A 72,089-nucleotide genomic window follows, 5' to 3' on the forward strand; every position below is an offset into this window, starting at 1 on the left:
ACAACATTTAAGGAAATAACTGAAGAGGATCAGAAAAAGAGTTTTGCAAGCAGAGGAAACAGCAAGTGCAAAGGCCCTGAGGTGGGGACGAGCCTGCCGTGTTCTAGGAACAAAAAGAAGTCAATGAGTTGGTCCTCCACCCAGCAGCAGCAAACTGAAACTTTGTCAGAAATGTAAATTATCAGACCTTCTTTCATGGTCTGATAATTTCCACCAGGAAATTCATTTCTACCAGGGCTGGAAGTCAAGTGGGATTTAGCCATTCATATGTTAGCAACTCTCTCCTCTTCTCTGTCATTGTGACCACCCCAAAGTGTAAGTACTGGGTCCAAAGCAAAGTGAGCAAGAGAAAAGCTAACAGTAGATGAAGTCAGAGGAGTAATGGGTCCCTGAAATTTTACTCTGAGAGGGAGAGGAAGTCAGGAGACACAGATCACTGGAACATACATGTATAAACAAACGAACAAACAAGAAAAGAAGAAAAGAAATTACGAGGATAAATGGACAATATAAAAACCCAGACTGGGAATACAGAAGCAATACATGTAATAAATTGTTTTTAAAACGTGTTTAGTCTTGTAGTGCATTTATCCAACAAACATGTACATTCTTAATTACTATTATTTAAATGAGATTGCATATGCAATCGACACATATGCATGGGAGACCTACCACTGTCTCACAGCAATCATTTTGCTTAGGAAAAAAACCTACTCTTCCACACGTTCAAACATAAAATCTAAAAAAACACAGACTGTGTTTTCTATTAATTCTGTTGAATACTGCTGTGGTCTGTTTCCCCAAAACCCTAACCTCCAAGATAATGGTATTAGGAGGCGGGGCTTTAGGGAGGGAGGTGATTAGGCCAAGAGGGCGGAGCCCTCATGAATGAGATGAGTGTTCTGACAAGAGACCCCAGAAAGATCCCGCGCCCCTTCCCACCATGTGAGGAAGAGAAAAGATGCTATGAACCAGCAAATTGGCTCTTATCAGACACTGAACCTGCCAGCACCTTGATCTTGGACTTACTTCCCAGCCTCAAGAACTGGGAGACATAAATTTCTGCTGTTTAGAAACCACTCCGCTTGTGGTATTTTGTTATAGCAGTTCAAAGTGACTAAGACAAATACAAAATTGTATGTCTCCTCTGACGCGAAAGCACCCTTGTGCGCCAAGAATCCTGATGTATTTTATTTTACACCATATAATGAAACAGTTTCTGTCTGGTGAGAAATACGAAGTGCAATGCAAAGTTTAGGAATAAGAAAGAGGAAAGAAAATAAATGAATCAGAAGCCTGAATGACAACATTCATATAGTGATGACAATAAGGTTTTATGTTAAGAAAACTCTGATTTAATTGCTGTTGCTACATCTAGAAACACACACACACACACAGAGATTTACTAATGTGACAGAAAAATCACTTTCTTCCATGTGGGGGTTATGATTTCTCCTACATTAATTGTGGCAAATGACTATGAGGATCATGCCAAGATGCTCTTGTAACTCTTTTCCACCTTTCATTTTCAGGGTCAATGGATTCGTTTGAACACAGTTCAAGGTGCCTCTGGCTTTTTTGTTATTAGTGGCTATCATACACTTTATACCCATCCTATTAAGAAGGTTGATATAAACTGAAATATATTCTGAAATATACTCATACTCATTTATTCATTCAACCTCTATTACTAAAAATGTATGATATGCCATAAAGCTTCTTCATCCCCAATAAGATTCTTCCACACATTTATGGTGTTATTTATATCAATATAAATTATTCACTGGCACATGATTTGGTTAAAAAAAAAAAAGACAAAACAAAACAAAAACAACAACAACAAAACTTGGTTTTCAAGGAAATTATAATAAAGAAGCCAAAGAGATGCAACCCAGGATGTCAGCAAGTGGAGGTTATTAGCATGAAAATATCATTAAATGTCATTAACTAAAATGCAGCTGAGACAGATAGAAGGGCCTTAGCCTTTAAATCAATAATAGTCAATACATGGAGAGTAGCTTAGTAGCCATCCATCGACTTAATTGCACTGCTGGATCAAACTACTGCTTATCCGGGCCCTATACTTGGCTAGATGCTTCAAATACGAAATTTATATTAATGAATCAATGGCTGGTTATACAAACTCTGGGATTTGTTTTTCCAGGGAACTGTTGTCTATTGATGCTCTATGGACTTCATCTCCCAGTAGAGATGAAAAGCAGCAGGATGTCATCTGTCATCTCTTTCCTTTCTTTCATTTCTTCCTTCCCTTTTTTATCTACAATTTCTTTTTTTTTTTTTTTTGCAAGTCAAACAAGCTATGATGTCACTGTGAAACCAGAAGAGGGAACACAGAGGTGAAGGAGGGGGATTAGCCTTTCCTTATTATTTTCCAAAGGAAACTTTCTCTACGTGAGAGGTCTTGCGAATGACAGTGATAAACACTTACATAGAACGTACACCCCTGCGCACCACTCCAAGTGTGTATTAAGTGTAATGAGTCATTCAGGCATCATCGACAGCCATATGAGTAGGTTCTGTTACTATTTCCATTGTACAGGTGAGGAAACTGAGACTCGGACAGTTCAAATAATTTGTCCAAGGTCGTATAGCTAGTCAGTGGTAGAGTCTGGTTCTAATCCAAACTCTCTGTGCTCTTGAACATGGATGTATATGTATCCCACCACCTCCCCTTCCACCTTGCCTGTGCAAGGAGATGGGTCTCGAGTAAGGAGTACCTTTTCCCCCATCCCATGGCAGACCCCATTTCAAAGGTTCCCCAAAACCAGACTTGATTACTGGGATAAATCTTTTCTGAAGAGTTACTGTGAGGAGAATGTAATACTAAGTAATCACTCATTAAATTCAAGTAAGTTGGAGGAGGATCTTCAACCTGATGACTGGGGTGTTAAAAGAATAAGGAACTTTTGCTCTCCAGAAAACAAATACCTGGTCTGTCATAATTAAATCAGAAGAGGCCAGAAGTGCCCTCAAGGAGAGAAATGTTTTCTGAAATCCAAGCATTTCTCCTTTGATCATTTTCTTCTCAAAACCCTCCTCTAAACAAAACAACACAACAGTCTAAGCACGCTATACTTTTGAAAAACTAATGACTATGTAAAGACAAGTGAAAATAGTACTAAAAGTAAAATCTTATCTCTAAGATTAAAAAATAATAAAAACTACATGCAGCCAGGGTTAACGTTTTTAAGTAATGCATTAAGCTCTATTAATGCTGTTTTACAAAGGACTCATTTAAATCAATACTCACTAACAATCAACCCAGGACAATAGAGATACAAAGATGAATAAAGCAGGGTCCCTATCCTCAAATGTCTTATAAATAGCAATAAAATGATAAGGCAAAAATATCCCCAGAGGGGTAGATTTAGAAGGATAGATCATACTCCTATTCAATTGGGTGAAATTAAAAAAAAAAAAAATTCTCTTCAGCCTGTCTTCTACATTAACTTGCTCAGCAATACTATCGTCTTTACCCCTCCTCAGCTCCCTCCCCGCCACGTGCATGGCCGCTGGACCCTCAAGAAAGGTCACTTCTGACTGGACCACTGGTGACCTCAGTTTCCCAGAACTCTACCCATGCTCTTCACTTTTTTTTTTTATAAAATAACTAAATATTTATTTTTTTTATTTTTATTTTTTTTTTACAAATAGTTTATTCCATGCTCTTCACTTTTGCCACGAGGTCTTATGGTAGCAATTCCCCAAAATTACACAAAAGGAAGCTTCTCTTCTCTCCTCTTCTCCCCGAATTCAAATGTTCATCCATCCGACCAGGATTGTTCAAGATAAACATCTGTGACCCATTCAACTACTTTGTGAATTATAATTCCCAGACCTTTATGTCATCTTCAGCAGCAGCATCTCTCTGAAGTGCTGGTACCCAGAGCAGAGCAGACCTTCTTTTGGCAGGATATTCAAGAGGCTGTGAATGTTACCACGCACTGTCCATATGAATCAGTTGAGACAGCGTGTTACAAGAGACAGAGACATCCTAATGGGGTCAATGTCCATCACTGCCCCCCTGAGCTAGTCTGGTAACCTCATAAAGGAAATAAGCCTAATCTGGGGTGCTTATTCTTGATGAGTCCATAATGTCCCTGCTTCCTAGTGATTCCTGCTGCTTCATGTTCCAGATGGTTTGTAAAATGCACTCATCTTTGAGTCCAGGTTACCACTGTGAACATGAAGCACCTATTCCTCATTTCTGAGATCTACTTTTGCCCACTTCGGGTTCACTAGAAGCCTTCTTCAACTTTCCATTGCTCTTCCATAAAGACATCTGACTAGCTCGGTCAGTATTTGTCTACCTCATTCGAGCAAATTTTTGCCTCTTCTCATACTGCGTTCTCATCTGGGACTTCCACTTTAACCATAATTGTTTTAGTATTTTCAGACTGTAGATTACTGACTTGGCAAAGTAATGAAAACAAAATGAAGAGTAAATACCACGAAACCCCATAACTTGAACCACTGAAGGCCTTCAAGAGACTTGGGCACAGCACAGAGCAAAGACATCTTAGGTGATTTTACCTCCACTGTTTTAAAAAATAATTTTTTTAATGTTTATTTATTGTTGAGGGAGAAAGAGACAGAGCACAAGCAAGGAAAGGTCAGAGAGAGAGGGAGACACAGAATCCGAAGCAGGCTCCAGGCTCTGAGCTGTCAGCACAGAGCCCGACTCGGGGCTCGAACTCACAGTGTGAGATCATGACCTGAGCCGAAGTCGGACGCTTAACTGACTCAGCCACCTGGGCTCCCCCCTGCACTGTTAATTCACTCACCACAACCATTCTCTAAACAGAGAGAGCTGCGTGGCCCAGGAGACCACTTCTAATTGGAAAGGAGGGCGAGAGGAAGGCAGAAGTCAGGAAGGGAGCAGCCAAGGAGGACCCAATAGTAAGCACTCATTCTGCGCCGAGCACGAAGACATTGGGCTTCCTCATTTGATCCCTTCAAAGATCTCAGTTTTGAGATCACACATTATTACAACCACCTAGTGGAACAGGTATTGAAACAGTAATTTTTTTTAAGTTTATTTATTTTGAGAAAGAGAGAGAGACAGAGAGAGAGTATGCACACATGTGTGGGTGAAGGGCTGAGAGAGGAGGACGGAGGGAGAATCCCAAGCAGCCTCTACACTGCCCGTCTGAAGCCCAACGTGGGGCTTGAACTCACAAGCTGGGGTTTCATGACCTGAGCCAAACTGAGAGTGGGATGCTTAATCGACTGAGCCACCCAGGTGCCCCCAGAAATAGTAATTTTTTACAGGAAATTTTGAGGAAATTGAAGCTCAGATAAAGAAAGTCACTTGCCCAAAGTCACAGAGCTGGTGTATGAGCTTTTCACCAGCTCACCTTCTCTTTCAAGTCACTGGTGACAATCAAGGTGGATGGCGTGAACCTGTGGTACACCTAGATGGTGACTACCTCGTTAACACACATTTGTGAGGGTGATGCTCATCCAGTCTGGACAACAATTTTCAGGAGGGAACTGTCTGGTTTAGGCATCTATCTCCTCAGCAAGCCAGACTGCTTGAGGTTACAGACTGAGAATACATTATTATCTGTTAAATGTTTATTATCAATGTCCTACCTCACAGGGCTGTCTTAAAGAGTAAATGAGATAATTTATCTAAAGCACTCTGTGAATGTCAGATATTATTATTAATAGTAATGACTCAGAATAATTTTTCCTTTATTAAAAAAACTAAAGACTTTTTCCTTTTTTCAGTTTTAAAATGTTTGTTATGGAAAATTTCAAACATATATAAAATTATAAAGAATAGTACAATGAAGGGCGCCTGGGTGGCTTAGTCGGTTAAGCATCCGACTTTCGCTTAGGTCATGATCTCGCGGTTCGTGGGTTCAGGCCCTGCGTCGGGCTCTGTGCTGACTGCCAGCTCAGAGCCTGGAGCCTGTTTCAGTCTGTGACTCCCTCTCTCTCTGAACCTCCCCTGCTCACGCTGTCTCTCTCTCTCTCTCCTAGAAATAAATAAAACATTAAAAAAAAAAAGAATAGTACAATGAACCTTCAGGTACCTATCTACAAATTCAATATTTATAAACTCTTGAGCAATCGTATTTCATGTATATTTCCACACATACACACATAGTTATTTTTTTAATCAAATTCCTGAAATCTGTAAATCTTGTCTGTAAATATTCATGTATATATCTCTGAAAGATAGGGGGACACTTTTATTTTTCATGTTTATTTATTTATTTTGAGAGAGAGAGAGAGTACACACACACACAGACATGCAAGTGTGGGAGGGGCAGATAGAATCCCAAGCAAGTTCCACACTGTCAGCACAGAGCCTGAAACGGGGCTTGATCTCATCAAGTGTGAGATCATGACCTGAGCCAAAATCAAAAGCGGATGCTTAACCACCTGAGGCACCCAGGCATCCCAGTAGGGACTGCTTTAGAAAACACAACCACAATACTGTTATCACACTGAAAATTGTAGCAGGAATTCTTTAATATTCTCAAATACACAATTGATGTTTATATTTCTCTACTCCATTATGATTTTTTTTTGTTACGGTTTAGTTAGGTTAGGAACCAGTTAACGTCCATATTTTCTGCCTGTTCTATCTTTGGGACTCTTAATCAGAGCTCTCTCCTTTCCCCCTTTCTTGTTATCGCTGTAATTTTTTGGTTGTTGAAGAAATCGGATCATATGTGTCAGTGGATACAATTCCACAGAATTCTATGAGCCATATAAAATTCACTTCTCTCTCAATATAAACAATCTGACTTTCCTATCTCCAGGATAAGCTTCCACTTATTATAATTTATAACCATCACTTTTGTCAACTGTACAAAAAATTTGCCTGAGAAACCCTTAAATTGGTTTTACTTAAACCAACATTTATTTAGAACTATGTGTAACTATTCTAATTTCTTCACAAATATTGGTTCATTCAATTACCACAATGTTCTTATCCCATTATTACAGATGACATGTCTAAAGGCTCAGACATGAGATGTCTAAGGAACTTGCCTAAGGTCACACAGCTAGATCGACAGCTTTATTTAGAAGCTAAGGTTGGGGAAATAGTAAATGTTCACTTAATCTAATGACATTTAATCTAGTCCTTTTCCATAGTCGGAACTGCATAGCTATAAAGATCCTTGACCCAGGGGCGCCTGGGTGGCTTAGTCGGTTAAGCGTCCGACTTTCGCTTAGGTCATGATCTCGCGGTTCGTGGGTTCGAGCAGTTCGTGGGTTCGAGCTGCTGACTGCCAGCTCAGAGCCTGGAGCCTGTTTCAGTCTGTGACTCCCTCTCTCTCTGACCCTCCCCTGCTCAAGCTGTCTCTCTCTCTCTTTCTCCTAGAAATAAATAAAAACATTAAAAAAAAAAAAAAAAAAAAAAAGATCCTTGACCTGGTTTTTGGTCACTACTCCCCACATTAGGTATGTGTCTTTGAACAGGGTCCTTGCCGTCTCTGCTTTCCTGATACATAATGAGCATTTAGTAAACGCCAACATGAATCTCATCCAGAGAACCATGTCAGGAATTAACCGTGAAACTTCTTTTTACACAATTTCACCTTGCAATGAGCCACACCAGTCAAGAATGCAGTACACAGCCTCTGTCAAGTCCCAAATCTTTGGGCATTTCTTGTCCAGTAACCAGGCATGAATATGATTCATGAATCAACAGATATTTATGAAGCTGGCACTTTGAGTTCCAACTAAAATGTCCAGTGTGAACCAATTACAAGATGGGTTAATTAAAAGGATATCAGTTGTCATCTGGTAAAAATACATAAAGCATTGTGCTAAAATAGTCAAGAGATGGAAAAGCAATCAATATCAATTACAATTATGTGCATTTGCTTCAAACAAGATTATTGAACCTTAGAAGATAAATATTCTATTTAATATATGTCAGAAAACAATTTATAGGATGTGAATAGTTGAGGAGTAAGTTAAATAGACTGGAAAGTTAAACCATAACCCCCAAATTCAAGTCTAAACTTGTTATTGATCTGACTGAGCCTGGGTGTTACCATTCCCAGAACAATTATCTCTAATAAATTGAAGTGTATGCTCATATTACTTTCATAAATTGATGGATTGTCAAAATAATGGGATATATGGCACTGCTCAAGATTCCCTTTAAATTTAGTTTAACGTAATATAGCAATTTAGAGAATAATGGTTTTCTTGTCTCTCCGCATCTTAAGATTTATTTCAAACACACTTCACAGATAAGAGAGCACTGACAGAGTGATATCCTCTACTTAAAATAAGTTAGCTTGGTCAAGTTCATTTGATTTTTTTTTATCATTCATTTTTTTAGGAAAACAATAAATAAGAACTTGAAGTGCTGCTTAAAGAGGGAAAATATTTTTTAGTTGCTCGTCTGTCCTTTTAAAAACCCTGCAGAGGCGTTCAGGAAGAAACTTCATTATCTTGATCTTTGGAAGCCTTTGTTACATTCCAGTGACCAACTGTCCAACTTCATTAACTATGACTGGAAAGAGAAGTCTCCCTTCCCCCACTTAAACAGGAGAGGCAAAAAGCCTTCTTTAGAGTCAATCTAAATGCTTTCTCAGATAAATAAGTATGGAAAAAAAGTGAAAGCTCATTCTAACTCTAAAATAAGGAATGAAAGTTTTTCTTGGCATGATTTTTGTTTTCATCTGATAGTAATTTTATATATCATAAAAATGTATGGTTTGTGTATCATCCAAGAATAGCTCCAGGACTGTTTCCTTAAAACAGGCAGGTCATGAGAAAATTATTATTGGTTGTATGTGACGAAGAACAATTTCGACAATGAAAAATAAACACCTAACGTGATTCGCAGGATTATAGCAGACAACTTCCACACTTAGAGGGAAGGACACACACACACACACACACACACACACACACACACACACACACGAACATTCTCAGAAATGAATAGGGCAGAATTCCACTTGGGTCAGAAAAGCCATGCTGCAGCTCCTTCGTAATATTACTACAATTTTTGTTGTTATTGTATTTTTTGCCTATATAAAACTCACCTTTCATTATTAAAGGATGTCTGTTAAACAAAAAGGCCGCAGTCACTGACCAGAAACTTAAGTTTTACGTACAGTAAAACCTTAGGTTGGAACTTGCTGTGCAAGTGTTCCGCAAGACAAGCAAACATTTCTAATAAATTTTAACTTGATAAGTGGGTGATATCTTGCAATACGAGCAGTATGTGATGCTGAATGTCACATGATCACAACTGAGCTGATGGTTTTTGAAAATTCGCTTTGATATACAAGTGCCCTGGGTGACAAGCATGTTTCCAGAATGAATTATGCTCACAGACCAAGGTTTTACTGTTTTTCAAACTATGTCGTCAGACTGCGTTTTTAGTATAATTTGCAAACTTCTATTAGGAAGTCCTTTATGTGTTTCTCATCTGCACACACACACAAACCCCCTGGAAATATATGTAAGATCTAGTTTTAAGGAACCCAATATAAAAACTCTTAGGCTTCTTCAAAGAAATGCCAACATGGTGAGCTTTGAAAACATACAAGAACAGAGGAGGAAAGAAGCAAATACGCACGTATATACACACACTGGAGAGTTGTGTTTTGTAAGAAAGCTCTGCGCTCAGGGTGGGGGTTAGGACAACATTAAATATCCATTTTCCCACACATTCAAGGTTTTACTCAGCCATTTTGCCTTCTGAGAAGTTATAATGAGATGCTGTATACCGCCCAGACCCCAGGGAGTGGCTCACTGATAACATGCCAACAACACATGTGAGCTTTATCACTTACGGCAAAAACGTAAGTCATTTAAAACCACCATCCAGGGGCGCCTGGGTAGCTCAGTCGTTGGGTGGCCAACTTCGGCTCAGGTCATGATCTCACAGTTTGTGGGTTCGAGCCCCACTTCAGACTCTGTGCTGACAGCTAGCTCAGAGCCTGGAGCCTGTCTTCCAATTCTGTATCTCCCTCTCTCTCTGAACCTCCCCTGCTCACGTTGTCTCTCTCTCTCTCAAAAATAAATAAAACATTAAAACAAAAATTTAAAAAAAAAACCACCATCCAAAGAAAAGTACCATTTCTGTTTACCTTTCTATGTTAAAGCTCATCCCCTGTATCTTGAAAATAGATACGTTTCAACAGTGCAGAGTACACCAGATCTAATAAAGTCAACATGTTCCACGTTGAAGTCATTGCTCTATTCAGTCAAACTCTTAGATCCCTGCAAACAAATGTGAAACTCTGGAAAATTTTGAACCATCATCTAGTCAAAGGCTTTGAAGCTTTTTATCAAAGACCCTTAGGGTAGCAGACAATGCAAATGTCCTTGGGGTGGGGGAGGCATGGCTAGCCCAAAGGGGTCTCACACATCACCAGCTTCAGGAAGGAGGCAAGCATATCAACCCAGGGGCTTTGCAAATTCTGCAGACCCCCAGCATGCAAACATGATTCCCCTGCTGTGTCCGCCCTTGGGTTTCTCCAACATTGGTTTGAAAAGTAGGATTTCATCTCTTTGCCTCTAGGAGATCTAGTGTCCACATGTCTTACTATAAAATCAAGACTCTGACCCAGGTCACGATTTCCCTGTTTCTTCCAGAAAATTCTAAGAGAGAATCTCACAGATGTCATTCTAGAATGAATGCCTAAATGTAGACCTCAAGAAACAAAGCTTTCATTTTTCAAACTAAATACCATACTTAACACCATTTGAGAACCCAAGTCATGCACTTATCTAAAGTAATGTCCAACTCCTCACTACAATCCCAAGTGCTCTGACAGTTAACTGGGAAACATCAAGACAGAAGTTTGGCCTGATGGTAACAAAACCCTGAGTGTGTCTTACAAAACACAGCAGTTGAGGCTAAAATCGCTATGCAGACAGGCCACAACCACACTCAGGCAATTAATTTGATCTTCTTTACACATTTATTTTATTAAAAAATAATAAAAAATCAACTAAGTATTTGGGTGGGTGGGGGGGGGAATGAGCATTTTAAGAATCACCAGACTTTTCCTGCTTTCATTTGTACAACTGATAAAACATCCTGAAGCAAGGTCTACGTTCCAGAAAAAGAAAGTAGCAACATGCCAAGGTTAAGCTTGTGAATCTGCAACTTTGGAACCCAAACCATAAGCTGATTCCTGTACAACAGGAGAGCGAAAGCAAGTTTCTTAACATAAAGGAGGTTCTTGTTTACCTGACATAAACTCTCCTTACATTTGAATCCCATGGGTTGGTAAATTCCAGTGGAATGCAGATTTAAGATAAATAATGAAATGTAGTGGGAAATCAATGAAATATAATCTACAGATCACTTGATCAGTGTTATTTTTAGAAAAGCATTTTACTATTAGATGGAGACCTTTTACGAAAATACTCATATGTAGCCCTCCCCTCTCTTTGTGGGGAAGGAGAAATCAGCCTGCTTTACTGACTTACAAATCTGGATAGACCCCTCTGCTCTAGAACCTACTTATTTCCAAGAGGCAGCAATGCACATGACAAAGGAGTAGGTAATGAAAATAAAGCAAATAATAATGTAATAAATACAGTTTTAACTATATAAGTGATAGATAATACAAATAATTTAAAAGAGCATAATTAAAAATAATGTATCAAAATGAATATAAATAACTAATGTAAATAATAGCATATTCAAAACAACTTCTTATCCATTTGCTTCGAAAATCAATGATTTCTTCCTACTTCCGGGCAAGAGGATGATAGTCCTAAAAATTTCTGTCCATTGACCTAAGGAACTGATACACTATTTACGGCACATTACGTCAGTCGCTGCTCAAATATTTTTTGGCAGAAAATAAAACTAGGACCTAAGATTTGAGTACAGCAGCGTCCCTGAAGGTTTGGGGTCATGCAGGCTTAACTAGGCGTAAAGAAAACAGAAGCAGAACCCTGGGGCTCCTGGGTACAAAGGGAAATCTACTTTCATTACTATGATGTTTCACCCCCCCTCACCCCCCCACCCCTGCTTTATCACAGGCAGGCAGCTCTTTCTAAATAGTCAGATGTTTCCTGAAGAAGCCACTGATGACCCAGCTTGCAGTGATTTCTCACAGGCTGACTCTGAGTGGCAGTTCTCTGCAGACTTCAAAAGCTGGGTCCCTCCTGCCCGTGGGTGGGTAGGTGTGGTACACCTTTCACAGTATGTCAAATAAAAGCTTTTAAATTATTTCCAAGAAACACAAAATCAAGAGAATTACCATATAAATATCCCAATTAATACCTTCTCCTTAAAAACTGGAAGTTGCACCAACGATTGGCAATCTGTGGTGCTCAGGGGTGCCATACAGGCCCCTTTGCTCAGTTTAGTTTTTTGTCCAGGGACTGTTTCTCTCAGGTGCATGGCCTTGTTTGAACCTTGTGGACACCGAGTTTGGAAAACTTGCAGGTGGGGGTCTGAATGTATTTTTCAGGCCTTTATAGACATTAATCTACCTGCTACTACAGGTATGTTCAGAAGTACAATACCACTTAATATATGTAAAATGTTGAGAATAACCATCACATAATAAACTCTCAAAAAGTTGTCAGTCACTATTTTTATATCATTTCTTCTCTTTCTCAATCCTCCTTAGCTTTTACCATTCATTTCTATATTCTTTTTCTTTAAAGTTTATTTTGAGACAGAGAGAGATAGGTAGACAGGGAGGGAGGGAGAGAATCCTAAGCAGGCTCCATGCGGCCAGTGCAGACCCCGATGGCGGGCTCGATCTCATGAACCCTGAGATCATGTCCTGAGCCAAAATCAAGAGACAGATGCTTAACAGACTGAGACACATGATGGCCCTATATATTTTTCTATATCATGATTAGGAAAAATCCTGGCTTGTGCCTAAAACATGAACACAGATGTTTACATGTATATGTGTAATACAGGTGAAAATGTGAAAAACTATATACAAACACAGAATGTGAGAGGTTGGTTGGGAGAATTGGGGTGATTTATTTATCCCGCTCTATTTTAGCTGAAGGGCAAAAAAAGCCCAGCTCTAATACCAGTCCATCTGTGTTTCCTTTCAAAACCTGTACCATGTGTACTTTATACCACTTCCAGAAATACACTTATTTTAAAACTTCAGGCATTTACTGAGGCAAGTAACCTAAATTCATCACTCTCCTAAAGAGAGCCACTTTTATGGAGATGTCCCCTAAGACCAACATAGCCTTCTGTATTCTGGCAAAACAACGCACACTGGGGGCAAAAACGTGCTCCAAAGAGATGTAGGTGCGTCTTATTACAGTCACCCTGCACTGAGGTGGGATGAAAATGATTAAATTCATAGCTCAAATAAACAACGCACAAATTACTTCTTGAAGGGAGCAGCATAATAATACCTGGAGCGTAAAGAGAGGAAATGAAGTTTAATTAAGTGTTGCCAGGTGAAATCCTACTGGAAAAGCACAATGGAAGAGGAAAAGCGAAGTCCAGACTTCCCAAGTTTGGGAGGGACACGCTATCAAGTATAAAAGACTTTGACCACAAAAGTATGCATTTATTATATATAACATAGTATAATACATGTATAATAACATTATATAATCTATAACACATACATTTTGAATGTTCACCTAACCACAAACCAGTCTTCTCTCTTTATTTCTACCAAGGTACTGACATGTCATTGATTTCTTAATAACACTTCTTTTTTCATAGAGAAGAGTTCAAAACTCAAATAGAACAAGTATGTGTCTTTTTAGTTAATATGAATAAATATAAATATGTTTAAACACAGCTGGTATTTAATCAATCAGTATTAAAAAGTCAGTGAGTGTAAGAACAGGCACCATACTAAGATTTGTACCTTCGACTGGAACATGTTGAGTTAAGGAAGAAAAATGAGACAAAGAGAAATCCAATTTTTAGACTAAATGTTAAGACATGGGTTTAAAGATTAGTTTTTGAATATATTTTCAGTTTCCCTTGGTCAAAATATGAGAAATGTAGTCTTTGTCTAAAACAGCCTTAGGAACAAATAAACTTAATTTTCTCAAAAAGGGGCACCTAGGTGGCTCAGTCAGTTAAGCATTGGACTCTTGACTCTTGGTTTAGGTGAGGTCATGATCTCATGGTTTTGACTGTTCACATCCTGCATCAGGCTCTGCTACTGATGGTGCAGAACTTGCTTAGGATTCTCCTTCTCTCCCTCTATGTCTGCCCCTCCCCTGCTCATGTTGTCTCTGTCTCTCTCAGAATAAATAAATAATCTTAAAATTTCTTAAAACAGCCTTAGGAGCTATCATTCTCAAAACTCAAACCCTTCAAAATATCTTCTCAAGAAAGGATGTATCCATAATCAACGTACACAAATGTTAATCCCTTGTTTTCCCATGACCATGTACATCTATGTGTTAACTCTCTTGAGTTTTATTGCATGTAGTAGCTGTTCGGTATAAGTTGTAAAAATTATCTGTCAATATAGGAAACAAAACTTTCCCTCCCACTTATGATATTTCAAACATTTTAGACTAAGCTAATGAGTAATTTTTGGTGAAATTTTCAGTTAATATCTTAAATGAGTGAATTCAAGAATGTAAAATGGCTAGGATTTATTTAGCACTTATTATAATTATGATTACTAATAATAGGGAATACATACCACTGACTATGTACCAGGCTATATATCTTATATTTATGAAATCATTTAGTCTGTACAACAAACATATGCATGAGATTGATAATACTATCATTTTACTGATGAGGAAACTGACCCACTCAGGAGTGTTACATAAAGTTGTCTGATGTCACATTACTAAAAGGTGGCCAAGCCACCATTTGAAGGGATGTAGTCTGTCTCCAGAGACTCTTCTCTTAACTCTATGCCAAGCATTATGATAGGACCTTGTGATGGTTAATTTTATGTATCAACTTAAATGGGTCATGGGGCACCCAGATATTTGGTTGAATACTGCTCTGGATAAGTCTGTGAGGGTCTTTTTGGATAAGATTAACATTTGAATTGGAAAACTGATAAAGTAATAGTCCTCTCCAATGTGGGTGGGCCTAATCCAATCTGTTGAAGGTCTGGAAAGAACCAAAAGGCTAAAAAAAGAAGTCATTCTGTTTCACTGCCTTTAAACTGGAACACCAGTCTTCTCCCTTTGGAATTGAACATGAATTTACACCGTTGGTTCTCATGTTTCCTAGGCTTTTGAACTCAGAATGGAACTCTTGATATACCATCAGTTCCACGGGGTCTCCAGCTTGCAAACCATGGTTCTTGTGACTTCTCAGCCTCTATAACAACGTGAGGCAATTCTTTAAAACAAATTTCTTTATATATATCTCATATTGGTTCTGTTTCTCTGTAAAACCCAGACAGATAGAGAGCTTAATATATATAATCTCACTTAATTCTCAGATCTACCCAACTAGAGAAATAATATTAGTCACATTTTTATAGATCCCCAAATGATGTCCAATGTTGCACTGCTAGGGAGGTTTGAAGCTTGGATGTGAAGCTAAGTTTAAATCTAGAATCCATACACTCTCTCCATAGTTGTAGTACCCAATCTGGACATATGAAAGCAGATGAGAAAGTTTCAGGCTAAGAAAAAATTTTAGCTCTCTGGTCTTTTATTTCCCAACCATTTTCACCATGGTGGCCCATTAGACATCTCTACAGATAACAGCATTCCTTGAAACCCCAGTGAAACTCCCCCTTGAATGGAAAAGAGTAAGTGGACTTTTAAAAAAGATTATAAACTATAAGTATACTTTAACAAAATGAGAAATTATACAACCTCTGAAATTCTAAAGACTTCGTATTATCCCTTCATACTATACTAAAACTTAAATCAGTGATAGACCCATCAACCGCATTTAGCACTTTTAGTCCCTGTTCAGGAATCTCATCATCTCCACTTTGATTACAGATCCCTTCTGTCTCCCTTTCAGCTGAGATGTCATACATAAATTCATTAGAAATACGCAAGTTTTTGGACGAGCTCTTACATTACAGTGAGCAGTAACAGAAATCAGGCATCCCCTCACACACACACACAAATAGTTATTTCTGATAACAAGCAAAGACTATAACAACAAAAAACCCTCCTCTAACATTCTATGCCATTATAATAGCTGTCTTTGACAACTAAATACCAAGTAATCAAAACAAATGTTAATTAGTACCCAGCATTTACTATTCATAGAGACAGGCCATCATCTGTTAATTATCAGACCAATAACAGAGTATTGATCACAATTTGTCAACTTGGAAATAATTAAAACCAGTAAAAGAGAGTAGAATCTTTCGGTAAACAATGGGCTTTCATTTCAGAAATGCTTAGCCAGCTCTTCCATTGTACATTACTCTCTTCATCAATAAGTGCTTTTCATATAATTGTCTCTCCTTGATTGTGCTGGTTTTTAAAACAAAAATTATGTGGTTTAGTGAGAACATATTAGGCACATATATCATTTTGGCAGCCAATATCAAGCCATGATGGAATTAAGAGTCAATACCTAGCAGAAGTTATAAAATCAGTTTTTCCTTTGTGTTCGTTCTTCAAAACCCTGTTAGTTAAATTTGTTTAAAAAAAAAAAAAAAAAAACCTTTACTGAGTGCTAACTATGTACTTTGTTGATATGGATTTAATTATTCAGATATCTGCTTTTACAATGCAAGGATACATAGAGCAGTGATCCTCACAGAAAGAGGCAAAATCCAGTATTTGCTTTGTCTTACCACTCCTCAGTCAACATAAAGTCAGTTTTCAATCTAAAGGAAAAAAAATAGATGCTACTGGAACACTGTCTTGAAAACAGTCCTTAACATACTACCCCTTCTTCAGTAATCGTGTCTTCAATAACATTTATTTATTATTTTTCAATAAAATGCAACCTGTATGGACTAACAGCCCAGAAAGCACAAATTTATGGCCAAACTCTGACACAGTCAGCTATTACTATGCCGGTCAGAGTTCTCTAATTATCCCAATATCAACTGTCCTGTGTCAGCAGGAAAAAATTTAATCACGGGGGAAAATTAAGTTTTAGTTATAAAGTTTAGTTATAATATAAGAGTTAAGATTGAAATACCTAATTTGGCTTAATTTCTGCTTCCGTCACAAGGATAAGTTCACTAAGTTTCCATACAGATAAATTCAAGTTTCGAGGAAGTAAAAACTAACTCAAGTTGCTGATCATTAACCCTGTCCAAGGGAATGAATAGTCCTTTTCCAACTTTGGGGACAGGCTAAGTGTTTTCACTCTGCCAAATCTCAGCAACTCACCATAAAATTGGCTTTAAAACAGCTTTTCTGTGATAACTATAGGCGCCCATTTTCTGCCTGAAGAATTTCCATTTTAGATCCTAGAAAAACATGATTCATAATGGAAATTCTGACATCACATTAACTATAGCAATCCATGGATGGGGCAGGAGAGAATAAAATAATTGTAATGGCTATCAAAGTTCCACCTGGAGAATTGGGTGGCTAAATGGATAACCCCTTGACTTTTCACCCCGGAGACTAGCTAGATTCAAGTCTTGACTGGGGTGACTAAAAGGTCATTCTGACCACTGATGTGAGAAAGACCCAAAGTGAAAATGGAATGGTCTCAGCCCAGTTGATTCAATGCTGTATTTCACATCACAAAAGCACAACAAATGAATAGTCTCTGAGAAGATGGACACCAAATTCAGGCTTCTAGAAAAAAAGAAAAGGGTAAAAAAAAAAAAAAAAAACCAACCCACAAGCTAATATTACTGAACTATGTATCACACAAATACAGTACCTAAGTAAAATCTTGTTGTGAAACATACATACATTAACAACAACAAAATCCTTGGGCTATTATTTAATCATTGACATCCTTTCAAACCCTATATCCTCATTAATGCTTTTGTTATGACCTGCTAAATGTTGACCTGGGAAAATGGTAAACTCATTCAACTATTTAAATGGGAAATACTTTCAATTTCCATGGGATTCATTTCAGTTGTAAAAGAAAGAAAATCTAGAAATTTCAAAATGTTGGCAGCCTAACAGACCTAAGTACGAATGAAATGGAATCAGCTGACAGCCAAAGAAATACACAAAAGTATCCAGTAATGCTGAAGGCTTTTCTTAAATGAAGGAGTTAATAGACGTAGCAGGTTTCAAGAAAAATACTCTGTTAAATTACAAATTACAACCAGCTCTCAGCTTCGTGTTTCGTTTAGAGTGAATTATTCATTTGTACCTTAAATTCTTTCTCTAGATCTGATTTAAAAACACTGCTTCCAACAACAGGTGCTTATCCACATAAATTACCCTCCTGATTCTGCTGGAGAAGGGCTGATTACAAGCAGAGAAGGGAAAGATGTCACGGTGTCATGTCAGACCGAGGGATCCCCTAACAAGATCCCCAAAACAAATACCCAGGCCAAAATTATTATTACAGCAGAGAAAACAAGACCCACTCTATCAAAAATAAATCTGAAATTTAGTTGACTAATATATTCTTTTTTCATAGTGAATTACATGCAATGTCCCTGCCTCATCAATTTTTAACTATTTGAGGAGACCAAACTTCCACTTTGATACAATTTTAGTATTTACTATGAAATTCCGGCAAGAACTCAATCTTCATAAAGTGACAGACCTAGACCAACAGTTGCCATTTTCTGTAGATGACATTATCAGTTTCCCCCAATTCAACTTCCGTTTTGATTTTAAATGATTGGGCAATTACCAGCAAACCTAAAACACTACCTCCTAGCAGTAACTTATGAGAGAAACTGCAAAGCTGGTTGGCATGCCCTGTATATGAGGAAGATTTTCAAGTATTGCTCCTCTCAAGATGCCTGATTAGGAGTCTATGATTGCAATCACTAATTCTTTTCTCAAGGGTCACACAATTGTTCAGATGGCCTAGAAATTGCAATTATGACACAAAATGAGGGATGCTGGCGGACGGTCCCTTCTCTGAAATCCAATCTACTTTTAAAGTAGACTGCATTCCAATAATTGCTTTTCATCAGTTCCTTACCTAGGAATAACATTTTATAATTTTGCATTTTCACTGAAAAGTTGCATTAGTCCACAAAGCATTGGGCTTGTACTAGTTTTCACATCATCAAAAGTCTTGTTTTCCGGTTCCAGACCTCAGAATTTCCAAATTTCAGAACTGCTGCGGTCAGTCTGTTTCCCCTGCAGCCACACGTCTACTTGCAAGTGTGAATATACATCTGTCTTGTTCCTTCATATACTGACATAATTATTTCGGACAGTCCTTTGCTCTGCAAATACAGAATATGAACTGATAACAAGAAGCCAAACCAAACTGTACAGGTTGCTGTATTATTAGAGCCATAAGTAGTGAATGAATGAATGAATGAATGAATGAGTGAATGATAGTGCATTCAGGATATTATTTTTGTAGTAACTGGAGGAGCGAAAGAGAGAGTCCAGTATTACATGGTAATTCTAAATGTGGATTATTCATGGGGCAACTAACGAAGGGAGAGTGTATGTTTTAGGAGACAAAGAGGGTACAGAGTATGGAGAATGGAGAATAAAGGAAATAGATTTTCAAAGTTTATCACTGCCAATGTCTATTTGGCAGGCTTGTTTTGCTAAGGTACTAAAAATATAATGCAGTCTTTTTTTTTTTCCTTTCCATAGCAGCTGCACATGAACCTCCCTCACTGGGTTAATAGAGTATAATGGTTATAGCAACATTTTCATAAATATTAACCTTCTGAGAATTGCTGTGTTCTATGTTCTCCTGACCAACAGTGTCAGCCCCATATAGGGCTGTCACCATAACAACATTATTTTTGACGTAGACTTCAAGTGGGGATATGGTATGGAGTTAGGGTTCTGGGGTCAAATGTCTGGTCCAACTTGGTTTACTCACTTGCCAACTGTGTGGTGCAGGGCAAGTTACTTTTCCTTTCTGTTCCTCAGTTTCTTCATCTAGAAATTGGGAGTAAAAATAACCTTTCCCTCATATGATGGTTACAAGGATTGAAAGAGTTATCTCAGTGTTTAGAAGAGCCATACCTACACATGGCAGAGGCACAGTATGTACCCATTATTATTACTGTTACTATTATTCTAGAAAGGCAGCACACACTTAGTAAAAACTCTTCTGAATTCACAAAATAGCATATAGAAATCCCACTCCACTCAGGCTTCAGATCTCCTGCATTAAAACTGATCTTACATGGAGCACCTGGGTGACTCAGTCAGTTAAGTGCCTGACTCTTGATTTTGGCTCACGTCATGATCTCACAGTTGGTGGGTTTGAGCCCTCTGTGCTGACAGCGTGAAGCCTGCCTGGGATTCTCTCTCTCCCTCTTTCTCTTCCCTCCCTTCCCTCACTCATGTTCTCCTCCTCTCAAAAAAAAAAAAAAAAAAAAAGTTGCCACTGGCATGCATATTGCTAACGTCAACGGACAGTTCAGAGTCCTCAACTTCCTCGCGCAGACGCATACTTGCCACTGCGATCACACCCCCTCCTTGGGGCTCCCGCCTCCCCTACTTCCCGGTCACCACATGCCTGGTTTACTCTGGTTTCTCCTTTCTCAGCAGCCCCCCCTACCTATTCTTTTAGTTCTGTTTCCCCTAAGGATGGAGTGATCCAGATATCCTCTCCACATTCATGTATTAATAATTTACTAAGTGCTGCCTTATGAGGAACCCTAGGAATAACGGGAAGAATAAGACAGCATTACTGTTCTTGGTGCGAAAGCAGAACCAAACAATTAGCCTCAGTACGATGTGGGTGTGACACAGGCACCCTCAACAGCTGTAAGGGTAACTATGAAGAGCACCTCTTGATAGGGGTGGAGTACTACTGGAGTGACTTCCTAGAGATGAGACGTTCATGCTGATTTTGAGGGATGCTCAGGAGCCTGCCAAACAAATCATTCAAGAAAAGGCATTCCAGGGGTGCCTGGGTGGCTTAGTCGGTTAAGCGTCCGACTTTCTCTTGGGTCATGATCTCGTGGTTTGTGGGTTCGAGCCCCGCGTCGGGCTCTGTGCTGACTGCCAGCTCAGACCCTGGAGCCTGTTTCTGAGTCTGTGTCCCCCTCTCTCTCTGACCCTCCCCTGCTCACGCTGTCTCTCTCTCTCTCTCCTAGAAATAAATAAAAAATATTAGAAAAAGAAAAAAAAGAAAAAAAAGAAAAGGCACTCCAGACAAAGGGAACAGCCTGTTTAAGACATGACCTGTTTAGGAAATGAAAATAGTTCCCTCTTTGCTGAAACAAACTGCATGTGAGGGCAAGTAAAGGGAAATGAGATTTCATCAGTAGGCACAGGACAGGTTATGAGGAATAACATTTTTGGGTGACATGAACCGTTCTGAATTTGAGAAATATGCTGTTATGTCAAGAAAAGTTTGGTGAGCAGTGAGGCTGAGGCTAACGAGACCACTTGAGGGGCCTTTAACGAAGTCCAAGTGAAAAGAGAGGGCAGGAAAAGGAATGCAGTTTAAATTTAGTCCTAAATAGAAAATAATAATAGTATGATGGAGCTCTTATATAGTGACAGAGACAGCGAGATGTTGTTCCAAGCCCTCCACGCATTATCTCCTAAAATCCCTTAACACAACTCCATGCTGTATGTACCTCTATTGTCCCATTTTACAGGTGAAGACTGAGGCAAGAGCAGGGTAGGAATGTGTCCAGGTTAACAAAGTTCTGCCTACCCGGGTCAGGATTCAAATCCTGGGTCTCACACTCCATCACACCATGCAAAGGCGGGAGATAAGAGTAAATGGAGCCAAGAAGCAGCAGTGCAAGGTCCACGGCAAGGACTTCAGAGCCAGACAAGCTAAGAAGGAAGGCTGGCCTTGAACCGTTGTCTGAAACTGTGTTACCTGATCTTTCTGAGTCTCGGTTAAAACTATAAAATCTTAACAATTCTTAAAACTGGATTTTTGCAGGATTATCACAAGGAATTAAGTACATAAACTGGACAACCATATCTAGCACAAAGAAAGCATACAGGAAAATTACAGTTATCCTTACTGTGATTTATTAAAAAATAATGCCTACATTTTCCATATCAGTGATAGTCCCCAAGCTAGGAAAAATGGGTAGAGAGGTAAGGAGAAGCAGGGGTGGGGGATGGGTAGGAGAGTGGACAATATTTAGAGGACAGAGGATGGTACTTTCAGGATATTTTCAATCGTGTGCAAAGCATTTTCAAGGCAGGAACTAGATTGTAGTGGTTTCTGGCAAGTACTAGTTTCTTAAATATGCGTAGCTCTAAATTTAATTCATAATTCAATATTAATAAGCAAGGGAAAAGAAATAATTCCTTTATTTTTATCTACAGCTGACCTGTTTCCCTCACCAGCTCCCCTCCACAGGTTAATAGTGAAAAGCATTGCGTATTGCTACCCAGAGTAAAGCTTAGTTGGATCCAATAGTTTAAATAATTGTTTCAGGCAATGCCGCGTCTCTTTTATAAAAATGATAATTTCTATCTTTTTTATTATTTCCTCTTTCCTCTCCCTAAAAATAGCATGCAGGTGTATGCTTCAAGTCAGGAGAAGCCCACTCGACATAAGCCTGACAGGAAGCAAACAACAAGACATCAGACTCTTCAATATTCTCCCAAGCACTCCTTCTAAAGAGAAGTCTGCTCACGTCCCGTATGGCTGCTGTTGCTTCCCCTCGCAGCATGTGAGGATGCAATCTTATTTGTCCATCCATGCCTACTTTGTCTGTTGGGATACTGGCCATCATACTGGTCAGCCTTCAAGGCCAGAAGAGAACTAAAGATCTCCCCCCACTAGTTAATAACACTTACCTTATTAAAGCTTAGACAACTATGGATGTTACACATAGTAGAAGCTATATTTAAAGGTATGCCATATCCAGTTATATAAAATTTATCATACAAATTTGGAAATAATTTATCTTTGGAACAAAGAAGAATAAAATCTTAAAATGGAAAATAGATGGGAAGCATTCAAGTTATACCTAATCAATAAAAAAATATATATAACTCGTTTTGAGGGTTCTGATGTGAGTTGTATGTATGTTGCAAAATGTTCTGCAAGAAAATTATTTAGAACTAGTTCTTGAGGTGCAGCTATATGCATGTTTGTCTGAAATTAGCAATAAACTTTAAATCACGCCAACTCTTAGGTTTCGGTCTGACATTTATAGGATATGGGAAGTCTTTAGGAAACGCTTTATTTCTAAGTCAATATCCTGCTTGGTAGTTTCATCTTTTGAAGATGAAAATTGATTTTTCACAATACTGCAAATAGGCCATTCCCCTCCCCCATCACTATGAAGTGTCAGAAACACAGGCAAAGCCCCAACCAACTGGCCACAGGCAGCCTCATAGTTCACCACTTCGGCATGATCTACACCAGACAACAGGGTAGGGTGATTTTTCCAATGTTGCACATTTTAAAATAATCTTGTAAGATACCTAAATAGTACTTTTGTTACAAGCTGTCATAGTTATTTTACCTGAATTCTTATTTCGGGCAACAAAGAAAAAAGGTTGGTTCAGATCTGTCTTAAAATAACCTAGTGTGTTTATTTGTGACAAGCTCATTTCTCTCTGAGGACTGAAGGATTAATAGATATTGGATCAAGTTTGAAATCTGTTGCTATTTAATTCATGAGATAAAGAAGGAAAGAAAGAAAGAAAAGAAAGAAAGGAAGAGAGAGAGAAAGAGGGAGGGAGGGAAGAAAAAAAATCAAAGAGGAATAAAAATTATTTTTCTGTACCATTTCACTCTTGATGGAAAACTTGTGGAGATATGGTAAAGGGAAATGTTGGGAAATCTCTCTACCTCTTGCTCACCCATAATCTGGGACAGAGGACTGACCTTCTCCTGGGTCACTGCACATTCACACCCCATTTCTGGAATCTGTAAGTAACAAATCTTGTGACTTTACTCCTTTTCTGTGGGTATATTGAAATTGTGCCTTCAATCAAAATGACCCCAGGGTTTCAAGTTCTCCAAAGTGGGATCCTGGATGCTGAAGGAGTTACTTGCTAACCTCATGTGGGCTCCTTGTGCCTTCCCATTCAGCTGGTCATAATGTACATATTTAAAAAAAATTTTTTTAATGTTTATTTATTTTTGAGAGAGAGAGAGCAAGCATGAGAGGGGAAGGGCAAAGAGAGAGGGAGACACAGAATCCAAAGCAGGCTCCAGGCTCTGAGCTGTCAGCACAGAGTCTGACATGGGGCTCAAACTCACAAACTGTGAGATCATGACCTGAGCCAAAGTTGGAAGCTTAACCGACTGAGCCACCCAGGCGCCCCTACATATTTTTCCTTTAACACACCAGCTCTCGCTTCTCAACACAATCACCCACAATTATGGCCTGACAGAACAAGAGATGTGTCCATTTCTGGATGTTATACTCCTCAGTCTTCTGGTTTTCTAACCACAATGTCTGACATTCAATCAAAAATAACGAGGCACATCAGGAAGCAAGAATAAAAGGTTACTAAACAAGTCTTTGTCTTTATTAAGTTCCTGCTTAGGAGAGAGGACTATTAGCCAATAGCTAAAATTGACTATAACAAAGTAGTATATTAGAAATATTTCCAAGTGTTTTAGTAGTACAAATATAAAGAAATGAGTAATTATTTCTGCTTAAGGGGAGGTGCCAGAAAAAAGCAAATAAGAGACATGAAGTGAGAGTCTGCCATGAGGACAGATGGAATGAGTTTTCCAATAGAGGGTACTGATGTGTGAAGGCATGGATGAATGAAAAGGACATGAAATATTGGCAATTTCAGTTAGGCCAATAGAGCCTTGGGGAGAAACAGTTCTTGCATTGTTTGGTGCTTTTCTCCTGGTGTCTGTGAATGTACATCAGTACACAAAGCTAATTGTTCTCTGCAAACAGGAAAACAAATTGACATTATGTTGGGGGTGAACTCACTCCTTATCACAGTGGCCTCAGGAAGAATGATTCTTGAATACCCTTTGGCTCATTCAATAGCTGGCATTGGAAGATTTGGGTTTTCTTGCTACTCGGGATTGCTGATATTTAGTGTGGAAGATACTCTTAAATGAAAACACCTGTAATCAATGAAGCCTTTTGAGCATCCCTAAGACAAAACTTCCTCCTCCCTACAAAAAACCATATTAGCATAAATTTGAATAAATTTCTCACATTTGTCTATTCACAGAAAATACACTACACATTTTTTTCCTTCTCTTTCTTATTGAAAAGTTGAATTAAGACAACTGTATGGCTTCTAACGCTTCTCATTAATGGTAATTAGTTTTTTTATTTGAATAACATAAACATTCACATGTGTGTTTTGGAGAGCTATAAAAATTATAACCTTTTGGAAGTCACCCAAAGCTAACTGTGAGAGCTTCTGATTATAAAGTATGTTGAGGAAATGGTGCAGTTGCACAAAACTTTCAACACGATTGGCTCAAATTGATGTTTAGTATGAAATTTAAACTCTTATACACGGTGTACTTTATAGGCTGCCAGTGAGCAGTTCGGGAAGCTGCACAAATACTATGCAATCAATTTTCAAACTCTGCCTCATTTTCTCTGTGAGAAAGTTGACTCCCTCGATGTAGGTATAGCCTCCACACAGGTCAGGATAGAATCTGTGGGTTCCATGGGGGCAAGGGGTCCATGGAATATTTAAATCTCAGGGCACCTGAGTGGCTTAACTGGCTAAGCATCTGACTCTTGGTTTCAGCTCAGATCATGATCTCATGCTGGTAAGTTCAAGCCCTGCGTTGGGCTCTGTGCTGACAGCATGAAGCCTGCTCTCTCAATAAATAAATAAATAAACTTAAAACATTAAAAAATCAAAACATTATAAATCTCCATTAGTATCACTGATCTTCCCCCTCTTTCATCTAGATGGGGGAGGGGGGAATCAGCACTCCAGAATCTGAACTGCATTTACTTACATATTCATTGCAATCCTACATTCCTCTATGTAAACCTGTGCAAGAAGAGATGGAAATGTAACATGGCCAGTGCAACACAGATAATCCACATATCCCTGCTTCTAGGACAGACAGATGTCTTCCCAGGCGTGCAGTCTGCCATTGTTGAGAGTCTGGGTGCTAGCATAAGCAAGGAGCATCTTCCTGGATCATTCATTTCCCTCACATATTTTTGGAGAAAACATTATCTTTTGTAAATAAATGTTATATTATGAGTGATAATGCAAATTAGCGTATCTTTACGATAAAACAAATGGTCTTCACCTTTGCCCCCAGGACACCAGTAGGCTTCTTGGTTCATGCTTTTCTCCTATAAGAGGGACCATAGTGGATATGGTAAGAAACTCCTGAGAGTTGCTGAGGCGAGTTAACATACCATGTATAGAAATCTGGAGGTGGGGTTATAGCTAACAGGAAGCAGTTCTAGGATAGTCACCATATAATTCTTCAAGAGATCACAAGTGTTAAGAAATGCATTGAACAGAAACTCAACTATCATGAGCTGCCCAACAAAGGAAGAGCCGAGGATTGAATTTCTGCTCAGCCTGTGGTTTCTCCTGATTCCAAGAACCACAGGCCTTCAATAGAATGGATCAGATATCTCTATGTTCTAGGCTCAGCACCACCACCCTTAAGGTGAGCATTCCAGGGGGAAAAAAAAGCCACAGCTCAATCAAAATAGCCAAATAGAAATAAAAAAGACAAAAAGTGCCTATAAAATTTGTTTGAACTGCCCGGGGGCCTAGATATTCTGACACCTGTTTTCCCACTGTAGGTCTTGATGAGGCTTTTCCCCCAGGAAGCCAACTTGCTGACTTTCTGGCATGGTGTCCAGACACCCTTCTGACAGCACGGAGCCCTTCCTACAACCGACCCGTGACCTTCTCAGCAGCATATGACCCACCGGAACATCTGCGGAGCAGACACAAGTCATGGAACTCCAGCTTGTTACTTCCACAAGGGCATTTACAGTGTTGAGGCTCTTCTGGCTCTGTAAATGGCCTCCCTCCACCTTCTCACAATAACTCTTTCTGCTATTCTCATTGATGCTGATATTTGGTTAGGGCTGATTGCCCTCTGAGCTATGTTACTACTGGAAAGTTCAAAGACAGCACAGAGGTCAGCATCAAAGAGATGCCGTGCTCACCTCCACCTTTCCCCTGTAGATAAACCTACCTCTCAGGTGTTCTCAGGTAAACTGTCTGTCCTTTTGGTAACTGGAAGAAGAGAAAAGGCCACTTCTAAAAACTTTACATCAAAGTTACACCTTCTAGCAACAATGATGCTACTAAACCTGGGTTAAACCATCCATTCCTTGAAGTTTCTATATATCTCCAGGCCTACTTTGCCTTTGCTCAAACTAACAGGGCTCTATTATTTTTCTACTTCAGTACATTGTGAGAATTGCTTAGCCTTGGAATAAAAATTCATGAGGTGGTAGAGATAGACAATCATTCATCCGGAGGTACCTGTGAAGGACATGCTTTGATGGCCTTCCTGTTCCTTGCTTAACTTTTTTTTTTTTTCAGTTAGCTCAGCAGGCAAGAAAACCATGAAAAAATTTCTTTTACTGGAAATCAGCCTTAAGAGACACCCCCAGGCTTCAAATGCAATGCCCGATTCAGGCAGTTCCTCCACACATACTCGGTGGGGGGTGTATGCCAGTTACGGCCCCTTCCCTTCAATTCCCAGCTTAGTAGGCAATACATAAAGCACTCTTCAGAAAATAACGTCTTCCAATGTACTCAATGACACCCTGGTGCCCTGTAAGAGTTGATTTCCATCACTGAAGAAATTAATTCACTTCATATAGTAAGCAAGCTACTTCTTGAGAGTAATTTTGTTATAGGATCAAAGCCAATACTTTGCAAAATGTGGAAATTCCTCTTGTGAACTACCCCACAAATGGATTCTTGAAGCAGGAACAGCTTCCTTCCTTCAAATACTATTTAAAAAATGACAGTTATTATTATATCATATTTTCTAAATATAAATATAAAGAAGACAATGTTAGTATCTTGGTGACATCAAAAAACTCTTGCCCATCTTTTTTAATCACTGTGGAAATTATTAAAAAATTTTCAGGTACAAACCAGCATGGGTGGCAGGTGAGGGAGAATGGACGTTCTGTCTGAGTGATTTGTAACCAAAAGAACATTGGAAAAGCACTGAATCAGTTAGAAAGGCCAATTATCTGAGTCCTGAGCAGAATGCATTCATCGCTGCTTTGTCTTATGTAAACTTAGCCATTTCCTCTCAGTGTTAGAGAAGAACTTAGCTGGACTTTAGGATCCAGAAGAGATCAGAGCTGTCTAATTAGGAGGACATGAAGCCTGGAAAATGATTGTGTCCCCTGGAGGGCCGTAAGTAACCACTGGAAAGATCAACTGTAGGTTTTGGAAGAAAATTCAATCAACATTCATTTCCATTTCTCTAGAAGGGATATTCATTCACTCATTCTTTAACTCAGTATTTGTTAAGTATTTACTTGGTGCCAGATACTGTATAGTCTATGATGATACAGAGATGCATGAGATAAAGACATTTAGCAGCGCTGTGTCATAAAGGACCTTATAGGTCAAGATGAAAAAATTTGGATTTGTCTAAGTACAATGGAAATTTTTAAGGTTTTAGGTAAAGGACTGATGTAATACGGTTTGCATTTTAAAATACAATGGAGAGATGCATGGAGTAGTGGAGGCAGAACTGCTAAAAGTTTGTCAGAAGTCCATCAGCTCAGCAACAGGAACATGCGTCTGAGTAACAGGTGGGGCCAAGATTCAAGTTAAATTTCATGTGATCATTTTTTTCTTTTTCCTTGAAAACTTCAGCATTTACCTTTCTTCCTTCTTCTCTTCCTTTATGCCTCCCTTTTTTTGTGTGTGAAGTGGGAGAATCTTAAGTGTTTTTGCTGAATATAAGAGAAATGTGGTGGGTTGCTTGGGTGGCTCAGTTGGCTAAACATCTGACTCTTGATTTAGACTCAGGTCATGATCTCATGTTCATGAGATGAACCTCCATGTACAGCTCTGTGCTGACAGTGCACAGCCTGCCTGAGATTCTCTCTGCCCTCCCCATTCAAAATTCAACAAACATTTTAAAAGAGAAAGAGAGAAATGTAAGCTTATCATTAAAAATTGCCAAAACATGCCAGCATAGGAAAAAGAACATAAAACTGTTTCTCTCTTGGTATAATCTCATGCCGAGCATATAACTATTGTCTACAGTTTTGTGTGTCCAGGTTTTATGGCTTTATGAACATAAAAAAAGAAAACTATAAATTGATAATGGTGATTTGGTAAACAATCATTGGCTTTAATAAGTAAATCTGAAATAGCTAAATAATAGCCAACAATACAAAAAGGGTTCAGAAGTAGATGGATATTGAAGAAGATATATCTAAGCAATATTCCTCAAAGTGTGGCTATAAGATCACCTGAGTAATTTCTATTTTTTATGCAACCCACTGAATCTCCCAGAATGCAGCCCAGGAATCTGCATTATAATTGGCTTCCCAGGTGATCCCAGTACACACCTAATTCAAGAACCACTGACAAAATATGTAAGTTTTGTCTTAAACAGTAAACAATTCTATATATCTTCAAAATAGATAGGTATGACTTAAAAAATCTTTAATTTCCCATTTAATAATACGAAAACTTTTTTTTTCTAATTGTTTAGCCACCAAAATAGATTTAAAAGCAAAAAAAGTAATTGTCCTCTTCCTGTCTTCCATGTAGAAGGACCTCAATTAGTCACTTGGGCTCTGTTTCTCACTTCCTCTCCAATGGAAGAAAGTTGACTGACCACTCAGAGAAGCAGCAGCTTAAAACATTCCCCGCAGCCCTGCCTGGCACTTTGTTGGGGATGCCCTCTTTCAGTGTGGTTTTCTTCCAATTCTTCCCATGCCACAGGCTTACTAGATATGGCCCGTGGTTAAGTCAGAAAGTCTACGGGGAAGCCCAATATTACTGGAAAGCTAGGTCATGTCCTTCATTTTGCCTTTCGGCAGTAATAAAGCAGACATTTAAATCCACCTCTGACTTCTACACCTGTCAACCGGCTCCTAGGCAGATAGGATGGGGCTCTGTCCTGCCTTCACTGAACCTCAACATCATCTCAGTGGGTCATAGAGACTCTTCATTCTCATAAGCACTTAACACAAATGTTCATCTTATTGTAGTGTTGTCTTCCTACAGTGTTAAGTGGAGTCCGTAAATTCTACCAATACACAAAAGTAAATACACAGGCTTTTGGTTTGAAAAACAAGACTGCTACCCATCCTGTGGTTATGGACTATCATTTCTTAGATCTCAAAGAAAAGTCATTGATAAGAAAAGAAAGGGATTCTCAAGACATCTCAGTATGTATCTCTTAATAATTCAGAAGATGGAAGAGTGAGGAAAGAAGGAAGGGGAGAGAGACGGACTCTAGCTAACCCCTGGTGACCTCTGCTCCATCAAAAACACTTCTTTTGCTAAGAGGGACATGGAAACAGCATGGGATTTGGGTGATTCTCCTGTTCAGCCGCTGCCCAGCACTCGGTGTAACCTTCAGCAAGTCACCTACCACCCAAATATTCTTGGGCTTCATCTTAGATCACAGATCGTCTATTATTTCTTCCACTGTTTAACTTCTTCCTGCTTCTGTGGGCTTGTGCAGGAGTCCTCACCCCCTAAACCTTTATTTTTCTTTGAATATAGCATGATAATTTTTAAACAGTAAAGTTTTCTCACATCAAGAAAGCCTGCAATATCTCTAGAAGACCAAGGTCAACAGAAAGTCTTCAAAATGCAGTCAATGAACAGGTATATGAAAAAAGTTAAAAGACTATCAAACACAAGCATGTTTTCTATAAAAAAAAGGCAACATCCTGGGGGCCACAAGCTCTGGATCATGAATCAGGAGGTCTGAACTTTGGTGTCATTTTTTTATATCAATTTATGGCTTAACTTTGGAAAAGCTGCCTAGTGCTCCTGATGGTCTGAAAAAGTTTCTAAAAGGGAGTTATAATCATATGAATAGAAACCAATGAATTGTTCCAACCCCATTCCTATGAGATCAGGGCTCTTAGGTGAATTACTCTGTCTCTAAGCTGTTTCTCAGGACTAAAATGAGGCAAGTTGGATAAGAATCCCTTTAATGTCCCTTGTTTAAGAGTCTAAGACACAAGTGTTATCTCCAGAGAGAGTTAACCTGTTGTTTCCCAGTATCTATTTGATGCTAGGCCATGTGGGTGTTGGAGCAGAGGTGGGAGGTTAACTATAAAGCTAAAAAACCAAAATTGCTTTCAAAATATAATTAAGTTGCTTGGCAGAAACCTTCCATTCAGAATTAAAGTACATTTAGAAGACAGAAGATACAGAAGGTAGCATTGTGCTTCAGTTAGATATAGTGGCCATGAAATGTTATTGGGCACTTTAATAACTAGTATTAAAAATTCTTAAAGTTTGTACTAACTGATAAGAGAAGGTTTCAAAGAAATGTCCTCCTTGCTCCAACACTGGGTCTTGGATTTCTGTATGAAAATGCTCGTTTCTTTGTCCCAAGGTAGCAAAGATATGTCTTGTCAGCTTAAAAGATGGTTGGTGCAGACCTCAGAGTGAGCCCCTGGTGTTTATTCAAATAGGGCTTTTGATTCTCAAGCAATTAGCCATTCATGACATATGACACTGTAAGTGATGTCATCAGAGAAGCTAATTAAGTGTAATTATGCACATGACACTCCATGATGCAAGGGACTCACAGCACAAACATATTTCCTGGTTTCTGGACACCACAAATTTATTAATTTGGCTGAAACCCATTGCAATCTGATTATGAATTTGGCAATGACCCCCTTGAAGAATGCAAACTGCTATTTTTCCAAGAAGTTTAATTCAATATTCCTAGCCTTTCCTTTCTGCAATTTTTCCTACAACCTTAATTAAATGAATCAGCTCTGCTACAGCAACTAGTTTAGAGTGATTAACAAAAAAAAAAAAAGGCCAGTAGGTTTGTTTTGAGTTTATTTCTCTTTCAGCCCAAAGCACAGGAAGTCTTGGGTAATGAGCAGCTGCAGAGAATTAGGCTTTCCTGACTCGATCAAGAGTGGGGTGAGTTTGCAAGGTGATCGTTTGACATCTTGCTCTGTGTGTCCCACCACGTGGCTGGGAAATGCAAAAGGGAACACAGGGCCAGAGAAGGAGCTTGGATTTGAGGATCAGACAGATCTGCGTTCAAATCCCACCCTCCTGACTACCAGCTGTGAGACCTTGGACAGCAGGCTGAACCCTCTGAGGACTGCGTTCCTGGTCTGTAATTACAGATGAGAACTCCTGCCTCAAAGGGTTGTCATGAAGATTTAATGAAAGAAACTGGTAGAATAAACAGTAAGCTCTCTATTAATGCCAGACCCCCACTCTCCATAACCCCTACCCACTTACAGTACTTTCCATTACTGCCCGCATTCCTTCCTTTCCTCATCCCTTTGCTCCCTCCTTCTTCCCTCTCCTTTGCCTTCAAATACTTAGGACTGGCAGAGAAGACAAGTAATTAGTACTTTTAATACAGTGGTGAGTACACGGGGATGTGGCTGAGGGGTAAGTAGTGGGCCAAGCAACTGGAAGGAACATTTAATCCAGTCCCAGAGCAGGCGAAGCTTAGGGTGAGCTGGTGGTGAGCAGTTGGTGATTATACATGGAGGACAGAGCTTGTACGCAATGAGAACATCATGTGCAAAGGCCCAGAGGCCAGAGGAAGCCGGAACTGCAGGGAATTCTGTCTGGCAGGAAGCAGGGCACAAACATGTTCCAGGAAATGAAGATGGAAGTAGGTGGAAGCCATATCTGGAACTACTCTGTAAACCTCGTTGAGGAGTTTAAACTTCATCCAGAGGCAATGAGGGGCGACTGCAGGGTTTTAAGTGGAGACGAGACCGGCTACAATTTGTGCTTTAGAAAGACGGTGGGCAAGATATAGAAATTAGTCAAGAGAGTGAGGCCAGACAGGAGGCCTTTGAAGGTCCTTCAGGGAAAAGATGCCAAGCAGCCAGACCCAGAGTTATCCTTTCTTTAAAAGAAGAAGGACCCTTGGGAAGCTCTGTCAAGTTTTAGCTTGTCAAACAGGCTTACCACTTTTTCCACCTTGCTGGTGTTAACAGTTTATAAGCATGCATAGTTGCTAATATCATTTTTGATATTTCCTTTGTGACTCACGGTATTTACGTTAGAGTTATGGTCCAGCTGGTGACTGCTGTAGAGCCAGTCACCTTCCTAGGCAGTGACCAATGGCTTGTTTCTGCACCGAGAGCCTTCTCAACAAAACTACCTTCTAACCCAACAAAGCAACCAAAACAAAATACTTGACTAGCCTTCTCAGGAATTTGATTACACTTAAGACTGTGTGGGGTGTGTGTATGTGTATCTGTGGAGGGGGAGAATGTTTCACAAAATATAACCTCCCCCACTTAAATGACCTTCCTCACCTACTCCAGCTAGGACTTAGGAAGACCTATTACGACCTATTAGTGTTTAATAAAACATGCTGCATCGATGTAGTTGAAGGGCAAAGTACTTGAAGAATTCTAATATCCTAAGAAATGTGCCAACCCTGACATTCTTATGAGAAACTCAGTCATTTCAGAAGCAATTACACTAAATTGTAATTTTACTAAACTTCAAATTAGAAGGGATTGCTCTTTGGACGTAAAAAAATAAAAGAATCTAATACCTTGAAAAATAGCTTGCAAACAACTTAAAAAAAAAAAACTTAATGGGGAAAGGGGTTGCTTGGCATGTAGCACTGATGTTTAAAAATGTGCTCTTAGATTCACATGCATACAGTAACTGCTGTTGCTCAGAGAAACATAAGCAAATAGCAGGGGGCATCGTTTTACCACTGGCAATTTTTAAAATTATTTGGGCTCATAATATATTTCTTTGCCAGAAAGCAATGAAGTGTGAAACCAATCCAATGAAGGCAGATAGATTGGGACACCACCACTTACATATTTTTACCAAGCATTCAACATGCAGAAACCATTCAAACTCTATGGTTCAAGATCATAAATCCTCCTGTGAGTCTCATTTGTTAATCTTTGGGCCCATTTATCATCCCAGAGGACAACCACAAAGGAAAACATGATTGAACACAGTCGATCCGTGACACTCCCATGTTTGCATGGGGGCCTAATTTAAACAAAAAGAAACTTCTCTGTGTTTTCTTCCAAATCTACTTCTCATGCCCACACGGGTCTTAAGAATGCAAATATATTTATAAAAATGTTTCTACTTTTGTTCTCTTTTCTTGCCTCTGACCATTTTATTACCTTACCATTTGTCAACTATTACACATCTCTCTCTGTGAAAAGTGCTTTATGAATAGGGTCTCACCTAACTGCAACAATCCTATGAAGCAGCTTGCTGCTAGGTCTGAGGTAGTGGAATTTGACTGGATGACTTAATACCAAAGAATTTATTTTATCATTTCTCTTTTGAATTCAGGCTGTCCATCATTAATTGTCTCACAATTTCGGAGGCTGCAAGTCCCAGATTAGGGCCTGATTCCTTCTGAGGGCTAGAAAGATAGGGTCTGTTTCAGGCCTCTCTCCTTGGCTTATTGCTGCCAGTCTTCTCCCTGGGTCTTCACCACATCTGCCCTTTGCCCATGTCTGATCCTAAATTTCCTTTTCTTCTAAGGTCACCATTCATATCGGATGAGGGCTCATCCTAATGCCTCTTTTTAACTTAAGTACCTCTGTGATGACCCTGTCTCCAAACACAGTTATATGCTGAGGTACTAGGCTTAGGACTATCACATGAATTTTGTGGGAGACATAATTCATCCATTACCATTGGTATTCCATTCCCATTTTACAGCTTAGAAAATCTGGGCCTGGAAACTCCAAGGTCAGAAAGGGAGTCAAGAGTGAGGTGAATATTCCCCGGAGTCCGTCTGATTCCAGACAGCAAGCTCTTATTCACTCTAAATTGCTCTTTAGTCCTGACACCACCCTGTGCTGTATCCCATCCCCCTAGCCCATCCCAAGGTTCACCACTGGTATGAAAGTGAATCACCTGATGAAGCAATACAGCAAAATATTTTTCTGCCAGAAGTAAGGAGAAATGTAAACAAAGGCACCTTAAATGCTTTTATTCATTATCTACTTAATAGGGGGTGGTAATAAGCATTTTAGAAGAGAACTTAACCCTGCAGTCTATGACTCACAATGAATGATGGGCAACACCAATGCAAACAACTTGAAAAGATAAATGATGAGGGCTGAAGAAATGTCTATATTAACTGGATAATGAAAGGATTCCTATTCAACAAGAGCAAAGAGATAAGTAGAGCCAGAAGGAAATTGAGAGAGTTTTGTATTTAGATTAGGCTGGTCTGAAGGAAATCTTCATCTCTCTTCCTGTTACTCAAGAACAACTGTGGGAAGCACTTCAGGAGCCTCCAAAAACAGCTCAGACTTTTCTCAACTCATTTAAAATATTTATTATTTTTTTTTTTTTTTGAGACAGAGAGAGACAAAGTTTGAGTGGGGGAGAGGCATTGAGTGAGAGAGAGAGAGAGAGAGAGAGAGAGAGAGACAAAATTCAAAGCAGGCTCCAGGCTCTGAGCTATCAGCATAGAGCCTGATGTGGGGCTTGAACCCACAAGACATGAGATCATGACCTGGGCGAAAGTTGCATGCTAAACTGATGGAGCCACCCGGGCACCCCTCAATTCATTTTTTAAAGTAGATTTTACATATTTTGTCCATGTTCACCTTCAGGAATATGTTTCTATTACAAAGTTTGTAAACATGGTCATAAGTCAAATGGCATATTGACAGAAAATTGTAGGTCATAAAAATGAAATCTAACATCAACTCTTCTGAAACTTTGATCCCATATTAAACATCAAATTAGCTGAAGCGACATCTTGCTAGGTTTTTCAGTCATCAGTCATTTAAGAGCAAATAAGAAATCTGCAATATCCTTACCAATAAACATTGGAAAAATGATTCTGAGCATCACAGGTATGTGAAAAACACCTCTGTAATGAGTAAAACTTGTATTCCTCAAGTCATGAAATGCTGGCCACAACTTTCTATCCAAAGCTGGTTTGAGATGAAGTTTATACATAATCAAATATTTCCATAGTATATTAAAAGCTGATTTGAACAAAATTAAAAGCTAACCAGCCACATACTGTAATGTCAATGAATAGTGTAGACCTCTATCAATCTCACCATGAAGTTATCCTCAGGAGTATGGAAAGACAGAGAAGGCCATCCTTTAGCTTTGTCCCAATGAGTTACTCACATTGAAAACCCTAATTTTAGCCATGTGGCCTTATTATTATGGACAATGAACTTGATCCTGTTTCCCCCTTTCTTTTATAAAGATTTGTCAAAAGATAAGCACCATTGGACCAAGCCACCCTCATTATCAAATAATAAAAATTTCTTATAATGAGGGGTACCTGGGTAGCTTAGTCAGTTAAGCGTCTAACTTTGGCTCATGTCATAGCTCACAGTTCATGGGTCCGAGCCCTGCATTGGGCTCTGCACAGACAGGGTAGAGCCTTCTTGGGATTCTCTCTCTCTCTGTCCTTCCCCAACTCTTGCTTTCTCAAAAATAAACTTTAAAAAATTTTCTTATAACGCAAAACTTGTCAAGGAAGTATGGGTGAGCATACACACACATTTTAATGTATTTAAACCTAGGAAATGGCTTCAAGTTCAGGTTTATAAAGGAATATGATACACAGCTATGGGCTATAAAAAAATAAAATAAAATCCAGAAACAAATAATCCAGAAGCCATCTTCCCTGTTTTTCTGGGTGGAACTATACCCAGTAAAAAATTCAGCCTATCCGACAAACTAACAATGAGTTCTTATCTTTGGAAACCATAGTGTTGCCCTCAAACAGTCATATATTTTCACCATAGCCCCCAATCCTACTGAAAAGCACAGTGACACAATTCCAATGCATATGTAAATAATTACTAAGCAGCAGATAATTATGCCCAAATCAATAGCTGGACAGATGGGTTACGCTATGTCAAAACCCAGGCAATTCAATGAAAGCTCCCCTGAGAAATATTCTCGGTTGTTATGGTGAATTTTGCTGTTACTTTTGCATTTTGATTGATTAATACACAATGCACCTTGGCATATTTTCTATTTGGAATGCAAAATACTAGTAACACATGAGAAGACTCCATTGAATTCTCCTACTATTTCCTAATGGATTTTTCTTTAAGCTTTCAGAAACACAGCAGAAATGTTAAGTTTTATACCTTTAAAAAGACTTCCCTTCAATAATCTAAAAACAGTACGCTAGCCTAAAGTCAGATGACAATTTAAGTGGACAGATGCATCAAGGAATTTCTAGCACATTGTTTCTTTTCTAATATCAAGGGAGAAGTTGATAGTAATTCTTGGAGATGTATAAATCTGACAGTATAAAGTATACAGTTAACTTTAGGATTGCTGCATTAGTTCTATATGCATTCATGGAGAGCATGTATGTATTCTGTACTGAGACAGCGCATATCATATGCTTGTCAACCTTCAAAGAGAATGGAGAGGAAAAATGAGAAGGACGTTCCAAATATTAAAACATATTTCACTGGGCAGCAGTGAAATCCAGTTCCTACTCCAGTTTTCTTCTTCTGTCTCACACAGTTTGCCTCAACTGGTCTTTTGGGGAGAATCTAATGCCTTTTACACTTAAGCGTTCCAATCTTCTTCTCTTAAATCACTGCTCACAATCCCCATCTCACTTCCTCAGTGCCGACAACCATGCTTACCATTAACAAAATGTGGTGTTTTGTGTTGGGTGCCTTGTGGGGATAACAATTTCATTTAACGTATGTGCTATCTCAACAAGACTGGTGATGTGATTTAGGGAGGTGACCTGAGTTCTATCAGCTGATCTCCAAGGAGGAATAGGACAGTTTCAACCAAGCACATATGGCTTCTGTCCACAGACAATTGCACTGACCTGTGGTAACACAGACTACCACCTTCTTTAAGCACTCCTGGAAATTTCTATTTCATCTTTTTTTCTCTTTTTAGCACACAAGCCTTCCTTTTCTCTCAGCCTGATGCCATTTGAAATTATAGACCTTATGTCTTTTGATTCTTATTACTGTCAAGCTTGAAGGGATCTGGTTAACTTTTTTCCAAAGCCACCATCACACAGGAAAACAACACATTCTTCCAGACTTCCTCACCCCACATCCCTGTAACATGTCACAGCCCACTTTTCTGATTTGCATTGGAAATATAATTTGTAATTGCCTACAAATTAACTATAGAATTTAAATTTCTCTTCCGGGATTACTAGAGTAGTCCAATCTATTTTGCTTCAGTTTCTATTTGACATGAGTATTTAAATGTAATTTTTTCATTAAACAGATGATGAATGAAGAACATAATTTAATGGCGTTGTGCCTAATAAAGTGAGAAGGGTTTGGACAATAATTACTAATTGAGATTTTTTTCCGCAGAAAATTAAATGTTCAGTTTCTGTGTGCCTCTTTTTGTTAGGCAAGGAGCCTCTGCTATCTCATGATTCCTCTGGCAAAATATTAAAACTAAGCTTGCTGAAGCGTTGAATACACAGTACAATTTCCATATACACATAGGTGTGTCCTCAGGTATTGGATTTTCAGAGGGGATTTACATCTTTTCATAGCAGCGCCGCCACATGATACTATCTACCTCAACCTCATCATGTTGAGGATGGGCATATTCACTTGGAACACGCTTACATTCCTGTGTTCAATGTGAAAACATTTTCTTTTCTCTTCCTCTTAGCTACTATAACAGAGCTATTTTTCCACAGTATCTCTAAATTGTACCACTTAAGCCATGTTTTGCAGCCTCCAAGAAAAAGGAGATCGTGACTTATACTTGGTAGTTCAAATCTCTTGCCTACTCACATCTCCCAAATAAGACAAATAAAAGAAAGTCGGAAGAACTAGGCAATGTGTAAACTAAGGTCTTCCGTGCTCAGAGGTTTTGCTTGATAAGAGTGTGCTTGTGTGTGGAAACGCGTTCCTGGTGTAACACTAGGTTGCTGTCTTACCCCTGCAGACAACTGAAAGAAGCAAAGTGCAGTCTAGTGAAACCAAGTCTAAGATTAAGTATTCCAAGTACAAGTGAATCAACAGATAAGCTGTTATAACACATTGTAAGTAGAAATATAAAACTCAGAAGACCCAAGTTCCCTTAAAGTCCTTTCTGAGTTTCCTATCTTCAATTTCTGATTACTCACCCCAAGGGAATAGGCTCTCTAGGACCTCATAAACAAATAGAATTCAAGAGAAAGAGAGAGGTCTGTATGGAGATGGAGATTTTCTGGGAAACATACACATGTGTGCGCACGTGCGTGCACACACACACACACACACACACTCTCTCACACAGCATAAAATGCCTCTAAACTTTAAAACATCAAAGGTCAGCAGGTTGCTGGTCTGTCATCAACGCATGAGGCCAGTCAATGAAATAAAATGAAGAGTGCTCAGCACAATCAACAAGAGAATCTGAATCCGACTGAACTTGTGATATCAAATCCTAAACATCTGGCCACAAAATGCTGGCTTTGTTCTTGTCATTGGTACATGGATGCCTAAATTCTCTAGCTTGCCAATTCTGTGTTTAACCTCAATACCTCTCAGCAATAACCTTCACACACCATAATTTTCATTAGTGTGATTCATCCCTAATTCTGTAGAAAATCTTTTATCACCAAACACATCCACTTCATCTCCTCCATAAATTAGTTCAAACATATGTCACTCCTCATCTAATACCTTGATCATGCTCAAATCTCAGTAACCTCCCTAAATGCTCCTAGCGTCTCATCTACAGTTTCAAAATTTTGCACAACTGAATCTTACCAGGGGGTCCCTTCCCACTGCCCATTCTTTGGTCAAATTCCCCAAGTCTAGCCATAATTTTAAAATCAACAGACTTTTCTACAGATTTCTTCCATTTATTCCTATAGGTATTTCTCCCTATTCATCCTATAAATAAGCTTATATTTTCTATCCCTCAAGTTCTTGTTTTATTCAAAACAGAGCGGAGTTGAGACATCAGTTGGGTTTTGGTAAGAAATTCTAATTTTACCTTAATTTGATTATGGAAAAACATTATTAAAACATTTTTTTATTCTTTATTTATTTTTGAGAGACGGTGAGACAGTACGAGCAAGGGAGAAACAGAGAGAGAGGGAGACACAGAATCCAAAGCAGGCTCCAGGCTCTGAGCTGTCATCACAGAGCCTGACACAAGGCTTGAACTCACAAACTGCAAGATCATGACCTGAGTGGAAGTCAGACGAGCCACCCAGGTGCCCCCAAACACATGATTTTAACAAGTGATCCCAATCACTTCACAGAATGAACCCTTCTATTTTATTTTAATACATATAATTTGGCTTTTTAATTATTTTCTATCTTCTCTATAATTATGTGTTTTATCTCATGTGTATATGCATGCTCATATGTGATTCTGAATCTATCATATATTATGCTAGTATCCGCACTTACGAACATGTATGACACACTTAAATGTCTAATTATTTTTATCTTGCCCTTCGGTGAGGATGTGGAGATTAGGGTCTGAGATTCCTTGAATAGTGGTTTAATGTTTATTATAATAATAAATGTTATTATTTATTTATATACCTCTCCCATACAGAGGCCCCAGAAACAAGTTTCAGTGAAGTTTACAGGAATCAGCTCATTTGGTTTAGCTGAACATGTAGGATTCAAGGATCCTTTTTCACCTGCTAGAAATAATTATAACCAGGCCCATTAACGAGACTCTGCTTCCATAGAGCTTCCCTCAATCAGATAACCTTTATTTAATGTCTCAGGGATGTGTTCTGCTGAAACTTGCTCTGGTCTGTTCTCCTAGTGAATTTATTAACTGGGGATGTAATTTAATCTGTGATTTCAATTTCCCACCAGCAGATCAGATTTGCCATTACCTTCTCTAATAATATTTAAAAAGATATATTCCAGTTTTTCTTTACTCTGGGAAATCATAGGGTTAAAACCAAGTCCTTTTTCTAAAAGAATATGGTACACACTCCTAACATACACCATCTATTATTGCCAGAGACCATCGCGTCTAGCAGAGCGATCACTTAGGTCCAGATGTTTGCTGCTATACAAGTAAAACTACATGTGCACGGGGCTTGAGATGCGGAGGAAATTGTGGACGTGTGATGTCAGCTAACATGGGGTAACCTACCCAACACAGTGGTTTACATCACAGGGACAGCAGAAATATGCCACAACAGGGACACCTGGGTGGCTCCGTCGGTTAGGCGTCTGACCTCCGCTCAGGTCATGATCTCACAGTTTGTGAGTTTCAACCCCACACTGGGCTCACTGCTGTCAGCATGGAGGCAGCTTCAGATCCTCTGTCCCCCTCTCTCTCTCTGCCCCTCCTCCACTCATTCTCTTTCTAAATCAATAAACTTAAAAAACAAGAAATACCACAATATTTGAAAAACCTGAATGTGGATTTCTAGACTCCTCTGGCATTTAATATAAGAGCCACAAAAAAATGTATGCCAACCATGCACGTACTTTACTTTAAAAGAGGCCAGTGATCAATCTTAAGCTCAAGACCTAATTACACGCAGCCTCAGTAATTCTCATCTCTTAAAGAACAATAACTCTCAACCAGGGTAATGATGCAGGATCAGATGAGGCATATGGGTAGTTTGAAAAATCACACATATTCATATAATATAATCTCATCTTTGGAAAAAGCATCTTATTGTTTTAATTGTACAAACTAAAGAAACTGATGGTTAAAGAAAATCAGAGCAAGGGATTTTTTCTTTTTAAATCAAAAGAGAGTCTGGGTTTAAAATAGCCCAAAACCAGTGAATGAAATACTCTTCCAGATCTAAGAGCTATGGATTCCCCCTCCGGAGAATAGACTGCTCCACCATCAGCATTTGTCACTGAACATGGAAGGGCTGGATATTTCCTGTAATTAGTACTGCCTATCAGCAGTAATAATGAATTTCAATCTTGCTTTGATTAAATATAAAACATTTAATTCAAATATTAGTCAAACACGCAGATAACACAAACATCCGTTCAGAGCCTTGTATGACTTGGCTTCTTGTAACCTCAAACAGCCCCAGATTACCCCAGGCCTGCTAATCTTGAATCATGTAAATCACATCCTGAAATGTTTTAAAGGACTTACAACTTGCTAGTTAATAACTGGCTAACAATGTGCATCCTGTTTATCTTAAAATCACTCCTGACAGAGGAATGGGCTTCAGCCCAGACTCACGTGGACAATCTCCCCGGTGAGTAAAACGTTTCACACTTAAACATTTAATGTTTAAAGATCAGGACTGTTAGTTAAATGAATTAATCTGGTGTGAAAACTATTTGCATTTTTAACATCATCAGAATTTCTTTCACCCCCAACTGTTTAGTACATTGCTTGTATGATTATAATTAGCAAGAGAGGGGGAAAAAAAGTCATTTCATTCAAGGCTAAATGGTATTCAAGAATTCTCCAAAGGAACACAGAACAAGTGGGTGAAACAAGGGAGCCAGGGGGCTCTTTTCAGAGACAAGTCACCCTTTCAGCATGAGGAAGCCCAGTGTCTTAAGACAATAGTTCATTTTCCTACATGTATCCAATATTCAACCCATTCATCGGAATATCCTGGCAATATTTTTTGAGCCCCTACATTGTACCAGGCATCATGCTAGATGATGAAGGACATCAAGTCCCACAGAACGAGTTTGTGACTGACGATCGGGCTGGGAAGTTAGCGGGGTCAGCAAGATTCTGAGTTTCTACCAGGGAGCTGTTAGCAATCAAGTTCAAATGCACGTGGTCTCAGCATCCAGGGGCCATGGGAGGATGAGGAAATCCCTTCCAAGAACTGGCCTGAATCTCTGCCTTCTCTATACCACGTTCCCCTTACTCTTCAGGTTCCAGCCACGCCCACTTCCTTTCCTTTCTCAACACACAGAACTGATTTCCACCTCTGGGCTGCACTGGAAGATCTGTCCACTGAAAGCCCATGAGAGGCACCATCTTTCTTCAGGTCTTGGCCCTCAGTTACCACCTGTCAGTCCACACAGCATCCTCTATCATCTCCATCCGTTCACAATTTTCAGTCATCTGGTTTACCTGCATCCCTGTCTCTCTGCTAGACTCATACATGGCGTAAGAGCAGGGACCTTCTCCAGAGAATATCACATCTGAGTTAAGTTGAAAAGCCAAGGAGAAGTTAGCAGGAGAACAAAGGAGAAAGGAGAGGAGTGCTTTTATACATATATTCATTTATGCAAAGAAGTATGAAAGTACATGGGCTACTTGCTTTGAGATAAGGGACTTAGGTTAAATCTCTTTCCCTCTTACTCAGCCTTTGCCGCAGTGGCCTTGTTACCACCGGCAAACAACGGCAGGTCTGCTTAATGGAACACACACTGCATGAAATTCCACACGGGCTGATTTGTGTACATTAACTCATAAAACCTAATCCACCTTACAGCACCATGAGGTTGGTGAGGAGATACAAAAAAGTTAAATATACTGCCCAAAGTCACTCAGCTAACAGGACAGAGCCAGATGTCCAGTACAGGCGAGTCAAACTCCACAGCTCTGAACTATTGAGCTGGACACCCCGTCTTTTTGTATTTGGGTATTGAAAGTTCCTAATAAAGCAGCAAAGTGTGACGGGGAGGGATGAACAGCAGAACTCCTGGCCTGTATGCTGGGCTCAGGCGTGGTGCAGATGGTAACCGCTGTGGCTGACTCATTGCTCCCCTCATGCTCCGGGCCAGGGGGGAGCCCAGGATGACTACCTCAGCCCGTAAGTGCCTGTTTACTCCAGGATGTCTGGAGACAAGTGGCGCCATTTTCTGTGTTATGTTATGAAGAATGTTGGGACAGACTGGCTGAGCCATCCACAGACATTCAGAATTTCACCTAAGTTTGTTCACTTGTTGAATTGGGTCAACACCCAGGAGCATCACAGGAGTGAATGGGGCTCAAGCCCACAGTGAAGAGTGAAGGGAAGAGCCAAAGATGAAGAGTGGAGGCAGTGGTAGAAGCAGATGTACAAGTGGAGAACCAGAGAGCCCAGGGCAGAAGGAGGGGGTGAGGGTAGAGAGCTCAGAATGAACTAGCTCCTCAGTGAACACCACTGACTGGTTATAGCCATCCCTGTCTGTCTCTCCACAGGTCAGCCAGTGAGTTGTCCCTGTCTGAAACCAGGCGGGTAAGTAGGCATGTCATGAGGAAAACTCCTCCTCATTTCTCCCAACTGATTTGATAATTCCCAGAAGACCTGGAAAATGAGGAATAGATGACTTATGGGACACAGCAATGTTCTCTATTCTTCTAACCCTTTTGGATTCCTTGTAGAGGAGAATTACTATAAGAAGTCTAAGTACACACACACTGTCCCAACCATCTCAATGTCCCTGCTCTGCCCTCTTCAAACTTCTCACCTGGCCCTTATTTAAATAAAGGCCAAACATTATCTGTCAGTTGTGCCTGACCCCCTCCCCCTTTTTTAATGTTTTATTTATTTTTGAGAGACACAGGATAAGTGGGGGAAGGGGGGTAGGAGGGGGGGGGCACAGAATCTTAAGCAGGTTCCAGGATCCGAGCTGACAGCACAGAGCCCAACATGGGGCTCGAACCCATGAAATGCAAGATCATGACCCTAGCTGAAGTCAGACACTTAACCAACTGAGCCACCCAGGTGCCCTACACCTGGCCCTTATGACAGTTTTGGGTGCTTATTAGCCTTAAATCCTCTGGGGCAAGGACCCTGTTTTACTCTTCTTTGTAGATAGGTAGCTAGCACAAAACCTGGAACACAGAGAATTCTAGGTAAAGAAGAGTAAGTAAATGAAAGAACCCCCCATAGCTTACTTAAGACAATGCAAATGGAAAGAAATGAGTTATACTCACTTCTATTGACAAGAACTTTAAATGGCAATATCATGCCATTTACTGATTTAATATCCTCAACCCACTTATCATATTCACCTTGCCTTCTCTAACAATCAGGAAGCAAAACTACAGTAACATCTCAATTAGCACCTAAACTGAGGAACAATTTGAACATATGTGCACTATTGGCCTCAGAATAACTCAGACATTGTGATTTTTAGAGATTTTCTGGTAAAAAATAAAAAAAAAACCTAGACACGTAAAGCTCTTCTCTTTAAAAAAATAATTACCAAGGAAAAATTTATCTCTGACAGTATTTAACCAACCACAAAATATCGACTGAACAAGTCACAAAAGTTTCTGTTCATTATTTGAGGACAAATTTAACATCATTAGTTTTTTAAATGCCTCAAGGACTCCTGTCTGCTTCATGGGTCAAATTAGCTGTGATTTCCAGTGGAGCAGAAATGTAAGAAGGAAAGCACGTGAGGTGGAAGAGAGAGATCATGTGGCCTTCAAAATTGAGACCTGACAGGGGCGCCTGGGTGGCTCAGTCGGTTAAGTGTCTGACTTTAGCTTAGGTCATGATCTCATAGTTTATGAGTTCGAGCCTGGTCGTTGGGCTCTGTGCTGATTGCCTGGAGTCTGCTTTGGATTCTGTGCCTCCCTCTTTCTCTGCCCCTCTCTCATTCATGCTCTGTATCCGTCTCTGCCAAAAATGAAGAAACATTAAAAGTCTGTTTTGTTTTTTTTTTTTAATTCAGACATGACAGAGTTCTGAAGTTGGTTTGAGGCTCTTCTATTTTGGGCTATTACTTACAAATGTGTACTTTTGCCTTTGAAAATCATTTCCTAGGGGCACCTGGGTGACTCAGTCGGTTAAGTTTCTGACTTTGGTTCAGGTCATGATCTCATGGTTCGTGGGTTCGAGCCCTGCATGGGGCTCTGTGCTGACAGCCAGCTCAGAGCCTGGAGCCTGATTCGGATTCTGTGTCTCCCTCTCTCTCTCCCCTTACCCTGCTAGTGTTCTGTCTCTTTATCTCAAAGATGAATAAAAACGTTAAAAATTTTAAAACAATCATTTTCTAGATTATCAAAAATAAGTCTCCTACAATCAACAAAATTTTCATTCTATTGATTGGTGTAAGATTTCAGAGTTCCCAGGATATCGCTACAAAAGGAAAAATCTTGTTTCACAGCCCTGACTTTCCAGAATATTATCTGGCTTTTCTGTCTCAGCTTTGGTAACATAATATATGCCGGCCGAATAAATCAACCACATTATTATTTTTACCACTAAGATATTATGTTTGATGAAGAATCTTGGCCTTTCACAATCCAGGCAGGCACACAAACCACCAGCCTGTCACATTCCATGAGCAAAATCGTAAATATTTGGGAAATAAACGCCAATAAATTTGTGACAGATCATGTCGGTCGTGAGGGGCTGCTTCACAAGGAAATCACATGAAAGATTTTGTCTTCATCACCTTTCATGATAAAGTTATCTAATAAAATTGAAAGGGGAGAATATTAGAAAAGGGAATTATAGGTTAATTGTTATCACATTACACTTTTAAAATGTTATCCCACCTGGCACCTCTTCACAGATGCCTCCGAAACAAACTGTCACAAGTGAACAAAGAACTTTAATTTGCAGGGGAACCAACTCCACGCTGTATTAATAAAGTCACTTCTTGTTGTCTCTTCGTAATGAGCTGTCAGATGGCTGGCTTTGATTAGAACAGCAAACTTCCTGGTTATGAAAGGATCTGTTCCACGTGAGACTGCGCTTCCTCTTGGAGGGGACATTCTGGATCGACCTCTCTCACTAGCCTAGCTTTGACGGGCCTTGCGAGGTGTCCAGTCCTGAAGCCTTTAAAAAGCATTCCCCGAATGCACGAATTGTGACCTTGTCGTGAACAGAAGTCTTCATCGTAGCCTGTTACAAACAGATTAGTATTTATGACGACCGGATTTCTGTCCCCAGTTGGGGCCTTCTTCCCACCCCCCACCCCCATCTCGCTGGGGCCGCGCCTTGTCACCCCAGGGCGGGACTCGGGGCTCCCGCAGCATATTGCCTTATGAATCTTCCTCAAGTACCCAATTATCCCGCCGCAGCAGCGTGTCAGGGTCCTGACAGCTGGGAGCCGCGTGCAGGCGCGCCTCGGGAGGTGAAAGACAGCCGGGCACCCCCGTTCCCCACCGCATTTCCATCACCACGCGGAGGAGGAGAGGCTCACACAATGAGAGGAGTTCATTAGGGATGCCACGGAGGTCAAAGACTGCTTGGAAGAAAAGGCTGAGGTGAAAATTAAAAAAAGAAAAGCGCCAGCAGAGTCCAGACAGGTGCCGGTGCGATCTCGCATTGGAAACGCAAGCCTCCCCTCCCAGCCCTCCAGCGAGGGTGGGAGAGGGCGCGCACTCAGACTGATTTTAATTGAGATCAATTTCACAAGTACCGTCTTCTGCGAAGTCCTTCAATTGATTGAAAGCCAAATGAAGCTTCTGTAAGTGGTGACAGGTTTTGTTCGGGGGTCTTCCCCCTCGTTCTCCCCCAGCACGATGATTTTTCTCAACTTTTGGAGATTCAGTGCTAAAGAAAACATCCAATTCATTCTGGATCGATCTCCGCATGTGTATTTAAAAAGAATTATTTTTTGAGCTGTACTTTTGTGAACCTAAATTGTTACCCCAATTGTTTGATAGCAGCATCTGCTAGTGAGTCAGAAACACAAAAGGCCCCAGAGTTCTACCTGTTGCCTAGAGAGCAGCCTCTCTACAAACTCACTTGTCCCACGGGGACCAGAGGACTAACCGGGTGTCACTGGTTGATTGCATCTTAAAAGGTGTTATGGGTAGTTACAGTGTAGAGAATGGATGTGGGACCCACACTTACCCAATGAGTACAGAGATCCCTTGTGTCATGATGCTAATGCCATTTAATAACCAGGACCATCTCATAGCTGGGCACATTGTACAGCCTCATTGTTGTTTATTCAGCCTTTTCTGAAACTCCGTACTTGACAGACCCCTCACTGTTTAAAAAAAATCGCTAGTAAATGTTGACTCCAGTAACAGAAAAAGACCCTGAAACAAGAGAAAACTCACACTAGAGGTGTCCTATGGGTGACAGTGAACTGTTCCTCATACTGAGGCCACAATACTAAGACGATTTCTATTTAAATGCAGAATAATTGGTTCCAAGCTATACCAACAAAGGAGTTATTTATTGTAAGTGCTGAAACATAGCATACTAAGGAAAACCACAGCTACTCTCATGTAGAGCATTTCAGGAACAATGAATGAACAAACAGATTGGGTATGGCTCTAAAGTATGGAAAGTTCCTTTTTATACAAATACACTAAAATCTCCATATTTCAGTACATTATCATCCCCTTCCAATAGTTATTCCAAGAATTAAGTGACTTAATGTGGGTAAATCATGAGGTTTAATACCTGACATGCGGTAGGAGGGGTGTGTGTGTGTGTGTGTGTGCATGCGCCTGTGAAATATATATATCCTAGTTATTTGAAGACAATGTACTTATTGCAACAGTTGCAAGGTTGCAACTGTTCAAATTGCAATTGTTTTGAATCCCCTCTGAATTACTTTCAGAGCCTTCAGCACATTCTCTTTAGCAAGATTTATGTAGTACTTTTATCAGCAAAGAACAATCTTAGATAGACTGGAAAAACTTTCTGTGACAGAGGCCTTGATTTCTGAGCAGTGCTGTCATTCAGAAGTGAGAGTAGTAAAAGAGTCTCAAGCAAGCAATCCAAAATATATCATTTGGGGACCAGATTGAGATATACTCTATCGAACGAGTAGACTGTTGCTTGGGTGACTTCCTGCCTACAGCCAACTCCAGAAAAGAAGTGGAAAGAGGGAGTAATAATGGCTTCAGCAGAGTAAATGTGCAGCTTCTGGGATGACTGCATTAAAACCCAGCACTTTTTTGGCTAGGTAGACACTGGAGGTTGTGAAATACGCATTTTTATTACTTCACAATGAAGCCTCCTTTCTTATAGGTAACAAATCTAGAGTCTCTCAGTAAATCTGAACAGCTGACATGAATTAATAGATGTTTAGTGTATATGTTTATAGGTTGGAGAAGACAGACTCTAGTAGTGATCACAAAAAAAAAAAAAAAGCAAGAAATTAGAAAAAGAGTGATTGAGTTCTGCAAGAGGAAAGACCGAATGATGTCTTTCGTTATAGAAACCTGAAAGCTAGAAGGAGTCCTGGAGACCATCTGGAATTCTAGACCAACGCTCCCATTTTCAAAGAGGAATCAAAGATCAGAGAAATTAACTGCTTTGCTAACCACATAGACTGAAAGAGGAAGAATAAAAAAATTGGATCAAAATCTTACTCCAAGTTTCCACTACACTTTGTTGTTTTAGAAATGAGATTTAAAGAAGACAAATGTTTTTTTTTTGTTTTTTTTTTTTTTTTTTTTTACAAATAGTTTATTGTCAAATTAGTTTTTACATAACACTCAGTGCTCATCCCCAGAAGACAAATGTTTTAAACAAAACTTTTTATTAAATACTTCCACAAATAAATATCACTTTTAACACCAGCTTTAGAAATCGAAATGCAGTGTGTCTTCAGCTCCAAGAAGCCAATGACCTAAGACACTAGCCCAGTGGCAGGGCTATTTCTAGAGAAGATCTCTGGTCATCAAGGGATATCTAGAGCCTATTCCTTCTTATTCTATTCTTTACTTACCAGGAATCACTACTTCAGGAGTAGGTGGACTTCCTGTGAATGATTTCTTTCTTACGTGGCAGAGAATGGGCCAAAATGTCCCCTACCCACTTATAAATTCTTTATAATTTTACAAATTTATTATTGTCATTTGGGTTAGATAGAAAAAATACTCCTAGTCATCAATTGTCAAAAATTGATTTCAAGTTATTCATACAAAAACTCAGTAAGAGTTTCTATGAAAAAAAAAATATAAACAAATATTCCCTCCCCAGCCAAATAACTATTTATGAATGTGATAATTCATTTTCCCCTTTAATTTGTGCACCTTAAATTAAGTATGACAAGCCTGCATTAATTTACAAATGGCTAACTAAGTAAAGTTTTTCACTGAAAGAGAAGAGTCATAAATGCACCAAGAGAAATAACACAAAGTGAAGTTTCATGCAGATAAGAGTTTGTATGCTTGGAGAGTTATAATTTAGATCTCAACAGGTAAGTAATCTTAATAATTTTTCTAATCAAATTATTTCACTGATTACTTGTGAATATATTATATTCATTTATATTTTAACATGTCTCCAACAACATTTTAATTGAAAAGCACAGCATGCATACGTTCTTCATGGACGATTTTTTAAACAATGGGTTTTTTTCCCCTAAAAAGTTAAGTCCCAACTTACAGATCTCTGATGAAATATAACTATAAAGGAAACTGTATCCTCTTTCAAATCTCCCAACCCCAGATAGCACTCATTTTATCGATTTTCCGGAGTAACTTTTTAAGAGATGAAAGGATGTAAAGATCTTGGATTTAATCTCACAAGCATTGCACTATGAATTTGACACATCCCACCCCATAGTCGGTTGTATTTCAACAGGAAATGTCTATTTCCTAGAAAGCCTTGTACATCAGGAAATGGAATTATTTTTGACAGTAAATCATTGCTCTCCTAAAACACCAAAATAGCTTCTCCCTTTCCCAAATTGCATTACCACCACGTTTAATGTGTTATCATATAGAAACCCTTGCAAAGGCAGGGACAATCTGGAAAACTAATATGCCTTGTTTGCTTCCTTTTTGATTCCACTGAATTTGATAGGGGAGAGGGAAGAGAATTAACATATTTAAGCATCCGATAGCTCCTATGCTTTTATATAGATTCTCTCATTTAATCCCACAGAGAACTTCCATTGGTCTACCAAGGAATGAACTACTATCATTTTATATATAAGGATACTGATGCTTGGAGAGCTTAACTAGAGCTTTCCAAGGTAGGCAGCTGGTATGTTTTGAAGCGATGTCTGAAGTCCATTCTAGGTGGACTCTAGGTTAATACTAAACTAATTTAGAATAACGGTATGGCAAATATAATTTTTCTTTCACTTTTGACAGTTTCAAGCCAAGCATCTTGCCTTTGAGACCTGGGCTCTAGGCTTGCACTCTCTTGTTCACTGCGTCAGCGTGGGCCTAATTGGCCCAGAGACATGTTCTGTCCTTCTCACCTTCCCGCTGATCCTCATTTTACTAATTCTTACTAGGACTTCGATAAATTCTATCCCTTCGGTTCAAAGGCTGACTAACCCACGACACCAAACCAGGAGAGCATCACAAAGAAAGAGCCTACTAATCCAGCGCAAATGTAAAACTTAGTAGTAGTAGTAGTAGTAGTAGTAGTAGTAGTAGTACATCTTGCAGAAGTAGTTCTGAAACAGCCTGGGAAACGCTGATGATCCTTGAAATATTCTCAGGGGGGCCATGAAATCAAAACTTTTAAAAACAATATGGAGACAGTATATGCCTTTTCCTCTGTTCTCTCTTATACGAATCGTACAAAAGGGATGGCGAGAAAGCTGCAGGCATCTTAGAATGAGTCAAGCAGTACCAGCAAAGCTAGGAGTTGCCATGGGATGGTGCTGTGTTACACACTCACTTGTGGTGAAGAGGAAGGATGAGAAGGAGAGGGAAGAGGAGAAGGGGCGGGAGGAGGAAAGAGGTAGGGGGGGGAGAAGGAGGGCAGGAAAGAGGGACAGGAAGGAAGAGGCAGAAGAGAAAGGGGAGAGAAACTAGCTTCACTTAAAAATGTCCATGATAGGGGCACCTGGGTGGCTTAGTCGGTTAAGCGTCCGACTTTCACTTAGGTCATGATCTCGCGGTTCGTGGGTTCGAGCCCGGTGTCGGGCTCTGTGCTGACTGCCAGCTCAGAGCCTGGAGCCTGTTTCAGTCTGTGACTCCCTCTCTCTCTGACCCTCCCCTACTCATGCTGTCTCTCTCTCTCTCTCCTAGAAATAAATAAAACATTAAAAAAAAATTTAAAAAAATGTCCTTGATAAAGTAATACATTTGTGTGTAACACGTTTATAATTTTCAAATGAATACATAAATATTTAAAGTATTTTTTGTTTTAATTTCTAATATGGCAAATACCAAAAGGGCTTTAGAATTCTAATAATACTTTTTACCAGGAAAAAGGAGTCCTGTGACCAAGGGAGCCTTTGAGAACCACTCAGGAAATACAAGGTCTCTGATCACTTTGCAACTATCTCACGTACATGTCAATGAGACCCTTTTTAAGTGTTTGAATTTTCTGAAGTAGTTAAAATATTCATTATTCAGTCAATTGTTTGTAGGTTCTATTTACTTAGGCAGACTTCTTAAATGACCCCCAATGATAAAGTTCAGCCTAGTTTCTCACCCATGATCAGAATTTCCCATCACAAGTCAGACAAGGGTATGGGGATGAGGTTACCTCCTTTCGGCTTATCCAGTGAATAAAAATATGGCTTGAGAGCAGAGAGAAGAAGAAGTTGTTTCTTGTCTTTCAAAAACAAATATCTCTGGTCACCATGAACTTCACTGAAGAACAAAACCCTCTACACCCCTAACACCCAATATACTTTTCGCTTAATTTTTACATGTAGTTTTCCAACAGAGGTTATTATGTGATAGGATCCCCTCCCTAAAGAAAAACAAACCAACCAACCCTCAAGGTAACCTGGCTATGCATGAACATGACGACATCCCTCATGACCTCGTATCATGAGACCACTTAATCGGGCTGCATATTTGTGTGTGTTACCATATAGGGGAGACGAACAAGTAGAAAATATATAAAATATGCCATGTGGTGTTTGGGGTTGAGCTCTTTGGGTAGGAAGCCAACTGAGTGTTGCTGCAGGAGTAAAGTTGCTTCCTGGGAAGAAAAGCCTCGGTGTCATGATTCTGTGCGAGAATCCCGCTACAATTATGTAAAATGAGGTAGATCTATAGGAAAGTATGATTTAATAACAATTTACTCAATGTTCCAAAATATACGAACAAAAAAGGCACACCAAGTGTTAGATCAACTCTAAGAACTGGTGAGAAAAATATAACATAAAAAAGATTTAAAAATATAACGAACAATGGGGACAATTATTTGTAATTCTTACCATTTAATTCAGAACGTATTTATTTTTTAAGTTTATTTATTTGAGACAGAGCACATGGGGGAGGGGCAGAGAGCAAGGGAGAGAATCTCCACACTGCCAGTGCAGAGTCTGATGTGGGGCTTGAACACACGAAACTGTGAGATCATGACCTGAGCCAAAACCAAGAGTCAGACACTTAACTGACTGAAGCACTCAGGTGCCTCAGAACCTATTAATTTTGAGGTTAGATTTTTGTAAACTTCCTATCAAACCAGGCTCTGATTCTGACTTTTAAAAATAGTGCATTCATTAAAAATTGCTACACTGCATGGGCTTCCTCAGGTGTTCATCTGGAAATGAAAGCAAAAGCCTCTTTCCCATAGAGCTGTCACGAGGCCGGTGTGAGACTTTTGTGAGGTTCCTGGGTTCTGTGAGGTGCATGTGGAAGTGACTAGAGCTTAGGGTTTCTGAGCCAATTCTGGGCCAACCAAAGTATAGACAGTCTTTCAATTCTGGCCAAGGTAGAGTAACACGTATCACATTCACCCTCCCACTTGATACAACTAAAAATCTGGACAAAATACACGAAACAATTTTCTAACACTGGGCATTAAACAATGAAGGACATTGATCCCTGTGAGATGAGAAGCAGCAAGGTGAGCCCATCAATTGTTACAGCTGCCTCTCTAGTGAGAACTTCTAGGCCATGACTCAAGGATGGAAAACCAACACAGGGTTTGGTGACCACCTTAAACTCAGGACACAGAGAAGAGAGTCCACTGAGGCAAAGGCAGCTACAGTTAGCATAAGAGCACCAGGATATAAAGGATACGCAGCAAAAAAATTAAAACTTGAGGAGATTTGCAGAAGGTCTCTTTAACTGAGTACTAATCAGTGTATGCACGTAATAAAGCTACCCAAAGCTCACAAAAGTAGATGGAGCCTTCCTCAAGATTCCTATAGAGCTGGGAATAAATAGATCCTGTTTCTACCAGCCAGGGTGGTACCCCTCATACTACACGGGGCACTGCATCCAGTGCTCAGAAGAGTTTTTGCCTAAGCAATGGGGTAAAATTACCTCTAGAATATATATTGATGAGGTCCATATTAACAAACCTTAAAAGCAAGAACTGAAGGTATTAAGCTGTTTCCGGGTATCTTAATTGCATATCAGACCAAAGCTCAAGATATTTACAAAGTAAAAAAAAAAAAAAAAAAAAAAAAAAGTAACGTACAAGGTAAAGTGCACAGTGTCTCACTTCCAAGAAAAATTACCAGGCATACAAAGATGCAAGAAAATAAGAACCAACAATGAGGAATAACATTAATCAAAATCCATGCTGAAATGATAACAGATGACAGAATAGTAGAGACATTAAAAATAGTATAACTATACTCAATATTATCAAGAAGACGGGAATGATTGAAATTAAATAGAGACATGGAAGATGCACAAACAAAAGCAAAACCCAAACCATATATTTCATGTTGTGTGCCTGAGATGAAAAACACACTGGATATAATTAGCAGATTATTACAAAAAAAGAATAAACTTAAAGACACAGCAATAAGAACTATACAAACTAAAACAGATAAAAATAGATTTAAAAAGAAAAAGTGCATCAGTTAGCTGTGTGGTAACTTTAAGCAACATAACTTAAAAATGAACTTGTAGTTAAAAATCTTCCTATTGAAAGTACATAAATAAGTAAAATGCCATGCTCAAATGGCTATCCTGGTGAATTCTAACAAACATTTAAAGGAAAAGGGAGGCCTGGGTGGCTCAGTTGGTTGAGCATCAACTGCAGGTCATGACCTCACAGTTTGTGAGTTCTGGCCCTGCATCGAGCTCTGTGCTGACAGCTCAGAGCCTGGAGCCTGCTTCAGATTCTGTATCTCCCTCTCTCTCTGCCCCTTCTCCATTCACACTCTGTCTATCTCTCTAAAAAAAATAAACAAACATTACAAAAACACATTTAAAGAAAGAAATAATACCTATTTAAATCCAGTTTTTCAGAAAATTGAAGAGTTGGGAATATTTCCAAATTCATTTCTAAGGCTAATATTACCCTGATGACAAAACCATAAAAAAAAAAAAACAGGAAAATAAAACTAGAAAACAATATTCTTTGTGAACACAGATGCAAAAATCCTTAACTAAATTTTAGGTAACAAAATCCAGTAGTATATAAAAATGGTACTTGGCATGACCAAGTAGGGTTTATCGCAGTAATGCAAGACTGCTTTAACATTCAAATTTCATTTAATGCAATTCACCATATTAGCAGACTAGAAAGTAAAAACCATATGCATCACAATAGATTCAGAAAAAGCATTTAAACAACTGGGAGCACCTGGGTGGCTCAGTAGCTTAGGCCTCTGACTCTTGATTTCAGCACAGGTCATGATCTCACAGTTTGTGAGTTCGAACCCCACGTGGGGCTCTGCACTGACAGCAGTAGAATCTGCTTGGGATTCTCTCTCTCTCTCGCTCTCTGTCTCTGTCTCTCTCAAAATTAAATACACATTATCAAAATAAAAAAAAAAAAAAAGAAAAGATAACCATCTGACAAAACCCAGTATCTATTCTCTGATAAAGACTTTAAGCAAACTAGGAGTAGAAGGAAACTTCTTCAATCTGATAAAGGGCATCTACAAAAACCTACAGTTAACATCTATTTTTTAAAAATTTTTAAAAATGTTTTTATTATTTTTATTTTTGAGAGAGAGAGAGAATGTGAGCAGAGTAGGAACAAAGAGAGAGAGGAAGACACAGAATCCAAAGCAGGCTCCAGGCTCTAAGTTGTCAGCACAGAGCCCAATGCAGGGCTTGAAATCACAAAGTGTGAGATTATGACCTGAGCCGAAGTCAGATGCTTAACTGACTAAACCATGTAGATGCCCTGGAAAACCTACAGCTAACATCTTAATAATGAAAGACTAAGTGTGTTCCACCTAAGATTAAGAACAAAGAAACAATGTCTTGCTCTCACTATGTCTACTCAACATTATAATGGAGGTTCTAGCTGGTGCAATACACAAAAGAAATGTAAAAAAGGCATCAATATTGAAAAGTAAAAAATATGACCATCATTATTTCCAGACCACCTGTTTATCTGTGTGTAAAAATTTACAGGATAATAATAAGTCCACTAAAATTAATCTATGTGTTTGGCAAGTTTGCAAAGTACAAGATCAATATATAAAAAAGTAATTGTATTTCCATATATTAGCAATGATTGAATAAAAAGTTGAAACTAAAAATATCATTTATGATATCAAAAATATGAAATTCTAAGTTTGTTGTTTTTTTTTTTTCTTAATTTCCACATATGAGAAAGAGACTCAACTATAGAGAACAAACTGGTGGTTACCAGAATGGAGGCAGGTGGGGTGATAGGTTAAATAGGTGATGGAGATTAAGGAGTGGACTCATCACGACGAATACCCAGTGTTGTATGGAAGTGTTGAATCACTATATTGTATATCCAACGTTAATATTACACTGTATGTTAGCTAACTGGAATTTAAATAAAAACTTAAAAAAAAATTTTAAATAGGAAATTCTAAGAAATGAATCTTACCAAAAAGGGTAAGACATGCTCAATTAAAACTATAAAATATTGTTAAGAGCAACTGATGAAGAATGAAATAGATGGTTTTGGATTGGAAGACTTAATATTGTTGAGATCATCAATTATTCCCAAATTGATATATAGATTTTTTTTGCAAAACAAAATTTACATGAAAATGCAAAGGACCTGGAAAATCCAAAGCAACTTCAAAAAAGCAGTTACACTAGCTGATTTCAAGACTTACTAGTCAAGGTAATATGGTATTAGTATCAAGATCAAGATAGACAAATAAAAGGGCACCTGGGTGGCTCAGTTGGTTAAGCGTCCGACTCCGCTCAGATCATGATCTCATGGTTCGTGGGTTTGAGCCCCGCGTTGGGCTCTGTGCTGACAGCTCAGAGTCTGGAGCGTGCTTCTGATTCTGTGTCTCCCTCTCTGACCCTCCCCTGCTCACGTGCTCCCTCACTCTCTCTCTCTCTCTCTCAGAAATAAATAAAACATTAAAAAAATTAAAAAATAAATAAAAAAATAAAATAAATTAAAAAAAGATAGACAAAATAATAGAAGAGAATAAAGAGTCTAGAAATGGACCCAAAGTATATGGTCAATTGACTTTTGAAAAAGATTCAAAAGCAATTTCATAGAGAAATAAGTGTTTTCAAAAAATAATCATTGCAGAAAGAATTATATACCCATAGGCAAAAAAAATTCACCTAGTTTACAAAATATTTAATTATTAATTTAAAATAAAAATGCATGGAGAAAACATAAGAGTATTTTGGATTCAGCAAAGATTTCTTAGGTATGACACTAAAAGAATGATCAATAACATCAAAAGAAGTTGGACTTCATCAAAATTAAGAACTCTTAAAGGCAGTATGACAAGTCCACAGCTGACATCATACTCAATGATGAAAAGGTGAAAGCTTTTCCTCAAAGATCAGGGTTAACATAAGGATGCCACTTTCACTATTTGTATTCAACATAGTATTGAAGTCCTAGCCAGAGCAATTAGACAAGAAAAAGAAATAAAAAGCATCTGAATTGGAAAGGAAGAAGTAAAGTTGTTCACTATTTGCAGATGACATAATACTATATATAGAAAGCCCTAAGGAGTATAAAAATACTCTTAGAACTAAGAAATGAAGTTGGTAATGTTGCAGGATACAAAATCAATACACTACATATAGTGTGTTCTATACACTAATAATGAACTTTCAGAGAAATTAAGAACAAAAACCCATTTACAATTGCATCAAAAAGAACAAAATACCTTGAAATAAATTTAACCAAGAAAGTGAAAGTCATGTATACTAGAAAGTACAATAATACATTTAGGAAAGAAATTGAAGAAGACACAAATAAATGGAAAAATATTCCATGTTCATGGATTTGAAGAATATTATTAAAATGTCCATATTACCCAAAGCCATCTGCAGGTTCAATATAATCCCTATTGAAATTTCAATGACATTTTTTCACAGAACCAGAACAAACATACAATTTGTATGAAACCACAAAAAGACCTTAAATAGCAAAAGGAATCTTGAGAAAGAACAAAGGTGGAGGCATCACACTTCTGGATTTCAAACTACATTACAAAACTATAGTATAGTATTATATACTACAGTATGATACTGGCATAGAAACAGATACATAAATCAATGGAACAGAATAGAGCCCAGAAATAAACCCCACACAAACAAGATTAATCAAGAATCTACAATATATAAAGAATAAATGATGGGAAAACTGAACAGCCACATGTAACAAACAAACAAAAAGAAAATAACTGGAGCTCTATCTTCCATCATATGCAAAAATTAACTCAAAACAGATTGAAGACTTGAACATAAGATCTAAAACTATAAAACTCCTAGAAGTAAACATAGGCAGTTAGCTCCTTGACATAGATCTTGGTTATGATTGCTTTTAAACTGACACTACAAGTAAAAGCAACAAAAGAAAAAATTAACAAGTGGAACTACATCAAGCTAAAAAGCTTCTGCACAGCAAAAGAAACCATCCACAAGATAAAAAGGCAATCTACTGAATGGGCATATCATTTTGTAAATTCTCTGACATGGGGTTAATATCCAAAGTACATAAAGAACTCATGCAACTCAATAAAAACAATAATCAGATTAAAAAATGGGCAGAAGATCTAAATAGTCATTTTTCCAAAAAAGACATACAGATGGCCCAAAGGGATATGAAGATATGCTCAACATTACTAATAATCAGGGAAATTCAAATCAAAACTGCAGTGAGATATCATCTCACACGTGTTAGAATGGCTGTTATCAAAAAGACAAGAAATTCCAAGGCTTAAAAAGAAAAAGGGAATTCTTGTGCACTGTTGGTTGGGATGTAAATTGGTGCACCTACCATGGAAACCAGTAGAGAGGACCCTCGAAAAATTAAGAATAAAGCTACCATATGATTTAGCAATTCCACTTCTAAGTATTTATCCAAAGAAAATGAAAACACTAACAAATAAAGACATATGCACCTCCATGTTCATGGAAACGTTATTTACAACAGTCAAGATATGGACACAATCTAAGTACCCATCGATGCATAAATGGGTAAAAAATTGTGGGATATATATACATATAGATATACACAGATATATAGAGTTATAGTATTCAGCCATAAAAAAAAGACTGAAATCTTGCCATTTGCAACAACACGGACAGATTTTGAGGATATTATGCTAAGTGAAATAAGTCAGAAAAAAAACACATACCATGAGATTTCTCTTATATGTTGGTTGGGAGAGGGGACATACAGAAAACAGGTTGGTGATTGCCAGAAGATGGGGATGAGGTGTAGGAGAAATGAATGAAGGGGCCAAAAGGCAGAAAAACAAAATAAACTAATAATTGTGTACATTGATTCCCTGTTGAAATGATAATACTAGGGTTATATCAGGTTAAATAAATTATAGTATTAAAATCAACTCTTTAAAACTATCATAAAAAAGTGTAGGAAATATCTTTATGATCTGTCTTGGGAAAGATTCCTTAAGCTGAAGGAATACACACTATACACACAAAAAATACACACTATAAAAGATTGTAAAATTTTGCTGTTATGACAATTACAAAGTTCTGTAAAATTAAACAGGTTAAAAAGCAAGTGACACGCTGGAAGCATCTATTTATTAGATATAAAACAAAGGATTAGTATATTGATTATATTTTTAAAAAAAGTTTAAGTGGATAAAGAAGCCTAAAAGGTCTGATAGAAGAATGAGTGGAGGATATTAACTGACAATAAGCAGAAATTAATGTATCAATAAACAGATTTCTATTCAATTGCATGAAGAAAGTATAATTTCTACATTTTAAATAATTGAATTTAATCTTTCTTATGAGCCTCCACCTCATTGCTATGGGTGACTGGAGGGTTGGAATGGGGAACAGGGGTACTATAAACTTCCCAGAGAAGAGAACTTCAGTTTTTGTTCTAATTCACCTTCAGATAATAAGCCCCTGACTTCCCCCCAAAAAGACACTAAGACCCTGACCACCAAAGGAAGAGTAAGTATTATTTGGTGCATTGTCCTTAATAAGATAAGAAATCAGACCAGAACATTTCAGAAAGATTTTCAACATTAGTTGAATCAACCTTAATTGTAACCAACTGATTAAAGAAACTAGAATTCAGATTACTTGAGAATTCCTGTTAAATTATTAGCTCATCTGTAAAATGAGAAAGTTCCATTTGAAAATTCATTCACTTACTTAGAAAAGACTTATTTCGTGCTTAATTTGTGCCAAATGCTGTGTTTTAGAAATACAGATATGAAAAAAAATAACTAAATCTCTGCACTCATATTACTTGTAGGTTGGTAGGAGGAAAAAAAAAAAAGAACTGTTCTTAGAAACTCATTATGAGATTGAAAAGATAAGCCACAGATTGGTGAAGAAAAAGTGCCAATCTTCCATCTGCTAAAGAACTTTAATTCACTATACATAAAGAACTCAAAACCCAATGACATGAAAACAACCAAGTTAAAAATGGACAAAATATTTAAACAGACTTTTCGCCCAAGAAGATATAGCAACTCAAATATGGAAGTGAAGTGATGCTCAACATCATTGACCATTGGGGAAATACAAATGAAAACCGTGAGATTCCACTACAAATCTATTTGAGTCTCTAGAATAAAAAAGTCTGACCATTTCAAGTGTTGAGTAGCAATTGGAACTCTTACCCCTACCAGTGGGAATATAAAATGACACAATTCCTTGGGAAAATAGTCTAGCAGTTTCTTAAGAAGCGGTCCATACCTCTACCAGTTGACCTACCCATTCTATCCTTAGAGCATCTGATCTTACAAATATGTGTACATAAATGTTCACAGCAGCTTTATTTGCAATAACCAAACAACCCAAATGCCCATCAACAGGTGGATGGATAAGCAAATTTTGTTTATATAGCCATATAACTGTAGTATAGTTATAGCCATGCAATAGTATACAATAATATTGAATAATATTCATAAATAAAAAGCAATGAACTATTGATACATGTAATAACAAACTTTTGGTAGCGATGGATATGTTCATTATCTGGATGTGGTGATTGTTTCACAGGTTTATACATATGTCAAAACTTAAACAAACTGAAAACAAGTGAGTCAAAGCGAGGAACAAACTCTTAATTATAAAAAAAACAAACTGATCATTACCACAGAGGATGGGGTAAATAGGTGATGGGGATTAGGAGTGCATTTGTGATGAGCACTGGGTGATGTATGGAAGTGTTAAATTACTATATTGTACATTTGAAACTAATATAACACTATATCAACTAAACAGAATTAAAATTAGAGCTTAAACTAAAAATAAATGCAAATAAACTATGGTGAATAAAAACAAAAACTAAAAAACCTTGAACAACTGTACATTTTAAATATGGGCAATTTATTGTATGTCAAGTCTACTTTTTTCAAAGGTCTAAAAAGTTCAGACATCCGTGTGAAGAGTCCCCTTTCCACAAACTCCCATTTCTCAAACTGTTCTTTTATGGCTTCTTTCTCCCTCTCAGAATGTCCTTATGCGATTTTATCTTTAAGTGTCTGAATCTGAATAAATGTGTTGATAAGGGCAAGGAACAGGTACAGATTAGGTCCTGGGTCTCTCTGTCCACTAGAAAAGAGAGTTTTGATGGGCTTTAAAAAAACAAAAATAAAAGCCTTAAAAAGGAAGAAAATCATCCTGATTTATTACTCATGTTACTGCGAGCGATCTGGCAAGAAACAAAACCAGCAGTTAATCTGCCAAGCAGAAAAAATGCAATCCCTTTGTTGGTTGTTATGAAGCATTCGGCTGTTTTATGGTGGGAGTCTATCAAATTCAATACATTTTACATGATTGCAAATTCCTTAAAATATGAAGATGCTGTAACAGCGTAACAATGGGGGACTGTGATACTTTGCAATAACAAATTTTGTTATTCTTTGTAAAATCTACTGTTTTATTTTTAATAGTAATGACACAAATTGCTATCAATGTTACTTTACTATAAATGAATATGTGTGCTTTAATGCGCATATGAAAAGAGAATTGCTTTCTTTCAGAAGTGTAAGTCAGGCATAGAAAATAGCGAGAAGACAATCTTAGGGGTAAAATATATCCATAAATATCTATGATAATTTACTATAAATTACACATTATCCCGCCCCCACCTCTACCCCTCAGTATTAAGCCTTTAACCAAAGATGTAGGATGGGAACAGATTGTGCCATTCTTTATCTTTTCTGCATAAGCTCTGTTAAATGCAACCCTAAATGGAACAGCTATCTTCAGGGGTAATATAAGATGACACTTGGGACATGCCAGGAGTGCTTCAATTATAGGGAAGTAGCATCGCCTGAAAGTGGCTTACTCACCCACTTTTTGGTTGGATCTATAGGGTGACCATTTACAACACTCCCTATTAGCTATGACCAACCCACCCATAGCCCCCCTGCTCTCTGCAGGACTGAGGTCTCTGTGGTCTGACCTTCAGCTTCCTGCTTCTCCTCCAGTTATCTACCATCACTGGACACCCTCCCTACCTCCTCTGTGACGTCATCTTGACCCAGACCTGCTCACCCCCATGGCCACTCAGTCACCCTGAACACTTTACCACCTCTGGATTTTTAAATCTCCATCTCTGTGTTACACACTAGCCACCAAATCAAATGTTTCTTCTGTTCTCTCACATTAGATGTGACTTCGTTTTTCTCAAACTCGAAACCTCATCCTCAAGATCTTCCGAGGGTGGCTCCGCTTTCTCCAGCACCAGGGCCAGGGGCCAGGAGGGCCCTACTTGCAACCCCTGCCCCGAGCTCACCGGGCCGCTCTTCCAGTATAGATTCATGGCACCTGAGGCACCATTCTCTCTCCTTCTCCACTGTATTCACAGACTACATTTCCCCGCCATCATTCTCAGAACTTTCGCCACCAATTAAGAGGGTAACTCCTCGAGTACCTGGGTCTTCCCAATGTTTCTAGCCTGGTCTCATACAGGAAACACCAGGTTTACCTCCTATCAGTCACACGTGCTTTGAGACTGCTCTGCTCAGGGATTCTGAAATACCCAATGCTAATCACAGTTGACTGTCCACTGTCATTTCACTGTCCTGTCACTTCCTGGTGCTAAACCTGCCCACAAATTCAGTGTTGCATTTTAATAGGATCTATGATCGCCATCAGCAAAATGAAGATACCTAGTTATCTGGACTGAAAGGTTGACATCCTTAGCTGCTTTGATGATCCAGTTTATAAGCCAAAGTCATAAATATCAGGAAAACAGTTGCTGTCTTTCAGAAAGAAAATCCACCTTTTGATTTAGCAAAGCAAGTCCATCTATATGCTAATTTGAATGTTTATCAGGCTCTTCACCATCTGCCTCTAACTTCCTTCATTTCCTACTCCCATGTCTTCTCCCTTGATCAGGTACCCCTCCTTGGCTCTTGGTACTGCCCCTCTAGACACCCCCACGTGGCTTTCCTCCTCAGGCTCGTGCCTAAGCTCGTGGTCATCTCTTTCATCAAATTTAAATGTTACTTGGTCTTTGAATCTTTCCTAGATCTCTCAGGATTTTTCACTCTCAATAATCCATTTATTGAGTGCCTGTTCCAGGTCAAGCACGTTCTAGAATTCAGAGGTTCATCAATAAACAGATGAAAATCTCTGCCCTCCTGGGACTTACTTTCCAATAGGAAGAAACTGATAATAAACAAGAAGACAGGTTTAAAAAAAAAATGTGCTGCAAATCAGGCTAGAATAAGGAGTGTTGAGGAGTTGGAAGGCGAATTGTAAATATAAGTAATATAAAAATGTAGGGTGCCCCAAGACAGTCCCAGAGTATGGGTAACCTTTGAACAAAGATCCAAAGGAGCTGAGAAATAAGCCTGCAGCTGAAGAACAGCGAGATTAGTGTTCACTGCTAATATCTTGATGTCCAAAGTTGGATTGCGAATTTTGTGAGGATAGAGCCAATTTCTTATGGATGTTTGTGCTTCCAGTTTCCAGAATGGCTCCTGGCATTTTGTAGGGGTTGGAAAATGATGTTTGAATTAAAATTAATACCTACAGCATGCTCTGCTTCTCCCTTTCTGGGTACATTTCAGATATGCAGGTGACTTTTCTCAGAGGTAACATTACAAACAGGCAACTGAGCGAAAGATGACAAACTTCAATTACAGTAAAAGCAACACACCCCATGTTTTCAGCACTCATTGTAAAATAAACAGGGAAAAAGTAACTGTCTTTGGTTTGATATATTGAACCTTAAAGCTAAATTCTTGGCCTTCTCCAACATATTTACAAGTGTCTAATAAAATGTAAAGGAAATTTATTTCTTTTGCATGGCATTTTGTTAATGTAAATGACCAAAAGTTTCATGCAATGCATTATCCTTGAACTATAGTGATTCTTTGCAGCACTACATTAATGGAAAATCACCTTCAGTGTAGTTTGAATGGATTCTGGGAAGGTAGGACAGTTTTCCACTTTGATAACAATATCCTAAAATCTATATTTAAATGATATCACTACACCAATGAAGGGTTACAACACTTACCAAATGCAGCAAATTCAAGCATGAGATCTTAATGACGTAGATCATGTATGAGTCTCAAACAAAATACATCAGAGGTTCATGGCCAATTAACAACTGTCACACATACAAAACCCTCATGGAATGAGTTAAAGTGACTTATAGAAAAGCACAAAGAAAGGTTTATCCCTACTGAGATGACATCATTGAAGAGTAAAACTATCTCTAGAATATCTGTGTCAATTACACTGCTGGGGAAGCAATAACATTTTATAGTGTGAATGTGTATTAGGCACTCACTCGGCAAGATGACCTCAGCTGTGAAGCAGAGGGAACATATACAGGATGGGTCTTTCACCAGAACTTGTGGTTATAATTCTAAAAGAAGCCCATGGACATAGACTGGAACCATGCTTTCATCATAATTAGAGCTTTTAGTCTCCTTGTTACAGTGACAGATTACCCATAAAACTTAAGAGAAAAAGAATGCTTGATGTACGACCAATCCCCATATTACTCTCTGAATATAATTGTTTTTATATAAACATTATGGTTTTTATGTCTTTGAGGGTTTTTGTCAAAGCTGTGGGCAAAACATAAGGTTCTTTCTACAAATCAATTTCAGTCAATTAGTAGTGGCTGGCCAGATCACTGTACTGAGAAGAATGTACACCAAATCTGCCATCAGCCGGCATGACTGCGGTGATCAATTATTAATGTCTGCCTCAGGCGAGGGTTAATGTTATAACATATGCTATTCAAGGTTTCAAAGGATGATAATACATTACTGCATGAAGCACACCTGGTAATAGAGGAGAAAATCCAGCTTGAGACCCGAAAAGAAGGATGAACTAGCAGGAAGAGAGCAGACAGTTGTTTTGTCCAGCTGTCCCTCCTCACTTTCAGATTCTCCTTTTGCTGAAATCTTGCATTTATGCTTTTGCTTGATTGTTTTAATAAAGGAGGCAATTCCTTTACAGAGTACATACTAGCCACCTACCTCTCAGGACATGAAACAATGAGAGAATGACCCTGTATCTGTTGAGGTCCCATCAGGAAAGCAGAAAGGACTCTAGCTATTTCACGCGGGAAGAGATTGTATGCAGGGCTCTGTAGCAGAATTCAACAATGTTAGGCGTTCCAAGGCGTGCAGAACTGCCCTGTGCTAGCCCATAACCCACGGGGACCTGGATGCAGATATCACCCACCAGATGTCTCATGAGGAAACCCCGATTTGAGTGTGTGCTACATGTACAGAATTTGTGTGACTAACCTTGGCTTTCAGGTTGGTGTTCAAAAGTGTGAAAGGTGGATGGAAACAGGTGAACTTTAAGTCTGGGAGACAACGGATGAATTGCAGGTGGACCCTAGCTCTTCATGACAGCTCCCAGAGGCAGTGTCTGTTACAACAGAAGGCCTGGGCACCAGATGCAATCCTCTAGCCCCTGATTTGCTCCACCCCCGTTACCCTGGAAAAGCTTACGTTGTCTTCCCTTTCCTACCAAAGTCTGTTCAAGGACCTCTGGGGATATGTAGTACTTAAGAAATGACTCTCACAGCCACTGTCCCCTTTTTCTCTCCTATCCAAAGAGGACATGAAAAGAGTTTTCAGTTTATATTTACAGTATATTATATCATTAGTGCACTCATTATGATTAAACACAAATTTAAACTACTGTTAGTTAACCTTTTCCAATAATTACAGAGCTTAAAGTGACCTTGTACCATATAACCATTTTTATTCATTGTCCAGATACTTGAAGACACCATTATGCTTATTTTCTTTCTTTCTGGCAAGCTAACCTCCAGTTTCTTTTAAAATCCTGTTCTTGCAAGGATTAAAGTCTCCCTTCCCAGTACATCTTTCATCCATGTTGCCCTTGCTGAATGTCCTAGATTTAGGTGAGCTTCATTGCAATCCTATCATTGAGAAATTGATGTTGAAGATTTTTTCCCTTTAATTCTATTTCTTCAGGTAGACTTCTAAATTATTAATCAACATTCAATATATTTCTGTGAGAGTCTGGACAAGGTAAGAATAACTAGGATTAGGGTTACTATTTAACATTATTCTAGGAGTTCTTCCCAAGGAGGTAATACAAAATAATAATAATGAGTAGCATAATTGTAGGAAGAAAAGAAAGCTATCACTTACCTTAAAACATCTGAGACAAAAAAATCAAATCATGGTACACTACGTGGCCCAGCAATAAAAATGTTAAAAAGTTCTGACAATGTAAATAGTGGCTGTTCATTAAAAAAAAACAAATCGTCATGTATGTTATTTGGGAGGAAATGAGGGAGCAAAGGAGAGGAATTTAATAAGTGTATTTTCATCCAGAAAATCTATACAAGTTGATATATAGAGAAAGATCAGTATCATCAGGGCATTTGGAAACAGGAAGAAAAATGCCAGGAAAAAAGTGATCAAAAATTGCTTAAAGGAGTACCTTCTAAGGAGGACAGGGGAGGTGAGAAGGGCTATGATAAAGAGATGGACTTTTTTCACTATCAGCTCCCTCATGTTGCTATTGATTTATTTAACTATGCTGTGTAGATCTTGGGTAAAAATAAATCATGATTATCCATACAATGAAATACTATGCAGTTGCTGAAGAGAATAGGGGACACTCACAAGTGTAACATGAAAAATAGTGTAATATATGGTAAGTGAAAAAAATACATTGCAGACTTTTAAAAAGTGATGGAGAAGCATTTTCTCTTTTTATTCACTTAGATTGTATAATACTACTGTGTAATACTATAAAATGTATTATTTTGTAATTAAAAAATGAGTTCTTAATCCAAGAAAATCCACTGAACATTTGCTGAAATTAGTGAAAGTGTCTAGAACAAGGTAAACAAAGACGGTAACCTTCCTATGTATCTTTAATAATTATGAAAACATATAATGTAAAAGTGTCCCATTCACAATGGTGACAAAAAGTATAAAATACTAGCAATAATATAGATAACACAAGTACATAAGCCGTAACATTTTATAGAAAACTTCAAATGAAAATGCTTAAGTGGAGAGGTTAACCATGTTCCTGATTGGAAAACTCAATATTATAAATCCATGAAGTCTCCTAAAATTAATTTACAGATTCAATGCAGACTACTACAAAATCCCCCATAGATTTTCTATGGAACTTATCCAGCTGATTCTAAAATCCATCTGGAAGAGTCAATGTGCAAAATTAGCTAAGAAAATTCTGAAAAAGAAAAACAAACAGGGACTTGACTTGCACTACTAGATATCAAACACATTATAAAGTTCCAGTAGTTTTTAAAAATGAGGCACCAGAGCACAGATGAAGAAGATGATGAATGGAAATGGGAAACAGATAAACACCCAATTCACACTTACACAGTCTGATGGACACATGAAAAGATGCTAAATTTCTCTGATCATGGGAGAAATAATAATTAAGCAATGAGCTACCTGTTGCCCAATTTGTTGGAAGTATTAAGAAAAAATTAATAATACCTAATTCTTGAAGATACAGGGAACTGTGTCTCCTTGTGCTATTGGTGTGAGCAACTTGTGTCAGCCACTCTGGGGACAATTTGGTAAGAAATCTAGACAGTAAATATGCTTAAACTTTGACCCAGAAATTCTATTTCTGGAACTCTATCCTGGGGTTATATTCATACGTGTGCTAAACAGATACACAGTAATATTTGCTGACAAAAACATCTTGGAAATTACCTAAATATCAATTATTATTTTAAAGATGATGAACTTTGTAGTCATAAAAAAAAAAGTGCTACAACCTTATGTATCCTATGGGCAGATATCCCAAGGTATACTTTATACTGAGAGTGGAAAAAGCAAATAAGATACAAGTATTTTATAATCTATATATGTATGTACATACGTACATAGAAAAAGTTTTGCAAGAACATACATAAAATGTTTAACAAAAGTTCCTTTTGAAGAGAGAAAGAGATTGGGGTAGGACAAAGGCAGAAATTCACATTATACTTTATATATTCTAAGATTGAATTTTTTTTCTATGAGAAAAATGTTTACAACCATTAGGAATTACACATATTCTCTCTCTTTTATTTTAGAGAGAGAGCACAAGCAGGAAAGAGGGAGGGAGAGAGGGAGAGAGGGAAAGAGAGAATACCTTAGCAGGCTTCAAGCTCAGTGTGGAGGCTGATGTGGGGCTCAATTCCACGACCTTGGGATCATGACCTGAGCCGAAATCAAGAGTCGGATGCTCAAGTGACTGAGCCATCCAGGTGCCCAAGTCATGGTTTCATAGTACAATATTAAAAGTATTATAAATCAATCTACCAAAGAAGAAAGCCTATGGCAACCATATTTTTATCATTTCATGTTTAACTTGAAACTTTAACTGTATCACCTGGACTTTTTTTTGTAAGAAAGAAAAGCTACAAGTAGTACAGAATTCAAAATTAAGTGCTTGATTTTCAGTTTAATCATTACTTTTTGTCTTTTTTTCCACTATGATAAAGTTTTTGTGGAAGAGGGAGAAAGAAGAAAGAATAAGGAAAATTTGAGTAATTCCAAAAGATGTGCCAAAAGCCCAATAGTATTCTTACTGCATAAAGTGACTAATCACCTCTCTCTACCTCAGAGTGGTAGAAAACAATAGTCTTGAAAGTAGCTTTGTCATAATAAGAACACACACACACATGCACACACAAACACAGAGAAACAGACAAGACCAAACTGCCCCCTCAGCTTTTCTTAGCCCCTCTTAGATTTTCCGGAAAGATGTTTGGACTAGACTTTGCCACTAAGTCTTCCCTATTATATGACAATGCCTTTTTGTAAAATTGCAAATTTGTCATACAAATGGTTATATGTGATTATTACCAGTTCCTACAAATTACTCTGCAATGCCTTTCTACCTTTCTCTAATCAGTCCCTCATCATAAAAATACGTAAATGTTAGGCTTTCAATTAAACCACCACCACCCTTTACCTCATGCCTCGTATGTGCAACACTCTGAACAATAAACCGTGGGAAAACACAAGCTGAGTAAGATACAGGGCTCTTTCTCTCTCTAAATGCCCCCATGATGTCACAGAGAGGACAGCTATGTCAACAACACTTTAATATCAGGCTGAATCCCATAAAGGCTTTAATAACAGGGCAGCTCACAGGGAGGAGGGTGATTTCTAACCAGATGGGCTCCAGAAGGCTTCATGTGGAAAATGACATGTCGCCTAGGCATGACAAAATGGGGGACATGGATATTCCACGAAGGATCCATATGACAAAAGGCTTAAGGGTGAGAGCTGCCAGTAATGTGGTGGTGAAGCTTGATGCACAGGGGAAGGCAAGGGAAAAGGAGGCAGATAGAACTGGGAATCCCCCCCAGAAAGAAAGATAGCACACAAGTTCTCAATGGCAACCCAGTAAATGTCTCCTCTTATTTGAGGATCCTTGGGGTTTTATCCTGGTTTGGGATGTATTTCTTGTCTATGCGAGTTTTGTAATAGGAGGACTTCACTGTATTTGCTAAATCTGACACTTTGAATCAAATTAAAAAGAAAGATTTGTTATTCCCAAATCACTTCATTTGGAATCTGATCACAAAAAGAAAGGTGATTCCCACTTAAACACAGAGGGGGAATGTGGCTGGTTAGGGCCACCAGGGGAAATGGCACTCCTGTCCTCCTTGGCTTCCCAAAGCAGCTTGGGGCACAGGAGAGCGGGGGCCACAGGAGAGGGACACTGAGGAGGAAGGGCCCAGAGCTTTCAACAGCCAAGAAGAAAGCGGAAATAGGGTTATGCCCTGGTCTTAGCAGCAGACTATCAAGGAAGTCAACTGGGGGCGCTGGAGAGCATTTTTATTGAAAGCCCTCTTCTCGAAGGATACACACACACATGCCACCATGCCGCCGAGCTGGTAGGAACAAATCCTATGCAACTCCTTGTGAAGTCTGAGTAAGACAAACTTACGGAATCATATGTAACGAAAGTAAAAATTAAAAACACACACTCCCAGAAAGTAATTAGATCCTAAACAGGCAAACATGATAATCCTTCCTTAGTCTTGGCTTCAATAAGCTGCCCAGGAGGGCAAAACCACCGGACGGTGAAACATAGTTTAACTGTTAATTTCTAAGACTTCCGCAGGAAGAAAGGGGAAAAAAAAAAAAAAAAAAAAAGACATAGGAACTAGCCTACTGGATTCTCAAAAGAATATTTTCATTCTAGAGATACCTCTTCCATTGAAAGATGATGTCACATCAAAGGTTCTATCTTGGCAAAAATTATGTCAGTTGACGTTCCAGGGACCGCAGCTGTGGAAATGGTTTCTGTGGCTGGTTGAAGGGGCAGACTCCGGGGCAGACTCCGAAAGTGGTGGGAAGTCACCCTTTACTTAGAACAGGCTGGAGTCCTGACCACGAAGTTGATGGGGGGAAGTACACAGAAGGAATTCTCCAAGCAGGTGGGGACAGCCTGATTTCAGGCGTCTGTTGTCCATTCTTCCTAATACAGGGTTCTTTTTCTCTTTGGATTATAAAAATACTTCATTGTCAATGGTAAATTTTTATAAGGTACAAAAAAAAATTCAGAAAGGGCAAGGAAACTCACTCATAATCATGTCATGCAAACCTAACAATTTTTTATTTTGAGGTTTCTCTTTTCTCCCCCATGTTGTTTCAACACTTTCAAAACATTAATTTATAAGATACATCACAGAATTTATCCAACTGGTATATTTATAAGAGAGACCTATCCACGTGAAATGAAAAGCAGCAGCACCCTGGAATAATCATATAAACTACATTAAACTATGTTTGTAGATTCAGTTGCTTAAATTTTATCTCCAAATGCAATAAAGGCAATACAGTAGAAAATACAATAAAAACATTCTTTTAGGGGAAGATATTCATCACCAGAACCATGTTCCACGGTAACAGTGCAAATGCCCATTCTAGTTAAACAGGGTTGAGTGATTCCCCCACTTACTTTTCTACAATCTCGGGACCCGATAAAGAAATTGCTACCTAAGTAAATTTTATAAAGGTTTTTATAAACGCAGAACAAAGGAGATATAAAACAATAATATTCAAAGCAGCAATGAAAAGCAATTTAATTTCACCAGCAGATGATTGCTTGGTGCTATTTGTTTTACCTTTTGTAGGATTTAGGAATTTCTAATTGCAAGGAACCCACCAAAAACCTAGATACTTCATGCTTTTGAATTTGATACACATATCAAACATATTTGATTTTCAGTTAATTCTGCAAATATTCTGTTCAGTCACGAGAGATTAGAACAAAACGCCAATTAAATTTACACACGATGATAAATGTTTTCTGGATTTGTGTTTTTATTTATTTTAATTTATGGAGATCCTGTTTGCTGAATATTAGCATAAATGTTCACTTAAAGAGAGTCCTTCGCTAAACACAATTGGCATATTTCTACGTGTAACAGAGGAGTCTTTTTCCAT

This window comes from Hyaena hyaena, unplaced genomic scaffold (assembly GCF_003009895.1).
Source record: "Hyaena hyaena isolate Hyena2069 unplaced genomic scaffold, ASM300989v1 scaffold_52, whole genome shotgun sequence".
NCBI classification, from domain to species: Eukaryota; Metazoa; Chordata; class Mammalia; order Carnivora; family Hyaenidae; genus Hyaena; species Hyaena hyaena.